The following is a 71,078-nucleotide window of genomic DNA, read 5'->3' as shown; positions in this document are numbered from 1 at the left end:
CAATCGCGATTCCATTTCTTGGCAGTCTCCGGAAATAAAATATTTTGCTTTCAACTACTGATATAGTCACAAAGTATTCCGTTCTATTCTCTTCTTTGGTGAAGCGAGAAACTACTCTCGAGCAGCAAACGAGGACATTACGAACGTAATTTATGAAAAAATATTCATGCAAATATGACTCGTAAATGACTTAAGGTAAAATATAGTCAATTGCATTATTTGTCTTTAAATGAAACTGCTGTCAGTGAACGAGAACGTAGTCTTCATTGGAACCTGAGATGGATCTCTTTCAAATTTGACTAGGTTCAATCATTAACTCTAATTCACACTTTTTTTTTCACTTGTCAATGACTGCAATGAACCTTTTTATTTTCATATACCATAGATACGATCCGAAAATTCATTTTCATTAACATAATTGGATTTTATTGTATTGGTCGAACTCCGTCCGTCCAAGATTCGAAGTTCTAAAACCCATCAAAACGTCATATGTAGACTAGTAGAAGAATAGTATCCTGTAGATCGTGTGTATCAATATCTAAGGCTCGGTGTTACCGATTACAAAGTTTTGGATTTTCGGTGAAAAAAAATAGTTTTAAAATACATTTTGAAAGAATATCATTGTGAGAACCACCTGGAGAGATGGTGGCATGGTTCTCTGTGTTTGGTTGGATTGTTTGTTGGGTTTTACGGTCAGCGACCTACGAGAAATTTGCAAATTTTGCCTATGACAAAGCTATGCAGTTTGTATAGGCCTTCACTTACATTTTTATTACAATTCTTTACGATTCAGTGATATTAATCTTGGTTAAAGAATTGCAGTATGCAACTGAATTACCATCCCTATAATCAATACAATGGTCATAATTTTTATAGTATTAAAGGAAAGCATTAGAATCTTGTCCCGTTCTTATACTATATTGATGTTGCTTAAGTCTAACAGTCTGGTGAATATAAAGCATATTGCAGCTTTTAAGGGGCTGTCTGCAAACACAACCTGCATAATTTCTGCAGAGTGTTCGATTACAATATTCTTAGTATTATTATTGCTGAAGACTACATTCACAGAAGCGGATTTAAGTAAGTTGAGGACTAGGAAGATATCACTAAATGGAAAACTAAAACATTCTTAATATGAAGGGGAGGTTTGGGGTTAACTCTACAAAATGATTTCTTTGCCAACTTCAGAAAATCATAAATGAAATATCTAGGATCTCTTTTCAAACTCTCAGTCAATAACATCTGGACTTCATATTCATAATAGCCTATGCAACTTCGACTGGAATGAGGATAGTCCAGTTCTAATACGTTGAACTAAATGATCATGAACATAAACTTTGGTGCGTTTTCTGTAGGTGCTGAATTTGAACATCTTTCCAACTCTATGGGCAATGTAATCTAAAAATGGTACCAAACAATCATTTTTCTATTTCCACGGTAAATTTGATGAAAGGTAATGAAATGTTAAAGAAAGAAATGTTTCTAAATTTTCATTTGTTGCCAAATTCTAAAAGATCCTCATCCACATACCTAAACCAAATTGCATTAACCTTTTTACGTAAGATCTTCTAAGAATACCAAATATATGTATCCAATCATTTCATCGGCCGGATTAAGGAAAAATTAAGAGAAAACGAATTTTGGTAAACTGCTGAACTGCTTCGGTTTGGACTCTTTAAGGAAAACCCTTCATTTCGCAATATTCAATGTTACTGTTGTCTTCTACCAATCAGTGTACATCTGATTTTTTTTTTTTTTTGACTTATTACTGACTTTGAATTCATATTTCATAATCACTCAACTGACAAGCGTAATTCGTTTCGAAATGCTTCGAGATGTAGTTCGGATTCTTGCGTCGAACGTGAACTTAGCGTTCGAGCCTCAGAAAAACGCGCTATAAGTTTTCCTCGTGAATTGAAGTAGGAAGCGGATCAGTACACAGCCAGTCTTTGTGTTGATCGCATATAACCGGATCATTTTCTGTTAGTTTTTGGTTGTGTGTGGGAAGTTTCAAGCAAGGAAACATTATGGGTTTATTACTGGTATTGATGTTTTCAATATTTACTCTCTCTTTTGGTGATATTTTCTATGGTGAGTATTTTCTTTTTCGATGTTGGCTTGAATTTTTAGCATGAAATGCTTGGCTAAGACTATATACTTCGTGTTAATCAGTCTTTTGGGTTCTATGTATATTTGTGTCTTGGTCATTCTTATAGGTATCCAACAGTGTGTTGATGAAACGGGACAAACTAGATCTGAAGGTGAAATATGGACTGCTCACGGATGTCGACAATGTTCATGCACGCGTGCCAATGTAATGTGTCGACAACTTCATGTAAGATGTCACCCCAGACCACACCCCCATTGTGTTGAAATTCCTGGACCTTGTTGCCCACAGTGGGACTGTTCCATGACAGGGTAAGTTTTGGTATCTTGTATATAATGCATAACTTGTACAAAAGCTATGAAATGGTTCTGTAACAACAAGTTGTTACCTACTTTTACACTATTGCAAATTATCTAAATATTGAAATTTACTTCTAATGCATAAATGTAATTGCTAAACATTTCAATAAGATTAGTTAACCACATGATTCATAACCTAATTTCATTTCGAAATGAGAATTTATACCCACCACATTTCATAAAAAAAAATTATCTATAAAACGCCATGTTTTTTTTTTAACACAAAACCACGACTTGTCTACCATTAACCACTTCCACATAATGGATCAAACTTAGGATATCGACTTGCAAACAATCTTTTATTCTCAACACCTATTACTTTATCACCAACCCACTAACAATGTACAAAACCACTTTCAAATATTTACCTAACAACAATCCTTATGTTTATACCATTCGTGCTATTCCTTGCTTGTAATATTACCCTAAATATTTTTTCTTTACTTCATCTCGGCATCACCAACATATAACGCATACAACGGTAACGTACAAATTTCTTTCATCAATAACACTCCAAACGTTTTCATTCTTCCAACTTTGTTAATCATAATTCTATCTTTTCAAACGTGCAATTGATAAATTGCAAACCCTCTTCATATACAACACGTACCGTATAACATTAATATTTCATTTCAAAAATCATTCCAATGGAAACCAAAAACTTTAAATGTATCAATTCTTATAGTTCGATATTTATTTATCCACACTTTATAATTAACAAAACTTGTGACCTCAAACTGAATTTCCTAAATGCCTAATCGCTTGTACATAAATACCTTGATTATATTACATTAATTATTCTTATTTCCACTATCTTCGATTTTGACATCTTTACTTAAAGACTAAATTTACACTTTACTCCATGATTCTTGTAGCCTAAACACTCCACAATAGTATCGATAAACCATACCTCCCGAAAACTAATATATCAATTATATATACACAACTTCAATTAATGTACACAAATTGATAAACCCTTCTAGTAATTATATAATTCACTTAAACACAATTTTTCTAATACTTTTAACCACAATTGATACAATCTTCATCTTGAACAAAAATATATTTACCCATATAACTGGATGCTACTCTATCCAATTCACTAGGACTAATCTATTCATTCAATGATTTCATTAATTAAAAACTTCATAAAGATGATACTGCAACTTTCACCCTTGCAAATCTTGGACTTTTTATAATATCTTCTGCCACTTTTTTTTTTTTTTTCGACATCCTTAAATCATATCCTTCAAACAAAAAAATGATTAAAAATTGAATTTCTAAATTTACCCTACGTCATAACTTTATAGATTATGAACTTTATCGTTACAGTTGTACAGATCAACAAGGCACTCCTCGCAACGAGGGAGAAACATGGCAGGACCCCATTGACCCCTGCACGTTCTGCTCTTGTGAACATGGGATGGTGGCATGTTTTGTTCGTGACTGCCCTCCACCTCCACACGTACCTTGTACTCGCCCTCCTCATCCTAGCCAATGTTGTCTCGACTGTAACCCATCATTAACCTACTACCACTAATATGGAGTACAAAAATACTCTACGGACGAAAAAAGAAAATGGTATTGGCATTCTCTACAAATTTAGTGTACTTTGCTTTAAAAACGTCTATTGGAAAAATGAAATAAAAATGTAGTCTTAAATTTCTCTGAATACTTTTCCTTAAGTCTCTCGTATATATTCGTGAAAGTTTAAAAAGCATGCATACAAATGAAAGATTTCTAATCGACATTGTCTTAATATTTTTCTTTTCGTTAAAACCTAACCACAATATGCTTTCTTAAATAATTTGCCAAAGGTAATACATCCCAACAGGGACGGTGAAACATAACATTCAAAACGCTGAATATAAGAAATGTCGGTGATTTTCTCAATGCATGTCTTGCTGAAGCCCATGGAAAAGCTGCTCAACTCTTCCCTTTCTAGAGCGTCTTGTACTGACTTTCTAAAAGTTTACAACGAATAGTTTCCTTTATATTTCAGTTGCTTGCTCATAAATTGACATGCCTCTGGTATACAAAACACTCTTTCCCCCATGAAGTTTTGAACAAAGGATTTGTTTCCACTTGGATCTTAAAATCTACATGCAATTGAAATCCCTGAATGTGCACTGTAACACGTGAAAAACTAAGGATGGATTCCTTTACGTAATTCTTTAACATTTAAAAAGTTAACTTCTTGATCAACATTTCAAGACAAACAAGTAATGTTTGTAATTAGCTATAAATGGCTATAAAGTATAATCCTAATGAGCACGATTTTAAAAAATGGCCTACCATTTAAACGTATTCAATCAATCGCGATTCCATTTCTTGGCAGTCTCCGGAAATAAAATATTTTGCTTTCAACTAATAGTCTCAAAGTATTCAGTTCTATTCTCTTTGGCGAAGCGATAAACTACTCTCGAGCAGCAAACGAGGACATTACGAACGTAATCTATGAAAAAATATTCATGCAAATGACTCGTAAATGACTTAAGGTAAAATAGTCAATTGCATTATTTGTTTAAATGAAACTGCTGTCAATGAACAAGAATGTCTTCATTGGGAACTTAGATGGATCTCTTTGAGATTTGACTAGGTTCGATCATTAACTCTTAAATTCACACTTTTTTTTTTTTTCACTTTTCAATGACTGCAATGCTTTTTGTTTTCATATACCATAGATACGATCCGAAAATTCATTTTCATTAACAGAATTGGATTTCATTGTATTGGTCGAACTCCGTCCGTCCAAGATTCGAAGTTCTAAAACCCATCAAAACGTCATTTATAGACTAGTAGAAGACTAGTATCCTGTAGATCGTGTGTATCGATATCTACGGCTCGGTGCTACCGATTACAAACTTTTCGATTTTTGGTGAAAAATTTTTAAAATTTGAAAAGATTATCATTGTGAGAACCACCTGGAGAGATGGTGGCATGGTTCTCTGTGGTTGGATTGTTTGTTGGATCTTACGGTCAGCGACCTAAGAGAAATTTACAAATTTTGCCTATGACAAAGCTATGCAGTTTGTATAGGCCCTCGCTCATATTTTTATAATTCCTTAGATTCAATGATGTTACTTTTGGTTAAAGAATTGCAGTTTGCAACTGAATTACCATTGCTACTATCAATACAATGGTCATAATTTTTATAGGATCAAAGAAAAGCATTGGAACCTTGTCCCGTTCTTATACTATATTGATGTTGCTCAAGTTTAACAGTCTGGTGAATATAAAGCATATTGCAGCTTTTAAAGGGTTTTCTGCAAACACAACCTGCATAACTTCTGCAGAGTGTTCGATTACAATATTCTTAGTATCATTATTGCTGAAGACTACATTCACAGAAGCGGATTTAAGTAAGTTGAGGACTAGGAAGATACTATCACTAATGGAAAAGTAAAAGATTCTTAATATGAAGGGAAAGTTTGGGGTTAACTCTACAAATGATTTTGCCAACTTCAGATAACTATAAATGAAACATCTAGGATCCCTTTTTAAACTCTATCAATAACATCTGGACTGCGTAATAGCCTATGCAACTTCGACTGGAATGAGGATAGTCCAATTCTATTACGTTGAACTAAGTGAACATAAACTTTGGTGCGTTTTCTGTAGGTGCTGAATTTGAACATTTTTCCAACTCTATGCGTAATGCAATCTAAAAATGGTAACAAACAAACACTTTTCTATTTCCACAGTAAATTTGATAAAAGGTAATGAATTATTAAAAAGAAATACTTCTAATTTTTCACTTGTTGGCTACTTTCAAAAAGATCCTCATCCACATAACTAAACCAAATTGCATTAACCTTTCTCACGTATGATCTTTTTAGAATACCAAATATATATACCCAATCATCTAATCGGCCGGATTAAGGAAAAATTGAGAAAAAGAATTTTAGTAAACTACTAAACTGTCTCGGTTTGGACTCTTTAAGGAAAACCCTTCATTTCGCAATATTCAAGGTTACGATTATCTTCTACCGATAAGTGAACATCTGATTATTTCTTTGATTTATTACTGTCTTTGAATTCTAATTTCATAATCACTCAACAGACGAGCGTAATTAGTTTCAAAATGCTTCGAGATGTAGTTCGGATTCTTGTGTCGAACGTGAACTTAGCGTTCGAACCTCAAACACGCGCCGATAGTTTTCCTCGTGAACTGAAGTAGGAAGCGGATCAGTACACATCCAGTCTTTGAGTTGATCGCATGTAACTAGATCACTTTTTGTTAATTAGTTTTAGATTGTGTGGAAAGTTTGAAGCCAGGAAACATTATGGGCTTTTTACTGGTATTGATGTTTTCAGTGTTTACTTTCTCTTTTGGTGATATTTTCTGTGGTCATTATTTTCTTTCTCAATTTTCTTTTTAACATGAAATGCTTGGTTAACTCTAGATACTTGTGTTAATCATCCTTTGGGTTCTATGCATATTCCTTGTTTCATCGGTGTCTACGTGGTTCCTATAGGTAGCCAACGGTGCGTTGATGAAACTGGACAAACTGAACTTGAAGGTGAAACGTGGATTGCTGATGGATGTCGACAATGTTCATGCACGCGTGACAATATAATGTGTCGACAGCTTCACGTAAGATGTTACCCCAGACCACACCCGCACTGTATTGAAATTCCTGGACCTTGCTGTCCACAGTGAGACTGTTCCATGACAGGGTAAATTTCAATCTACATATAATGCTTGAACTGAATTGTAATGGTTAATAAACTCCGTTCCCTACTTCACACTATTTGATGAACAAGTTGTTTAATTTTTCAAAGTACTTCTCGTGCATATAGATATTATTAAACATTACATAAGATAGATTAATTATAAGCATATCTGTAAGCACCATATTCCTTTTTTTTCTCTTTTACCCAAAACCATCACGCATTGACCATCAACCACTTCTACATCATGGGCAAACCTACGATACTGACTTGCTTTAAAAGTCTTGTTCTCAACACCTATTACTTTTTCACCCATCCATTAACCATATATAAAACCAAATATATTCACAAAAATTTGACGCCAATCCTTTATTTTTGAGCAATTCATAATACATTTTGCTTGTACTTTCCCCTAAATATCTTTACTTCAACATAACCAATAAATAATACATAAATTTCTTTCTTGCGTTACTAACACTCCAAACATTTACATACTTCGAACTTGTCAATCATAGTTTCCTCTTTTCAAACGTGCAATCAGCATATTGCAAACCTTGAATATAAAATGCTAACTTTTTGAGATTACCTTTCCAAGAAGCATTCGTATGCAAGGCAGAGACTTTGGAAGCTTATATCATTATGCATGAACTTCTTTAATGTTTATCCTCGCTTTACTTTGTAAACCAAAGTATTATGGAACTTCATACAAACCTCAAACTGTATTTTTTTTCTAGAACGCCTTATCACTCGTATATACATGCCTTATTTACTTCGTGTATTATACTGATATTATAAACACTTCACGAAATTACTGTTAATTATATATACTTCCCTAAAAAAGTTATATATACGCAACTACAATTATGTACACTAACTGATAAACACTTCTGCTAAATACATACCATATTCGCTCGTTAAGTATTATTTTTCTAATACTTTTACCACAATTGCTAAAACTAATCTTGGACAGAAATCTATAAAACAACATCACTACAGATTACTCTATCCAATAAACTGGGACTAATCTATTCATTCTATAAATTTCGTTAGTGATTTTTGCATAAAATATTTCTTGAGGCATTTTCTATATTTTTTTTTCGACTTGCTTATGTCTTTTCCTTCAACCAAAAATGCTATTATCGTTAAAAAACGTAGAAAAATTTCTAAAATTGCCTACATAAGAATATCTTATATCAACTACTACTTTTATCATTACAGTTGTACAGAGCAGCAAGGCACTCGCCGACACGAGGGAGAAACATGGCAGGAACCCATAAACCCCTGCACCTTCTGCTCTTGTGAACATGGGATGGTAACATGTTTTGTTCGTGACTGCCTTCCACCTCCACACGTACCTTGTACTCGCCCTCCTCACCCTGACCAATGTTGTCTCGACTGTAACCCATCATTAACCTACTACCATTAGTATGAAGTACAGAAATCCTCTACGGACGAAACCAAAAAGATGGTTATTGCTAGCACTCCTATGCAAATTCATTTTTTGTTTACTTTTAAAGAAATATGAAATAAAAATGTATTCCTGAATTTTCTTGGATGCCTTTCCTTAAGTCTCCCATATACTTGTACATCACACCAAAGGATTGAATACTTCCGGAGTTTATCTCGACTAGTAACTAAAACTAATCGCTCAAAATAAATCAACTTGCATAAATCCATATGTTTGGAAAACGGTTAAACCCTTCATTAAAAAAAATATATCAACGAAATATTTTTTACCATTCTTATTAAATTTCCTGGAAAGTTAAGAACCATGGTAAGAATAAGAGTACTGCTAACCGACATACATTGTCATAAGATTTTCCTTTAAAGACTAGCCACGAAATTCTTTCTTGAAAAGAATTGACCGAAGAAGGTAATACATCCCAACGGGAACGGTGAAACATAATATTCAAAACGCTGGATATAAAAAATTTCATAGATTCCTCAAAATGACTCAAGTCTTCCCTTTCTAATGCGTCTTTCACTGATTTTTAACTTTATATAGCAAATACTTTCTTCCTTAGTCAGTATTTCGGTGGCTTGCTGAAGAAGCCACTTCCCTCTCGTATCCAAGACACTCGTTCTCCCTCGAAGTTTTGAGCAAAAGGCTGTTTCTACTTTCCTCTTAGAGGCTACATATAATTAAAGTCCCTCTATGTGCACTGCAGCACGTGAAATGCTGAGGATGGATTCCTCAGCGTGATTCTTTCATAGCATTAGAGAAACTGTCTAGAAAATCAATTTGTCAAGACTTAAAAATGTTTGTATGCTTAATCAATAGCTATAAGTGGTTTCACTTAGCTATAAACCTAATGAGCACGGATACCAAAAACTGGCTGACCACTTAAAAGCGTTCAATCAATCGCGATTCCATTTCTTAGCTGTCTCCGGAAATAGAATATTTGGCTTTCAACTATCTATTTTCTTATCTACCAAAAGTATTAATCAGTTCTATTTCCTTCTTTGGTGAAGATATAAACTACTCTCGAATAGCAAACGAGGACATTACCAACGTGATTATGAAAGAAAATATTCTTTACGCAAATATGATATAAATTATTTAACAAGGTAAGATAAAATTACTTGGATTGTTTAAGACAATGTTTAAAAGAAACTGCTGTCAATGAACGAGAATGTCTCATTGTGACCTGAGATGGATGTTTCAGCTCTGACTAGGCTCGATCATCAACTCTCATTCATGTTTCTTTTTTTCACTTGTCAGTGTCTACAACGATCCTTCTTTATTTTCATATGGCATAGATACGAGAAAGGAATTCATTTTCATTAATAGGATTGGATTCTGCTGTATTGGTCGAACTCCGTCCAAGATTCGAATTTCAAGAACCCACCAAACTTAATTCGTAGAATAGTAGAAGACTCTGCTATCTTGTAGATCGTGTGTATCAATATCTGCTGCTACGGCTCAGTGTTGCTGATTACAAAGTTTTCGATTTTTGGTGAATAGTTACGAAATGCATCTAAAAAATTTTCATCGTGGGAACAACTTGAGGAGTTGATGGCACGGTTCTCTGTGTTTGGTTGGATTGTTTATAGGGTTTTACGGTCAGCGACCTATGAGGAAATTTACAAATTTTGCCTAGACAAAGCTATGCAGTTTGTTTAGGCCTTCACCATATTTTTGTTACAATTCTTTAATAAGATTCAATGATATTCCTTTTGGTTAAAGAATTATAGTTTGCAACTGAATTACCATCACTACAATCAATACAATGGTTATAGTTCCTATAGTGATTAAAGGAAAACATTAGAACCTTGTCCCGTTCTTATATTGATGTTGCTTAAGTCTAACAGTCTGGTAAATATAAAGCATATTGCAGCTTTTAAAGGGTTTTCTGAAACACAACCTGCATAATTTCTGGCGAGTGTTCGATTACAATATTCTTACCATTATCATTGCTGAAGATTACATGCGCAGAAGCGGATTTAAGTAAATTCAGGACTAGGAAGATGTTATCACTGAATGGGAGAACTAAAAGATTCTTAGTATGAAGGGAAGGTGTGTGGTTAACTCTACAAAATGATTTTTGCCAAATTCAGAAAATCATACGTGAAACATCTAGGATATCTTTCCAAACTCTTTATCAATTATATCTGGACTGCATGCACGTAATAGCCTATGCAACATCGACTGGAATGAGGATAGTCAATGCTATCACGTTGAACTAAGTGATCATGAACATAAACTTTGGTGCGTCTTCAGTAGGTGCTGAATTTGAACATCTTATGAACCCTATAGGTAATGCAATCTAAAAATGGTAACATACAATCATTTTTCTATTTCCACAGTAAATTTGATAAAAGGTAATGAATTCTTAAAGAAAGAGAAAAATATTTCTAAATTTTCACTTGTTGGCCAAATCAAAAAAAATCATCCACATACCTAAACCAAATTGCATTAATCTTTCTTACGTATGATCTTCTTTCCAGAATACCAAATATATATACCCAATCATTTCATCGGCCGGATTAAGGAAAAATTAAAAAAAAATTTTTGGTAAACTGCTGAACTGCCTAGGTTTGAACTTTTTAAGGAAAACCCTTCATTTCGCAATATTCAATGTTACGATTATCTTCTGCCAATCAGTGTACATCTGATTATTTCTTTGACTTATTACTGACTTTGAATTCTTATTTCATAATCACTCAACTGACAAGCGTAATTCGTGTCGAAATGCTTCGAGATGTAGTTCGGATTCTTGTGTCGAACGTGAACTTAGCGTTCGACCCTCAGAAAAACGCGCCAATAGTTTTCCTCGTGAATTGAAGTAGGAAGCGTATCAGTGCACATCCAGTCTCGGAGTTGATCGCATATAACCGGATTATTTTTCTGTTTAGTATTTACTTGCGTTGGAAGTTTCATTTGAGAGGACATTATGGGTTTATTAATGGTACTGATGTTTTCAATGGTACCTTTTTCTTTTTGTGATATTCTGTATAGTAAGTATTTTCTTTTCCGATGGTGATTTTAGTGTTTAGCATGAAATGCTTGGCTAAGACTATGAATTTCTGAAATTTTGTTGCTGTTTAACATTCATTTGAAATCTCCGAATGGCATTTTGAAAAACAGATTTTGCTTTTGGTGACTGTCTATACATACTGGTTCTATGCATATAGCTATTTCGTTCTTGTCTGTAATTTCTATAGGTTCCCAACGGTGTGTTGATGAAACAGGACAAATTAGATCTGAAGGTGAAACGTGGATTGCTAATGGATGTCGACAATGTTCATGCACGCGTGGCAATATAATGTGTCGACAACTTCATGTAAGATGTTACCCTAAACCACACCCGCACTGTGTCGAAATTCCTGGACCTTGTTGCCCACAATGGGACTGTTCCATAATAGGGTAAGTTTTCATATTTTAACTTCAAGTATAAACAAGATTGTACACAACTTTTGTACTACAGATTACACCTTTTTTCCTAAAAGGTAGTGTAATTTCTTGCACATTACGTAATCTAATGTTTATATACTGCATATTTTATCTTGGCATTCCCAATAACACGCATACTTTACCCTCTTTCAAATTTCTAAAGATGCTTAAACACTTCAATTGTGCTAATATTTCGTCCTTAAACATTCGAAGATGTCAATTGTGCTAATATTTCGTCCTTAAACATTCGAAGATGTCAATTTGCCTAATGTTTCTTCCTTGAACATTCGTAGGTATTGATATAACTATAAAATTTCGATGATTATCTTTATTCACAACATTTTACATGTCGCTCAACTGTCAAATAAGCATCCCTCCCAAAGAGTTATGATCCGTCATCTATATTTACGGAACTTTCACATTACTTTTTTTTATTAATATATTACCTACACAAAACAATAAGCCTTAAGTCCCAGGAAATTTGTCAATCTCGTTCTGTTAAATTTACTACAATTCTAGTATATTTATCTCGAATCTCTTAATCTACAAATTTGCTAATATATCTTATAAAATCGCGAGTATCTTAAACGCCATTGAAAGTTTTTAACTGATTTTTGCATAAATCTTAAATACTTCAATATTTTATATTTACAGTTGTACAGATCGCCAAGGCGCTCCACGCAACGAGGGGGAAACGTGGCAGGACCCCATTGACCCCTGCACCTTCTGTTCTTGTCAACATGGGATGGTGACGTGTTTTCTTCGCGACTGCCCTCCACCTCCACACGTACCATGTACTCGCCCTCCTCATCCTGACCAATGTTGTCCCGACTGTAACCCATCCTTGACATACTACCATTAACAGTAAAATTTGCAGAAATATTTTAGAGACAATAAATTTACATTCTTTGCGATATATATCTTGAATATTTTTGCTTGTACTTTGGTAAACGCCTACTGTAAACAAAATGCATGAAAACGGATTTCATAAAATTCTTAGTCCTAAACCCTTCTTCAATTTGTTACCCCTTCTAGGACGAAGGGGTAAAGCCCTAGACGCAGTATGCCTTGGAAAAAAATATTTCCAATAAAGATAATACAACCCAGCGAGAACAATAAAAGGCAATCAGTATTCCTAATAACTATGTATAGATTCAATTAATTTCTCCACAGCTCTTTTGCTGAAGCCCATGATCAGTGACACGTTCCGAACGTCTTTCACATAGATTTTCTTAACTTTTGAGTTGACAGATATGATGAAGGCTGAGAAATTTAGATTGCACAGGAAAAGTGGATAACAGTTCATTATACTAAAGAGTATATCCTACTACAAACTCCATCTTTCAACGATAAAGCTCTTCTTAAATAATATAGCTTCAGTCCCGTAATCCATTTATTGAATGCGTACTGAAATTAAACTAGACTATTTCATTTTAGTTCTAAACTTTTATTTTTTCTTTATCAATTGGATAACCTTCAGTATGTATTAATTCGTACCTCTCCCAGTTCGCCAGATTCTCCTTCACCTAATAGTACGAATTCCCTTTAGCAAAGACCATGATTTGTGGAAAACCAGACGCGATAGCAAGTTAACATCAATTCTATTGAACATGTTTCTTGAACAAAGGCATATCTAGTAACATTAGTAATTCATATCAATCACTATTCTAATTTCACTAAGATGTTAACCGTCAAAATTATAGTGCTTTCTTGATGTGAACAATAATTGTCCCAGATGATATGTCCTAACGAACTTTAACAGAAAAAGAGCATCAATCCTTACTTGCCTATTTCCTCTCGTGTTTGAAAAATCCAGTTCCTCTTCCTTAAAAGCGTGCCTTTGTACAACTCGTCCCTAAGATAAGACACCGACCTAAAACATTCCAATCATTGCTTCCCCCCCCCAAAAAAAAAAGTTTCAAATATTTACATTTCTAAATTCCATAAATATTTCGGAAAAGTTTTTGCACGCAAGGTCTAGTGGTGATCCCATATGTGGCTTTCATATACACCTCCTCACCTCGTGAATTTACCGAATCTTTACCCTTTCCCATACTCGTCTGTAACCTCTGACGCGGTGTGGTACAATCTTCGTTTCCTAAAGTGTCTTGGAACAACTGCCTTTCTCTTGCAGTGAACACCTTAGCCCGTGTACTTCAATGATTCGTTAACGAAGCAACCTCTGTCTTATCTTTTCGACAATGCTCCCCACCCCTCAGGATTTTGTCCTATAGTCTGCCCACCCCCTTAGTACCAAACCAACAGTATAAATTGCCTTATTTTCATCATTACATTTCTCCGAACATCCACTTGATATTAGACGGACCAAACGATTACTTATCCCCATCTGCTTCAATCATTTAATGTCTGGAATTTAATCAAGACAGTGACAATAGCTTGGAAAAAGTTTTAGATTTTCCCATTCGGCAGTAGCATGATTTACTACAACCGCCTGATTTCGTTCTTGTTGTCCATCCCATGTTCTAATATTCTCTCCATCAAAGCCCACACGTTCTCAATTACGTTGACGTCATAATGTTTGGTTGGCGATACTATAACCTGAATAGCTGGGTGTTCAAGCCAGTACCTGATCAAGCGGCTGGTGTTGATTGGGCTTTCATGAACAAATCAAAGTGGGTTAAGAGCACGAATGGCTATAGCACGAATGGAGAGAATAATGTTTCAAGTATCTAATATTCCTCTGAATTAAGAAAACCATACATTCGTGCCAGATGTTCTAGTCCCCCCTGACCACATCCAACTATGGAGGCTTCGACTATAGCGTCCACGTCTCAGTTCTTATATGTTCTGTTCCGCATACCTACATGAGCCTTTTCAACAGTTGTCATGAACGATATTTCCTAAATCCAGATAAAAGTTACAAAAATTTTGCATCCTACGCATCACGGGTATAGTGTCTACGAAATTTCAGTCATGCCTCTTTATTTGCCTGCATTAGTTTTTTTCCTTCTTAGCTGGGATATAACACCTTATACCGCACTCATTAAGATGTCTCGTTGTGTCGGGATTACACGTGGGTAAACCCGGCTCCTGAGTTAATGTCAAGAGTGGATGTGAGTGGCTTCATCACAACTTGGAAGATTCGATGATCATCCTCAGGAGTTACCAATCATGGTCGACCACTTCTTGGACGGGTAGGTACAGTTCCTTCCCCATCTGATCGCCGTATCCACTTGGTCAGTGTTAACGTTGAGTCCTGTGGACCGTGCGATGGCTGCCATAGTCATACCAGCGTCCCTCTTGCCAATGATGCTCCACATTTGCTAATAAACTCAGAACGGTTTGCACGGTGAGTTGGCCTATGCACTCTGTTGGATCCGACGTCGACGAATTAGGTCCATTCTGCAAGACATAGATAATACTGTTACCTCACGTGTTTCAGAACAGGGTTCCATTATATATTCCCAGTCGACCGTTCATCTGGCCTTGCACTAACTGTCAGTTTATTTTGGATTTGGATATGGCGACATTGCGACTCGGCACAGTATTGAATAATGAGCCACGATTCCTTATTTCTTTATATGACTAAGTAATTACGTATTCAATTATGTTTGATTAGCTGGAGGATATTACGTGTACGAGGTTTCGACTCTTCACCAATACTTTATTACCAACGACTCTTGTGTGTATGAAGGCGATCATTAAGTGAAAGGTAGTGGGGACAGGAGTAATGACAATTATGTGCTCAGAACTTGGCCGTTTAATGGTTATGCATGTATAGAATACTGAAAATATGATTTACAAGAGTTATAGATATGTGTTTGAGGCATGATTATCCACTGCATTACTGTGTATGGAGAATACTGTCAATTGTGTAGTTTAGACACGACAGTTTCGGAGACAAGAACACAAAATCTAAATTCTGCGTATAGTATGAGTTTCTTCGCAAGTCATTCTTTTTCATTTCCTTTTTACACTTGGTTAGGTTACTACAGATTGCGATATGTTGTCTGCAAGAGTAATACGCAAAACTTAGGTTTGCTATGACTACTGGGCTCTGTCTACTGTGGTGGCGACCATGGCGTGGTGTGAGGAGATTCCCACATTTTCTTAATTAGGAATGTTTGGTTATCTCAAGTTAGCTTGGGTTACTTTATGTTCAGGAGTATAAACAAAATGTCATTTGCTACAAAGATGTTATGACATACAGAACTAAGTTATTCTTTTTTGATGACTGGACTCTTGTCTCCAGAAGTGTGTCTAAAGTCCACATTTCCCTAACTGTGTTAGGTTTATAGTTTAGACATGCAATTGAAAATACAGGTTATTACTTAATTAGGGTGACGCGATAGTAATACAATAAATTGACTCAGACCCATAAATGTGCTTGGTGTGAGGATCATACCAACATTACATATTCATTACAGTTAACACGAAAAAAATACAAAAATATCAGGTCCTATGTAAACTACATAACATCCATAATATTTACTCTGTCGTAAGTGAAGACTCAATCATGCAGGAAAGCAGAGCTTGGGTTTGTGAGCTGTCACGCTCACCTCTCATCGCTTTCACACCTTAATTCATCCACCCAGCCACACACAAACTACCTCGCGGCGCTCCCCTCCACACCATATTCGACATCACACCACACACACACACACACGCAGACACACACACACACACACACACAGCCTTCCTTATCGTTAGGCCTCACGTACACACCACTACATCAACACCAAACATATTTATGGGCCCGAGTCAGCTTCTAGTATTAATATCGCGGCACATAATCGTGGCATAATCTGTATTTTATATGACTGGCGACATATTACAAATATACGGCGATAGACCTACTTTAGTAGACTGTTGCCTTATCCTCCGGGCTGTTCCATTGCGACTTTGGCCAAAAACTGCTTCATTGCTCATTGTTTCGAGTCTTGGTCTACTTAGAATGTTGGATGACCTATTATTCACATTTGGTTTTCATTGGATGTATGGAGGAATGTATGATGAAGATATGCTAAACAACGTTAATGGTAGATACCGTGTAAGTTTATCTCTTAATGGCTTACAACATGATTTATGTAAATACGAAGCAAATTTTCGAAACTATTCGACTGCATTTCGACCTGCACTACTATTGTCACTGATCACTTGTTTAATGAGAACTTTGACATGGAAGGAGCTCTAGCCTTCATATCTTTTCATGCAACATTGAATATGTAACTGATTATGACGACCGATAACACATGATTGATAAACTAAATCCTTTTCTTACTTTATTACATCATCGTCACAGTTCTGCCGAGTGTAAGTGCGTTGTCACGTCGTTATACAGATTCGCCGTCCAGAAAGTGGAGGGGGGTTGCAAGGCCTTTACACACAGTCTCCTCACGAACTTTTACGAGTGACTGTACTTTCCATTAAATGATTTGGTGATGCTCAGATTTTCTACTTCCCATGAAAATGAAGATGGCTGAAACAAGTCTACTGATTGTGAAGCTAGTGCGTGAAAGCTTTTAGCAGAAGAGCAGTTACGGGTAGCAATTTAAGTCAAATGTGACACAACATTATAAGATTCTTGGACAAGATATGGTGAGTCAGTTCATGAAAACTAATCATCTGCTAATAATGGGTAAATGTGTCTTCTACTGAATTAGGGAAAACACGTGTGTTAAAGTGCCTTGTTTTGGATTTTATTTAACCAAGAACCTTAGATTCGCAGTACATATTCATACATTTACTATCTGCCAATTACTGTAAATCGAAATACAACTCTTGTGAGTCCCAATAATACATATTCTCGTCTACGATATCCTTAATTGCCCAACAGAACACTTTCGAAACCGCTCGGGAGTCGGGGAATGGATTCATGGTCGAACCTGAGCTCTCTATCTTCGAACCCCCAGAAAAAGCCGCCAGTGTTCTTCGTCATGGGCTGCTGGTCGAAACGCCTCATTCCAGCTTTGGACACCAAGTGATTCACATGTATTAGTGCATTCGTTTATTTTATTGTGGATCTGATTTCTACAATGAGGAAGGCAGCACTTGGCGATTTCCCGAGTTACTTCTTGGTGATTTTGGTGTTATTTTCAGCTTTTCGTTCTTCAGTTGGCAGTGGCTTGCGTAGTAAGTAAATGTTGCTAGTACTGTTATTCTTAATTCTGTTCATTAGATATCATTCTTTTTATCATTTTTGTCAGTGAAATGCAAATTTAATAGTTCATACTTTTCATCAAGGTGGCCAGTTTATAGCTTTTTGTTGTATTTTTCCCCCAAGAAACTTTTGTATATTAATGAAACTGTGATTTATTATTCGTAAATCGGATTACAAGACTTTTTGATATACCTTAACGGTAATACTTGTGTTTATAAATCAACAAATTTTGATATTCTCTAGAATTTTTTTTTTTTTTTAAAGGTTTAATTTCAAATTTTTTTTTTAGAATGTTTGTTTGTAAAGGCTTAAGAATTTCATAATTTCTAGAAAATGTTTGTAAAGGCTTGAGAATTTCATAAATGAAAATAGTCGGTAATTCCTAAACTAGATATTACACTAATAACTGGGATTCTTGTTCAAATAAAAAATAACTACAACATATAAATATACAATAAAGTTCTATTATTGTATCGTCTTCGCAGTCGATCAATGTATGGACCAAAAAGGACAAGTTCAGATGGATGGTGCAGTCTGGATCGCTGAAGGGTGTAGGGAATGTATGTGTATGGATGGCAGCGTTATGTGTCACAGGCTGGAGGTTGATTGTCCCCCCAGACCAATGGGAAAATGTGTGGAAATTCATGGGCCTTGTTGTCCAGAGTGGGACTGCGCTATGTCCAGGTATGTTTTAATGTTTGCTCTATATATACATATATATATATATATATATATATATATATATATATAATGAACATTGAAGTTTCGTACTAAGGATGTTTTGATTCGTTTTACACTCTAAAATTTTTTATGCGTACGTATTCATCAGGTTTTCTATAGCATAGGAATAATATTTGCTAGTGATTTGTGCCATGTAAACTACCGTACAGTGTTATTGTCCGATTGTTTCATAAATAACTTGGTATGTTTCATACTGTTTAACTAATTCTGCAATTACTCACTTTTATAATATATAGTATAAGATTTTTAGGTCTGCAACAAAATTTTTCAACATAATTTGTTGAATCGTGCTCGAAACTTTAATACTTTCCTTTTTGCACCCCCCCCCCCCCCGAGTTCCTCTATTGTGCTAAGTCAAACTATATCCTTTTTATCAAGGGAAAAAAATTGAGTCCAAGATTTATAATTTCCTTTGATCATATCGCATACAAAATATCGTAAAAGAAATGAAACACTCCGAAATAGGTCGGGAAAAACCTCATTTCATATTGGTGTAAAAAGAACAGGCATTCCAATACTTGGACACTTGAGATATACACTGTCTCCAAACTTGACGTACAACAAGCGTAGAATTCTTTTAACACATCAATATTTAATTTTTCCGATGACAAAATATTAATTTCTAATATTCATCAAAACTCCCCTCGCTCTGTTTCCTTTTCCATTTATGTTGAGGCTAATAATGGGCTTTGGTCTGTGGAAAAAAGTGCTTCATATTGCAGGAATATGAATGCAACATTCAAAACCCTTTTCTAATCATCCCCCCCCCCCCCCCCGCGATTACTCTATCAATAAATACAAATAAAAATTCCATGGCTTTGTTTTTTCGCTATAGCTCTAAATGCTCTGCAGTGCAGTGTGAAGCGCCACCACGACCACATTGTCAGCCCATAATACTTGAGGGAGAATGCTGTGCTCTGGACTGGATATGGTTTGTTTACTTTCTGGTCAAAATACTTCGCATTAATATCTTAACGTTCACAAATTGTATAACTCGTTGAATTTTTATGGAGAAGAAACTCTCTCAATGGAGTAATCTTTAAAAATCTGTCACAGTGACTATTTACACCTAAAATGTACTTCCTAAAGTTTTCCTGCGACTACAACTGTCATTCAGATTCGGAAAATGTGATCTAAAGTATAAATTAGTTTTGATACGTAGAGATGTTTCATCAAAGTAAAAATAGGTCATCCTTGACTCAACTTCAATACTTGGAGCAGATCCATTTCATCATCGACTTCTTATATAACTAATACTCCAAACGTACTGATATCTACATTTTCATATATTTTTTAGCATTGGATGTCAAGATCCTCAAGGAATGCTGAGAGATGAGGGGGAGTTGTGGAGTGATCCTTCTACACCCTGTACTGTCTGTTCCTGTCATGAAGGCATTGTGGAGTGTCTCCGTGATGAATGCTCCTGTGATCCAAACTGCAACCTTGGGTTAGTTCCCCATTATGTTACTGTAAAAAACAACTTGCATTGACTACAAAAAGTTTTGTAAATTACTGCAAAAATAAATCAGGGACAATAAAAAGCGTTTATGTAAAGTACTGTAAAAAAAATTACATCGATTGTAAAAAAAGTAATGTTTCTGTAAACAACTGCAAGAAACTTTCTATAACTGATAATTCTTACAATCATATTTCGCGTTGGACATCTTTAGTTCGAGTAATACTGGAAACGCTTATCTTTACTATATTCATCTCTGATCCTCGATTAAATGTGGATTGATTTAAGAAAAAAAAATGGCACTCGTCGTTCCTGTCATATTGTTTTGTAGGACATTTATTTCAACATTACTGTAAACGTTACCTTTGCTATATGAATTTTGATTCCATGCTGAATGTAGATTCTTTTTAAGAAAAAACTATTATCTACATACTTCTTGAGTCGAATCTTTCACAACGCTACATTATTATTAAGGTAATGGAGAAGTGTAATAATTTTGTTTATATTCCTCTAACACTATTTCTCTTTATATTGCACTGTTCCTTTTAACTAACTTTCGATATAGTTAGTCTTCATAAGCGGATGTTAATCTTTGAAACAGGAATTTTCATGTTCCAGAACTTGTGCATAACTCCATCAAAACCATTGGAGGGAAATTTTCAAATTACTCTAACCACTTGGAAGAATTTAATATCCTACGAATTTCAAAAATTCAATTAGAAAGGTTCACATTCGTGCATTTTCCTATGAACTGATAATCTATTCAAAACTCTGGTCTTTGAGTAAGGCAACTTCAAGTTGTTCCCTTTACCTTAAAGCGAATCTGATTATAATCAGTAAAGGAATTATAACCTTGAACCTCATAGACTCTACAACTTAACTCTAAGATGCTTATTGCTCAACCTATTGTGGATTTAGTCTGAGTTTTCTAAATTTGGTATTAACATTTTCAGATGTATAGATCACCAAGGCGCTCCCCGTAACGAGGGGGAAATGTGGCGGGACCCAATGGATCCTTGTACCTCCTGTTCGTGTGAATTTGGAATGGTATCATGTTACCCACAAGACTGCCCTCCACAAATACCTTGACCCCCACCTCCGTAACCAGGACAATATTGCCCCAACTGTGATCCATCTCTGGATTAACAATAGTAAACTGAAATACGAATCTTTTAGTAACAGACCAAAAAAAAGTATTTTAGGCTGCCACTCTGAAATATATTTTCAGATTTCCTAGTTTCCATGTACAACTTTTGTTTGATAATGCAATAGATTTTGCAATTCATTTTTTCAGAATATATGAATGTAAATAAGGAAATGAAATGTTCCATACAGATCCAGAAAAGATAAACGATAATTGTAATGACCTGAGTCCATTTCTCACTTATTAAAAGCTATGTGCATTTCTTTTAAGCTATATGGATTAATGACCTCGTTACCTAAAACTAACGGAGATGCTCATTTTGTATTTTTCTTAAAGAATTATCAGAACCACATTCTTGCACAGACAAGTTAAAATCTACATAACTGGACAACACGTTTAAGTCGTTTATGTTCTAACTGCATCATGAATCAAACGTTCACATCATCTTGGATTTACAAAAAACACCTGCAGTAACAACCAATTTTTAATGTTCTTTTTAATAGATGTGTTGAACTAGTAAACAAGACAAAAGCAATATCCAAAGTTAAACGTGTGGATGTTTTCAACTGGGTTCACATCACAAAATATGCCAATCCAGACAGCTTGTATAGTAGTTTCTTTGCCAACGCACTGTTCTCAGGTAGTGTGAATGGGGCAATTGTGTACTAGAAGATCATCTCTGGAGAAAGACATAATTCAGCATTACCAGCTATTTTTGTACAAATTCTCATTCCAACAATTTTCACAGTACTGGTAGACCTAGCTTCCACACCTTGTTTACAAGTTATCATATATCTTTTCAGTGTATATAATTTCTTCCGCTGTGGTAGTCTGCAGTGGTGCATAACTGTCTGGTCATTATATATAACTGCCGTAAAGCTCGAGCGGTTTGTCTACGTGAACAAAATTACTTGTGTTCACGAAGTTTGACAGTAGTTACTGTGTACTGCAGCTTCATGCTGCCCATTTCTTACAAAAAAGATTTCAGATGCGTGAAGTTGCTAGATTAATTTTATAGCAGTATTGGTGACTGGCTTTTATATCGAGGTTTTTGGACACTTGGGTGATCCTGGTCTGATCTAGTTTCGGGATTATCTTATTCGTTCCCCTCAAACTGTACACACAAATTCAAATTACTTTCAGTTGGTTAAATAAGGAACTTGATAAAAGCCGATAGTCTTCCTTCAATTTCACAAGTTCTGCACTTGGTTCTTGTCGCAGTTCCGTATTGGCTTCCAAGAACTGGTTGGAACAACGGTGCAACATAAGTGGTTGCATCGCGAGTGACAAGTTAACTCTGGCGAGCGTTCGGCTGCAGGAACGTTGTTAGAACGAGGTCCTAGGTTAACACCAGGACTGATAAAAGGTACCAATATAAGATATCGAAATGAATGCTTTCTGAAATGCCTGATTAACGATGCACAGGAACTAATGCAGTGGTCCTTTGTATTGACGAGAAGCACTAAGTGATTAGATTGTTTTACAAACCCAGACATAAAACCAGATTTTTTAGAAAGGCGAGATAAGGACAAATTCCTTCCAGTTCATTGTCGAACTGCGAACAAATGAGTCAAGGAACGTATGTCAGCAGCGTAAAGTAGACGAAAGACCCAAATTTTATATTTACAGGAAATAGGTTACCTACATAAAAATGAGAATTTGACTTCAGTGATTACACGTGGCAAGACACAAGAATTAGCGCGCAACTGGGTTAGTTGTCCACGAGAATTCCTCCGAATGTAAGGATTCTCCCAAATTTGATGTCAAATTCGAGGATTTAACATTTCTCCTTACCAGAATCTCCAATAAGAAGACCTGATTACATTGTCTAGCCAAACTGATCTCGCAAGCTTGTGTCCATCGTATGGCATTAACACTGTCCTTTAACAAGGTGGGTACCACGACACCAATTTGGAATTCCTTTCATTAGCTATCCCAAAGGCTGGACTAGTATTCGATGAAAATCCATAGATAATTTCCTTAATACCTTTAGACTTTTCCAGTGGTTTTTTCAAAAGTCTAAAGAGCATGGAGGTCATGCCAAACGGAGACCTTACGACGACAGCAAATTCAAAATCCGACCTTGTGATGGATCTTTGAGGATTATGCTATATCATTGGACTTTAAAGACTACAATGAAATTTTCCTCCTAAAGTTGTCAATCACTTCTCTGCTACAAACTAGCGCAGCATTGAAGAGGAGCCCCGAAAAGAGTTGCAAGGTTGTGATCAAAGCATACTGGATGTTTTAGCAACACCCATTATGTACCTTGTGAAGTCAGCTTTTAAAATATTTCAGTAGATTCAGGTAATTCTTCACGTATGCAACTTCCTAATTATACTTAGTCGCTTTTAAATACCAGAGATAGGCAATCTCGATTGCCTTCTGGACTATATGAATCGCATCTTGAAAATTTAAAGCTCATACACAAATATTCACTTCGAGTAAAGGCAAAACAATGCACAGATTATTGCTATTAAAAGGCAATCTAAAATTTCTTTTAGACAATTTTAAAACAGACCATCTGTCAAAGTTTCCTTTGAGCCGTTAAGCATGGCCAATAGAACCCTTTTTTTTTTCCCCATACATTACCAACCTCTCCCCCTGACGTCTTCCAGTGGCAGTGTTGAAAAGAATATATGCAGGAGACCATAGTGTAATCCATTCGACTTTCATAAAATTTTAGTGTTAAGATTGGAGATTTAGCCCCCCACCTTTCGAAGTTAAAGAAAGTTTAAACTTGTGCTAAACCAGGATCAAAAAGATTTAGCAGAACGTGGATAGCAATGCAGAGGAATAAATGATTAGAAACTTTCCTGTACATTATATATATTTCATATGCAAATTACAAATACAATGTTCACAAATTAAGATTAAATAGAAATTTGATCTACAAAGCATAAAAACGTCTTTACAGAAGAATTTCACTTTCCACAATAGTACACGTTTCTTTACGTAATAATGATTTAACAGTTCAGACACACTCCTGGATGCGGAGGGTCGAAGCACAGTCCTGGCACCATTAACGGTAGAGGATATTCCATTAAACTACACTGATATGCCATTGATGCAGGATCAGACTGTAGACTGGTTCATCTGCCACATTTCTCCCTCCTTGTGGGAAAATCCTTGAAATTCCATACAAGCACTGTAAATATGGTATATTAGAATTAACATGATCCAAATGATAGTTTCACGAAAAAAAAAAAAAGTTTCGATGAATGACCGAAAGTTGAATCGTCTGAATCTTTTGTCTTACAAGTTATGAACTAAAATACATGCAACATTTACAGAATTAGAGGCATTTTAGATGGGGTTTTACTTTGTGTAAAAGAATGAATACCAAAGGTTATTCCGCTAAAATCTGTTTCACGTTTGTAGTCCTTACTTGGTCATAAATAGTCCTATTACTATCAAACATACCGAACCACAGTTTAAAGAACTACACTAAAGTCCCCTCTTCACTTTTCTGAAAATGAATCAAGATCATAACGGCACTTTTACAACTTAGAATTTAAAGATTAAACAAGAATAAGTTATCAAAACATCAGACCTACGAATACTTAAAATAAGAATTCCAACCATGAATGACTATTTTCCTACAAATATAAAATCCCGAGGCTACAGATTAAGAGAAACATCACAAGATTTTTACCTTTACATGGGACATTTCCAGGCGTGACAGCATGGTCCAGGAACTTGTTCGCAGCTGGGGTCTGGCATAGGTGGACACTCCACCTTCATAGTACGACAGACAACAATCTTGCCCATACATGCACACTCCCGGCACCCTCTGGATATCCAGACTTCACCTTCGGCTCGATATCGTCCTGCCTGGTCTGTGCATTCGTGGTCGATAGTGAAGATCATAGATACAACTGCCACGTCACCTAGTATTCACCTCTTGAAGAATGGAAATAAAGTTAAAAGAAATAGCAACAAGTTTCATAGTATGAAATAGCATCTTGAATTATATCACTATGGTCTGAAAACAAGATATTAGTCCGTAGAGAGTTAAATAGGAATATTGAAATTAGAAGGAAAACATTGCCAACCCTCTACATTGCTAAATCAGGTGAAAGAATAACTACAATTACCAGTCGCTACGAATTACCAAGGATGTCAAAAAAAAAAAAATACCAGAATTAACCACTTACTTTCCATGTCATCGCAAAAAGACGAAGAAATCGATGAAAATATCAAATACAATAAAGAAACCCATGGTTAACAAGATTCTTTTACAAAGAGAATCGCCAATAAACACGGAAGCAAGGACTGTGTGCGCACTGCTCGACGGCTCGGTCTAGAAAGGAGTGTTGCACTGCATCAGTCCGCGAGGTAAACCATTGGCGGTTTTTCTGAGGTTCGAGGATTTACATTCAGGTTCGACCATGAATCCGAACATGATTCGAGATATTACAAGAAGAAATATTATCTTGGATCATTGAAGGGAATACAAGGGGGAAAAATGATGATATTAGTGATTCAGAGAACTCATAATCACACGTACAATGATTGGTAGATAGTAAATAGGTTAACATACATTGTGAAGCTATGGTCCTCTTTTGAACACAAAATCCCAAACGAAGCATTCTACGTTTTCTATTTCTCTTTTTTCCTAATACAATTGAGGAAACGCCTTTGTACAGTAAGTCAATCATTCTAATAGTCTGATTCATCAAATCTGGGGTAGCTAATCTTTGGCTACTTAATTCAAAAGACCTTGATTTTTTATTTGCTCAGAAATATTTGTCAAATTTCTTCGCCTGATTGTTCTAGTCGTAATAAACAAAGCTTTATGTTCGGTAGTTTCACGAATTCGGTATTAGTTTCAGTCGTCTCCATTCATTATGGAAAGAAATTCTGAGCTCCACCAAATCATGCAGGACTACGTAGACAGGTCATTACGTAAGAAATTAGCGGTTGGAAGCTGGCTTTCAATTTCCAACCAATTTCCGAACTAGGTTCAGAGACAGCGTTGAAATCTCAAGCAAAATGAACGGCATATACATCTAAAACATAGCAGTTAATTTTCCTTACACATAAGACTCTCATGGATTTATATAGATAGTGGTCTGGCCTGCATATATAGGTACATTGGTGGCTGATAAAGGCCTGATTACGAAGTAATTCATAGCTGTTTCCTTCGCATGTACGTCTGGCACACACAAAGAAGAGTAATAGATCTTCATCAATTTACAACAGAGTTACATATGTTGTAGCCTGTGTTAACGTGGATATTGTTATAACTGTTACTAACCTTAAATGTAATTTGTATGTTGATAATTTGAATGGATATTATGTTGGTAAACAACAATGCCACTGTGGGTAGTGATATTAGGTAACGAGCAATGGAAAGCAATTACGAGTTGCTCACGCGTATATAATACACACACACACACACACACATATATATATATATATATATATATATATATATGTATACACACAAGGACATATCTCAACATTTTGGTAATATGTAGGAACGACAACTGAATGTTAGCTTCCATAGGAACCAGATAATCATTATTCATCCATAATTCGAATCGATTTCAGTTATAAGTTCATCAATACGATTACGATTACCTTGCAAGTGCGTGATTCCGATTCCTCAAAAAATGTGAAATCGATTCCAGTGATCACGATTGTAACATATCTGATTAGAAACTACATCTTAGGACTAACCTTTACCAAATTCTGATATGATTTTCTAACATAAGGATAACCTTCGAAATCAGTAAAGTTTGCTGGATCCTCTTTGAAAGATCCATTCCTTTTCTAGTTTCAAGGTGCACATAATTCACACTGCCTTAATTTCTCTTAATTTAGCTAATCTTATACATGGTCTGAAACGCTGGGAATTAATTCGTTATCTTTAATTATCGGTAACCAAGTAGATGTCGAGATTTAGCTGTCCCTTTAAGCATATCTGGTATCTTTCGTTATGCTCTGAAATTCATCGAGATGTATATAGTCAGCGGATTACTACCATAAAGATATATCGGCTTGTTAGTGTTGCTGGATGGTAACTGGATACTGAGTAACGATGGGGTAATAAGGTTTAACCCTCAATGTCAGAATGGATTCATTTACAATGGAATTTAAAGAAGTCTCAGATCAAACTCAGGTATCTTGTGAAAGAGTTTGAGAGCAATGAAGACCCATTGTTATTTACAGTTTACATATAAGATCCTTATGGAAGTAATTCTTTTTTTACAGCCAGCGTCCATCACGGAGAGACTTGTTTACCAGAAGGTACATTTACAGGGTAGTTCTTTTACAAAACAGATCATTTACAGATCAAAATCTGACGTTACAGCAGATATAATGATCATCAACTTCCTCATAGAGAGGCTCCTTTACTCAGAGTCCCCTTCGAAGGAATGTCTCTTCAGTAAACGTTGCACATGAGAAATCAAGAGCAGGCCTCGCACTGTTAAAGACATATTAGTCATCAGAGAGAAAGCAATAGGATACTAACCCTTAGATGTATGTATAAAAGATAATTTCAAAGACTTTGAGGATAACAAGCGAGATGGGTGGAGATTGTTGGGATGGTTATGATCTCCCTGGTTAAGAATGGGATGCACCAAATCATATTCTGTAATACCGACTGAGTGATTTACTCGATTGTTCTATTTAATGATGATTACCCCAAGAGCAAATTCTACGAAAGAGTCCTAGTGTTATCCAGGACATTTTCAAAGGCTCCTGCAACCTAAGGCGGCTGTATATCTGTTAGTAAGGAAATTAGACTCCTTCGGGGAAAGAAATTAAGTTTTGAGACTCGCCAAAGATGACTTCACTCGTGGTTTAACCTTGACGAGAAAGAGTTTGGCAACATCTGCTTACCTAAACCTCTCTCACACCTATTTCAATCATGACCATTTTTACCACTTGATTTTTTCTTCATTGCTTCCAACTATAGTTCAAACCACCATGTATGCAAAGTTTTCATGTGCATATTACGATTACCGTTCATTCGATAAATTTGGCACATACCTTAAGATTTACAATAGATATGATTTCTATTCTTTCATGTCAATGCACGTTATTCTATTAGCTATACAGTTGGGAAACGCCAACTTTTTTTTTCCTTTTATCAGAATAAGGTTGTCCTTTCCCTCAAAACAGCATTATTGTAAATTATCTAAATAGTCCATGTTCCTACTTATAACAATGAAGCGGTAGAACTCCTGCTTGCCCAAGACACTTAGAATATTATTGCTCTATATGTCAGGTAGATCCATTGTAACCCAGCTTTGAAGGAATCTTCTACTCAAAGAAGTATCTTACCACATTATGAGCGAAACAGCAAGACACATCGGATGAAGGATTTCGAAAAATGCCCATTGGTCTGGCCTGACACTGGTATCCTTGCTTTCCAAAATAGATAGTTAAATACATTTGGATGGAAATAGCCATAAAAATTGGCTGCCGTAATTACTTGGAATTTTGTATCGTATTCACGTCCAAGAATCCTACAGATAGAACACAAGTCTCAGATTATTTCACAAGTCACCACATGAATATACTATTTTCGTTCGTTGTGTACCTAGCTTTCAATAAGAATTGCTCACCAGATGCAAGACCTAAACAGTCGACAGACAGCCTGACTATTTCGAATTATATACAGCTTCAAAAAACAAGGGATATTATTGGAGGATATTCTTTTTCATAATTTTACATATTCAAAATTAACGAAGTAAAAGTATTCAAAATGTTTGAAAAATAAGACATGAAAATACTTTATAATTAAGATATATTGAATCGTAAAGGGCATTGGTTTCCCTCAGGAAATCAAGGTAAAAACGTATAATAGTCTGTTCTCCCTCAAATGTAATGGGAGGAATCAAGGGTTGCCTTGTAGATTCTTTGAGTACCACACATTCGTACATGGCGCCTAAAGAACAAAAAAATCACAATGAAAGTTGGTCTCCTGCCATACGCTGAATAGAATTATCCACAACCATTCATAATTACTCACATTTAGCCTTGTTATTCAACTACTGATCATTGGAATTTCTTAAAACCGTGAGCACTAATATAAACACATTGCAGTAAATAAACCAAAGCTTCCACACAAAGACAGATGCTGTATTAATGGTAGACACATTCTTACATTTCTCTCTGCTGTTGAGAACACCCTATGCATAATGATATACATTCACCTCTGCTTTTTTTTTTATCTCTGAACAGTGATTTACTCAAGGGTTTAAAACGGCAGTGTTTTAAGCTGTTATTCTCCTTAGGTATTACACTAGATAGTGAACTATCAACTTTAAAGATATTTATACTAAAATATTTTTGAAAGAATTGATAATGAAAAATCACTCGTATCTATACAATCAAAAACTGACAAAATCAAAGCCAAGAATTGTTTTTAAAAGTTTTATTTACAAATATTGATAAAATTTCTATAGAACAATTAACATTAAGAATAACTAGCATTAAAAGAAACTTATATAACATTAAAAAAATATACAAAAAATTAACATTTAAAACCTCTTACAAGATGTAAAAATAAAAATTTAGAAAACATTAACAAATAAGGAAATAATCCAAAAACTATACAGAAGTTAATACGAGAAATCTATACAAATGATACACGTGTGCATATATTACGGAAAGCAGCGGATTCTTCAGCAATCGAAATTCTTCAGATCATCCATAGAAAAGTTGTATTATCCTGGAATGAAAAAGAACATTAGAACTAAATATTTACCCAGGTGTACCACTGAAAGATATCATTATGATACGTTCTAGGGAGACCAGATGCAAGGTGCACTACATTCTAATCTCATCTCTACCAAAATTACTTTAAGTTCATGGAAAGCTAACTGGCGAAAGTGTCCTAATACCTCACACAGAAGAGTGAAGTTATGCACTCTCATTGACCCCAAATCCCTAGGGTTTGTAATAATGTAATGAAAGACTATGAGTTATGCTTCTGTCAACAGGTATTTCATTCATTTACATCAAGATTGATTGCTTTCCATTATGTCCATAACTCACGGGTCTTCAAGTTCCGCAAGATCACATATGTTGTTTTTGACTATTCGACCATAAATGCCACACTCGAGCTCTGTGCAACGGTTCGAAGGGTCTTTCCATTTATCGCCGAATTTGTGCAGCCCAGAGCCGTCCACACAGCCACTTAACAAGGGAGACGAGGGGGTTGCGCTGGTCGTGGTTACACTATGGGATAAATATCAAAATTAGACCAATAAAACATTTTTCTAAAATACTTATAAATTGGCTTTAGCGTATTCTCCTACTGGACAGCTATTCACAGGTTTCCTTTGGACTTTATCTAAAATGAAGATATTTTCAAGAGTTAGCAGAGGTTATAAGTTTGACTACTTTGTTGCTGTTGGTAGGGCAAGTGGACAAAATCTCCTTCACTAGTTGGGCACCAGCGACCCCGACTTAAATGACTATACAGACAACTTCTCTTATAGTCACTGGCTGCATAACAGACGGAAGATGATGTCCTAGTAACAAGAACTGATGGGATATTACCAGCTAATTAACAGTAGAACAATGGATATAAACCTGGTAAAACACGACTATTAGACAAACTAGCTTAAGCCTCGTCAAACTATAGCCATTCCAATGCCACTTCTGACCCAGTAGTCTCTCTCTTCAGTGTTCAACGATCGGAGAAGAGGAAGCCCCGATACCCTTAAAAAGGGTTTACGAGGCGGCAACACTCATTCCCAACCCTGACAGTTTGACATCTTCAGGAAACTATATTCAGATACATTTTCGCATCATCTCTCCATTTACCATTTTTATCAAAAGTTAGATTCCAGGAAAGTAGAGACGGTGGAATTCATCCCTAGACACTGCCAAGTTTGGAAATTTTTGCAATCAAAGATTACAATCTTATCAGAACTTAGTCTACAGTAACGGAGCTCTCCTTAACAGACCTTGTTGCAGTTGTCTGTCAAGGAATTGTCTGGTCAGCAATATCTGACGATCCTCCATTTGTAAATCAGTTTTATGAATGCTGTCAGTACTAAAGGAATACAGAGGAACTTAATAGAACATCGTTGAACCATTCTTTGGAAGGGTAATGCCGAGGATATTAGACACGATGGCTCCGTAGCAAAGAATATTTCAGACAAAAGTATTCATCCTTTCCAATTGGGGGGAAACTTATACCCACACCTACCCAAAATGGCTCTATTTCCCTACATATTTATGCCACAAACAATTAAGGATATCTTTAGATACCAATATATACACTGGATAAAGTGTCTCAAATGAATTGTCTAAGTGTCAACTATCGACAAATCTTTTTCTTGAAAGGAACCCAAAAAAAGATTTTGATACACATAAGGTTGTTCGGGATAATTTCAAAGCAATGGAATATCACTTGTTCGAGATATGAAAGCGAGCCAAAGTCTGCAATGCGCATTGCGAGAGAAATTGGAGCGTTCTCATACAGATCTAGATAAATCCTTGAGGAAGCTACCAATAACGACATTAGTGCTCTGATATGATCGAAAAAAATCGAATTACTAGCCTAAGACAACAGACCACAGGAAAACATCTTACCGAAATAAATAATTGTATTACGTTATCTATTTTTATAGCAAAGATATAAAGACTCACCTGCAATCCCATGTAGGGCAACATTCTCCCGGGGGCGTATATTCCCAGCAGCTGGGGTGAGGAGGTCTTTGTTTACAAGTCTTGTGAGACGTCTCAATTCGATCCTTAAGACATATACTTGTAGTGCAGGGATCAGGGTGCCATAAGTCATACAGGTGATGATATATTCCATCATCATCAGTGCAGCCGCTACAGGATGACGAAGACAATTGTAAAATGGGAAGACATCTATTTGCACAATGAAGAAAGTCATTAACAAATTGAAATTCTAAGATTAATTATCCTAGATAACACGGAATTCACAGTATACCTAAACAATCTTTACCTAATAGGCTAACTTTATCAAATTTCTATCCAGCGATTCTTCGGTATATAACCTGTAAACAAAGATTCCAGGAAACCAAATGGAAAAACAATTTCAAGCTATATTCCAGAGTCGAGGCTTATACCAGTTAATTGTATCGTACCTGCATTTCCATTCCTTGCAGCAATATCCTTCTGGAATGTATCCAAAACACGAAGGTTCCGGCGGTTCTGTCAGATTACAAGTTTTCGTTTTCTCTTCCAAGCCTTTCTCAGTGCACTGCAGGACGACGCAGGGATCACTCGTCTTCGTTTCACTACCCAGCTCATAATTAGTGCCGTCTTCCCCAATGCAAACACTGGAAGTTAAGACTAGCATCATCTTGTGCTCTGGTCTGTGCCAATGACCCTTGCCCACATTTGACTTTCCCTGTCATCAGTCAAAATGGTCATTAATGATACACTGAAATCAATTTCATGCAAGAGTTCAGTTTACTGCAGTATGTAATTGCTTACATTCTTTCATTCTAGTAACTGGAGCAGCTCTATGAACACTATGACCATCCAGACATACCGACAAATAGCCTCGTTCTAAAATATCATTATGTTGGCCTCAAGCATAGCATTGGTTGACCTGTGCCAACCATGGAAGCATTTGCCAAAATTATAAGTCACGTACTATATCCTCCCTTCTAGCCAAGCGTACAGCACCTTAGTTATAAGAGTCACAAAAGCTAAACAAACGCAATTTAGGAATATTTCCTCCAATAAAAAGTATTTCAGTAATCTTCCCAATGCCACCAAACAGGATCCTGTTGGATCATGGTGGTTATTTACCAACCTGCAGCTCCATTCGGGACAGCATTTATCCGGACGGTGGATTTCCTTGCAGGCGTCATGGGGAGCAGGTTCTTGATTACATTCTGGTTTCGTTCGAATCCCTTTATTTGTACAAATACGTATGCACGACTCTATTTGCCAGATGTGGAACAGTGGATAGTATGTGCCATCTGCATCAATACATCCACTGCGAAAACAAATAGAGAATATTTAGAAAGGACGACAGAATTCTACAGTCTCTCTGCTTTCATTTATGTCAGTATAGCAAAAATATACGTTAGTATAGCTAAAGTACATATCAGTATAGATAAAGTATAAATCTATGCATTTCAAAATCTATATCATTATGGAGTAACATTATGTTCAAAACAAATCACACTTCATATACTATATACTAAAGAATTACACAAATGAACACAGACCATTTAATAATACTCCTGGCTTTACTTAATCTTCCAGAGTAATCTCCTGTAACCCTCCCTTACCTACAGTTCCACTGCCCACAACACTCGCCCTCCGGTGTATACTCAAAACAATTGAGAGAAGGTCGTTTCGTCCACACACAAGATTTGTGCGTCTTCTGTAATCCTTCCTCAGAACAGTGTAGGTCGATGCATGGATCATTAGAACTCGATACACTTCCTAACTCGTAATAATTATTTTCCTTATCGAAACATCCACTGCAATAGGAAAGGACAGAGAATTATGAACCGTTTTAATGTAGGCAGCTGTCATCTATATTTACCCAAGCCTCACAAACTATAGCAGATAGTCGAGGTTAATCTAGAATGGCAATATGTGCTAAATGTCCACTAAATAACATGAACATCTGTAATGTCCATGGCAGCAGTTTGATGTCCTAAGTCCGTACTTCGCCACTTACACCCGCCTACCACTCGTCTCCAGACGCACCCACATTTCCAAAACAATTCTCCAACCCCACCCTAATCATGATCACTTTCCACCCACACATCTCTACTTCACCCAAAAAATACCTCAAGGTTCATCCAGTCGAGGTCAAGGGCCACTGTGGTGCTCAAGTGGACAACCAGCTTAGGAGTTTCAACGACGAACGGCATACGATGCCCATCTGACATACAAGACCAAACAATGCGTTCGAACTTATCCCATCAAGTGAGAGTTGGTAGCCAGCCATCCAATCAGATTATCTCAGATTGGCCTTATTTACGCTCCATTCCTCGAGTTTCAGAGATAATGTAATGTATTTCTGCGATTAACTCAATTAACTCATAATCCTCGTTTCCACAAACATTTTCACTGGCCCGACTTTCTTGCAATAGGTATGGATCTAATGTTTAGGCTGGCAGAACTCTCCTATATGCTATACTCTTCGCACTAACATTATTTCAACAGTCGCTTCCATAAATGGGTCAGAGATGAGCATATACCAGAATCATCACAACAGCCACATCAAAACAACGTAGAGAAGAGTTGAGTGAAGACATCAACAAAAGTTAAAGCTACAGATTTTTTTCTAAACTTTATCGTAATCTAATTTGAATGTGGTTGAAAAGTTTCATAGCTTCTAAAAGCCGTCTGTGCGAGACACTTGTGCTGTAGATTGTAGCCGTGCCATATAGTGTTTCTAATCAAGGTGTATTAACGTAATGATTACCTGCAGAAGACTACAGATAACGGAGACATTACATGAATACCTATAACGAATCCACTCAGCTATTCATGATTCATGAACAATTCGTCTCAGAGTGAATCACAGTTCTAAACCTTACAAAAAGATATTCTTTAGTGCAGATCTGAGGTCGTGGTTGTGAGCAGGCCATCAAGTTATAACTATTCTCTTATTTGTGCGCACAATTCGAGGAGATTCATAGACCATCCCTTCAGATAGTCCCGCTCGGTTCATCATAGATGCAACCACAGATACACGATTTGTTATCCTATATTACAGGAACATTTCCACCATATTTTTAGACGATATCCTCGTAACTCTATTGAGGAATTTCATATTACTGGAGCAAATTTCCATAACATTGGAAAAAAAAATTTGTAGATTAAGAGATTAAGCTGTGGGAGCTCGAAGGTGTATACTACCACAAAGGCTCTTCGATGCTTTTGTGGTCGAGAAAACAGACAAGTGAACACTATGGAATATGACAGAGGTTGTGGCTGCTCTGGTAGACACTGATGAAGTCTGTACTACATGCTGTTTATAAGAATCTACAGACTATAATGTGAAGCGGGCAGGTACTGAAGAGTATAATCGGCTGAAACCAAGATGAAAATAAACAATCTAAATCAAAGTCTAAAAGACGTTGGATGTAGTAACCGTAAAGACTGTGATATACACAAGAAAACAATGTTGTCGAGTTTGGAACCAGGGACAGACTTTGGGTAAAAAAGTAGAATATAGACCCTTAATAAAAGAATGATCAAGTGCTACTTGTGCAGATGGATTCCTTGAGATATAGATACAAAGATGAGGGAGTGGATAACATAGATCCAAGAGATATAAGATGTGGAAGGAAAGTCGATCTAGTGCACCACTTTTATCATATATACATAGCTGGATGTTGCAACACTTTTGGTGAATAAACAAAATTGTCTTCAAGAACACGAGAACCCCAAGTGGCAAGTTGACAAATTCTTTAAGTGTGACAGAGTGTGCATGTAAAGAGCCCACCAGATTTTGGAAATATTTAAAAGCAACAAGAAATTTTTCCCGTAAATAAATAACCAAAATTATAGTTTATACATGTTAGAATCTGGCGCAAAGACCACAATCACTACACATACCTGCAAGTCCATTGAGGACAACACTCATCGTCTTCCTGGTGTACCTCACACTCGTGATGTGGTTGAGGACCCAGTACACAATCCTCTTGTAATACTTGTATACCATCGGCAGTACACACGTTAGTGGTGCATATGTCTGTCTTCCATTTACGGTGTAAGGGGTAGAACTTCCCATCATAAAGGCATCCACTGAAACCAAGCAATTAAAAAATATTATGACAATTATGGTCATAATCCACAAACAATATACTGATATTGAAAGATGCTAGATATGGGGACCTGAGTGAAGGTTCTCTGATCAAAACCAGCAACACAATTCCTTCAAACATAAGATAACAGCCATGAAAATTACTTTTTGGAGGCCTTCTCTCGACAACGCAATTTCATGTCCCATTTTTTCTCTAATGGGTTATCGTTAAACAACAAGTCATAGGAATTTGTTTCATCTTTCTCGAATACATATACGTGGCCCTTGAAGACTACAGGATACCCTTTATCTCGATAGCACGACCCTTTCTTAGGGGTATCGTTGTCTGGCCTTTGTTGTCAGGGCAGAGATTCTACCATCATACCTAGTGGTCGTACCGTCGTGCTCAAGGATCGTACCGTCGTGCTCAAATGGTCCCAGTACGTCTGGCTAATCAGTATTGAGAGACGAACAAAGTCGGCCTTGCACATTAGGCCCACATCACGGCGACGAGTTATCTGGTACCCTCCCCTAATTACATTGTAACTATTGCAGACATGACAACTACGTATACAAACGCTAAGGTTGACAGTATTTTGTACACAATTCTACAGTACTTCATCCAATACCTTTTTCCAAAGGCTCCTCGAGCTCATGGCTGCTCTAGATCCAGTAGAAGGAAAATGTGAACTCCATTGGACCGAGAAATTCTTCGAAGAAAGTGTACTTTGAATGAAACAACCTCACCCAAAAGGCATTTTGCAATCGTGATACAACATCGAACACGCAGAGTTTGGCAACACCCTAAATCTAATATGCAAAAGTAATCGTAAAGGAATTTTCTAGATTCAAAGTAAATGTAATCGTCCCTTACCTACTGCAGTCCCACTCTTCGCAGCAACTCCCTCAGGTCTGACTTCCTTACAGCTGGGGTGTGGCCGAGGTTTCAACTCGCACACCTCTTGTGTCTCCAGTATGCCAAACTCAGTGCATTCTTTAGTGGTGCAATTGTCACTCTTCCAGACATGATCCAGTGGAAAGTATGCACCAGAATCAAGGCAACCACTGCAATAAAAAAAAAAAAAATCTAAACTAATGGAACCTGTATATATCAAACAAATTACATACTTTTCCTAGGAATATTTTTACAATATGAATATGGTTGAAAGTTACTGCTAAAAGTCTTGTGTGTAGGGACGTTCTATAAATCTTTTAAAGGTAACACATGGAAGTTTTCCCTCTCATCAAAACCAGGGGAACCTGTACAAGAGAACATAAACATACACAAGGCATGATCTTTAAACATCAGTGTCTTTCTAAACTATTCTTCCATACCTGCAGTTCCAGGACTGACAGCAGCAACAGTCCTCCTCCGGGTCATCAAAGCAGTTGGGTTGAGGAGGAGGTAACCAATCGCAGTAAATGAACGACTCCTCTATTCCCTCCGGAGTACAAGTAAATATGAGGCATGGATCATCCACGGTGAAGTCGCTGAACAGCTCATAGTAGCTGCCGTCCTTGAAACAACCGCTGTGAGGGAATTAAGTCAGGTTACATTGGGTCAAAACAAGAGTAGAAAGTTTTCTCATCAAGGCTACAGCTGAACATTTTCATATTTTATGCTTCTGAACAGGTTGGCGGTCAACAAAAATGGGAGTGTTAATGACAAGTGGCGACAACACATTTTCTTTCTACGGATACATACTTTTTCATTTCAAGTACAGCTGCACGTGGCATGGGCGAAGGTATATGATAAGATTTATACCAGTTCAAACTTTTGGTAGCAGAGAGTCAGTATTCCAAAGATATCAAAATCAGGTATCATCCAGAAGCTAAAATCTGAGCTTTTGACCTTCTGGGGCGGAGAACTTCACTAGTTAAAAGTGCTGAGTTTTGGGCCTCCTATGTTGCTCTGACTCAGGTTCGTACCTGTATAATATCCAGCAGTAATATGGAAGCATTCCAGACACCCTGGTATCGATGCTCCATCACGGTGATATCCTGATGGAAGCGCTCTCCATGTTCGTCACACACAGCTCCAAGGTTCTCCACAAAAACGTCCAGATATGAATGGAGGAAATGCTCCTTAAGCGACATCCTACATCCCATAGCAGCATAGAATTTCAGAAGACGTTTCCAACTCTGCCTTCAAAATCCGGAGATATGTTTCCCCAAGAAATTTTCATGTAGCCAACCGAAAGAGTTCCAGGCCTCCATCTCCAAGTCATCAAGATGTGTGATGCTGAAATTGTGGTCTTTCAGGAGTTTCTTTATCTGCAGACCGACGAAAATACCTTCTTTCAACTTGGCCTCTGTGATCTTCCGAATTTTTCCACTACATTCTCGAATCCTTTCGAGTTTCTCTTGGTTAGTGTTTTCACAAATTGCTACACGAGATCAAACTTTGTGGAGCAGCGGAGGAAGAAAACTATTTTGTGGGTTAATCAGAGGCTTATCATCCTGGACACTTGAAATTCCTGGTTCATATGATTAAAGAGGCCAATCATACTCCATATAATGAAGCCGCTCGACATAAAACACAGCTGAATTTCGTGAATCCTGACTCCATTCCCATCAGCATCCTTATCAAGTCACCCACATAATTTCTAGTTGTAATCTTTGTATTCACTGGCATCTAGGACTGGCTGCATGTTCCCATAACATGCATGTGCACTGAATGCACTACAGGAACGGAGGGTTTCTTGTTCCCATCGTAGAGCAGCACCGCTTTTACACTCCTCTTAGAATCTAAGAGTCGATGAACAAGCGCCATCAAGAGGGATCATGATCTTGAGAGAAGCTGTGGAATAATGCGTCAATGTTGTTGAAAAACCAGTCGCCCATCCGTGGAAAAATAATAGAGTCGTCCTTTTCCTGGAACAAGTTATTCGAGCGTCCTTTTTGAGGAGATATTCATTAGAAGAGATGCTAAAAGAACAACTTTTATCTTTCGGCAAAGCTAAATGTCTCATGAAAATCAGACGTGAAACAAGAAAACGAATCGTATTTTCGAAATCAAAAGCCAAAACTACATTAAGCACACCACAAACAAGCCATGAGTGATGAAAATTAAGTGCCGACTAGCGTTACCATCACATTCCAGCATTCAAGATTCTAAAATCTTGAAAGACTGGAAACATTTGTATCACGAACTGTATTTCACACTTTTAATGCAATGGACGCTCACTACTATCATACCACCGAAACTAGTCGACCTCTTCCTACATGTTCAGGTCAGAGGAACTGTTGTAGATGCATTTCAAAGAAAGATTACCTGTGGTGAACAAGTTAGATAAAAGAAAAATGAGAGGGGATCAAGGTTATATTTCATCATCAGAGATACGAATGCTTCTCTAGAGGAGCCAGTCAGCCAGTGACGAGAGAGCAAAACGGATTATTATGGGAAAAGATTGAAAACACTGCTTCGACACAGTTTATAGAGACCTCCGTTACTTGTGGTTTGACAGGCCGTATAACAGGCATCAAGATCAATTTCAATAAAGTACCACTAATTAAAACCGTGGTATTTATAGGACTTTTCAGAGAGGAAATCGTTTCGAATTGTAGGATCGTACTCTTGGATTGCCATGAAGATGGATTAGAAAGCAGGAGGCAGAGGTCAGGTGGTTTAAAGAGGTTAAGAATCAGAATAGAAGAGGTCCTAGAGGAAGGGAATATCTTAAGTGAACTGGTTCAGTGTTCATAGTAAAGTACGACAAACATAATAGTGAATACGTAATGCGATCATGATGTAGGCGGATGACAAAGGCATGATACGAGGCCAGACGACCAAGTTCGTGTAGAAATGGAATATATGAAGACAGAAGATTGAGAGATGTTTCGAAAATACCGCAGTGGTCAACTTCTTCGTGAGAATCTCTAAACTGACAGCTTGTCAAGGTTTCGATAAGATTCGACTGCAAGATGTCATGGAGAGCAATGTAGACCAGGTGTGCGATTTAAGAGTTACTCGATACACCAAACACACACAACGACCTACCTGCATATCCACTGTGGACAGCATTCTTCTTCTGTTTCAGATTTCTTGCAGCTGGGATGCGGTTGAGGATCACATTCCTCGTATGTGGTCTCTACGCCCTCGTTGGTACACACATGCACACTACACAAGTCTGTCTTCCACTCGTGTTTCAAGGGATGGTACGTGCCATTCGCAAGACATCCACTGGTGTACACAAAGGGATTACAGACATTATCATCAGAATCATCATTAACTATGTTCACCTGACGAAGGCTAGAATATAGTCTATCTACCCTAACATAGTCATTGGATTCAAATTTCAGCATTTTTCTCTTATCTTTCGACAATAGATCCCTCAAACCATTTTCCTAGGCCACCTTATTGACTATCGCCACTGTGGTGGGTTAACTACAGACGTAACTTTCACCAATGGGCAAATATTCTCAAATCTTTTATCATTGGCTTGAGTATGACGGTACGACTCTCCTGTTCGACGTACAACGCCATCGTACCCGAGGGTCGTACCGTATGGTTCATACTATTTCAACAGTTTTACTTGCATCATGGTAACTAAAGTAATTCAAATATGATTTTATAGCAATTCAAATATAACTAATCAGTCATGACATTAATTAGCGAAGGAGAATCACACAGACATCGTAAGAATGTTGTTTTGAAGAAAGATGATTCAGTTTTTGGCTTCTTAACGCTTTTTAAATCTTTTTGAAAGTTTTTTTAATTTTTGGAGGGAGTTCCTGCCAACTATTAACCCCTTTTTATATTATTCACATTGCCTAAAAGCCAGAGCACCAGTATTGTCAAAATTTTATTATGGGAAACAAGAAAAAGATAATTGTAAAGCAAATTTTTATACATTTCATAGTTATATAAAACCGTGTTCACGAAATACGGCCAAACTAGCATTCATCCGTCTATAGACATCAAACCACAACATACAATTCTTCTCACCTGCAGTTCCACTTCTCACAACATTCTCCTTCAGGTTTATGCAAAAAGCAGTTCGGTAGAGGGGATGGAGTCCAGGGACAAGACACGTATTTCTTAATTATTCCTTCGTCAGTACAGTGGGAAGCGATACATGGGTGACTGGTGATCCACTCGCTCCCTACTTCGTGGTAAACCCCACCTTCATAACACCCACTAAAAGAAAAACAGTTCGTCATAAATCCCTTGCCGAGGGGAATTAGACACAGGTTTATCTGAAGAAAAAGGGTTTAGTTGTCGGTTCGAATGTAAGGAAATAGAGTTGATAGGATCCCGGAGATGCGACACTCAAGGAATATTGAAAATTGTTTAAAACAAATCTTCATCATGATGGATAGATAGCAACATTAAAAACAAAGGAGCATTGATGGTATTAACATAAAAAGAGCTCTGTCAAAACCACCACAAGCGCTGAATAGCCATTAGAAAGAAGCTCCAGTGATGGGCTTATTAAGCCCAGAGATTATAATGCAATTCTCCACCACTAACACTGAGAACATCAGGAAAAGGTGCAATAGCATCCACAACAGAAAAACAAACAAGCGCCACCGCCACCAACAGAATCATCCCCCAACAAACGAAGCAGCAGTACTTTAACAACAAATACTGAAGTATCTCCTCCAACAATGAACACAGAAGCACCACCAATACCGCCACCAACAGCAACAAGCTGAGAAGCTCCACCCTTAACACCAGCACCCACATCAGGTCCCCAACAGTAGAGGAATGGTTGTTCGTATAGATACTGTCGTCTTTGGCGTCACAAAAATAAAACTGTAGCAATAGAATACTCGGGTCCCGGTTGATGGTCCTTTACCAATAACGTAAAACTCAAAACAAAACATATATACAAAGGAAACAGCTGATTGCATCATTCACACGACCTCGCAGAACAAGTTCTTTGTGGTGAAAAAAAACGGAATGAACAGGAAGGGGAAATCTTCCATGGTAGCAGCAATATGTTCAACTGAGCTTGCGTTTAAACGAAGCAAAGTTCTTTTATTATTCCTTTGTTTGACTTTATTTATAGACACAAGCATATCAAAGTAAAACAAAAAAATTACAGAGCCATCAAAACAGCTCATTGAACTAGTCAAAAACTAAAGAAAAAGTCAAATTTGGTGTAACAAATAGAGAGGAACTAACAAATCATGCTTTACATAGTCACTGAAGTGTTTATCACGGCACACAATATAAGGGAAGTAATTCTACATTGTCAGGAATATAAAGCAAAATGATTCACTACTTTACCTGCAGTTCCATTTACCACAGCATTCTCCCTTAGTAAAAGCAAAGAAGCAATTTATGTTAGGAGGTTCCGTCCAAGGGCAGGATATAAGCGTCTTCTTTATCCCCCGCTCAGAACACTTCCAGGGACTGCAAGGATCGTCCGAGGGCCACTCACTGTGTAGTTCATGGTAGTTGCCATTGTATTCACATCCACTGAAAGATATATATATATACACTGGTCATGTTCCTGTTCTATTGGTGTTACCAGCCGTTGGTGCAAGGTCCATCAGAAACTACGTATAGAAAGGTTTACATACAGTATATAAATGGATTTTAAATAGTAACGAGAACCACTAAAAGCACACACATACTGAGGTAAAAATGCACAAAAACTAACAACACCCTCATACACACTTGCAAACTACAGTGCGTTAAACTGGTCTCGTGACAAGTGCGGTTTGTTCAGTTCTGTTAAGATACACAAAAAACAAATGCTCTAAAGACTGTTGAGAAGTCAGGAGAGGCAGTAACGAGTAGTGACCTCCTCAACTTCTACGAGTGTGACCTCTGTATCGGACAAAAAGGATGAATGGGTTTTGTGCATCTAGATTATCAGCAATACACTCGACACTACCACATAATAGGCGGGTATAGAAGCTGGTTTTTCAGCCAAGAATACGAGGGAATGCTTCGATGTAGGGAAAGTTGCTTTAGATGAATGGGATAAAAGACGTATGTCGTGATGAGACTCCTCGAAGTGTTGGGTGGAAGGTGGTAGCCAATGGCGTGACGCAGGTCCGTGCTGGGACCAGTGTTGTTTTTATCAGTCTATTTAAACTGGTAGAAGGACTACATGCACATCCACATGATTGCAAATGATAGCACGATTAATGAATGAAACTGCAGAGGGACTTTGACAAACTTCAAAGTGAATTTGATTAAGTTTTGACATTAGTAAATGCTATGTAATCAAGGTGGAACACACGACATGAACTGCAAGGACGCCTAACCACTAACCAAATCTCAGACATAGAACTGTAAGCCAGTCAGAATACTTGTACTTAAATGGATAGCTAGGAAAATATTTTCACCTAGAACAAAACGAGATGTAATAAGCTGTTTTGGTTACTACATGAAAAAAATCGAAGGCCCAGAGGTAGGTAACAAATAGAACCAGTAAGAGAGAAAGCCATAGGTTGTATCATCATGGGAGGACAAGAAGCCTTTTTGAAACTTTCACGAAGTTAGAAAGTTGCAAAATTAGAACCAGTGATCATAGAATTGAGCAAGAAACGTCATTAGAAATATAGAAAAGAGCTTGTATAACACACACAGGGGAAAATTGGAACTGACAAAGTAATAAAACATTGCAAATAATATTTATAAGTTTAAAACGTCGTGTGATGGAGAAACCCGAGGGGGTCAGACTCCATCATGTGTGTAGGACTCCCTCACTTTACTGTATAAATAACTGCAGGCAACTTGAGAGAAAGACAAAATTGTAAAAGGACTATGATCCTTAGACAGTTTAGATACTCGTAACAAGACGTAGGAACATCTATTATCAATCTCCAAACCTGCAATTCCATTCCTCACAACACTGTCCTTCAAGCTTATGTAGGAAGCAGTTTTCTGTGGGACGTTCTGTCCATCCACATGACTTCAAGTTCATCTCCACCCCACTCTCCTTACACAGGAAGGTGACGCAGGGATCATCTGTGGGAGACTCTGTGCCTATCTCGTACACCGTTCCATCCTTCACACATCCGCTGTAAAATACACGAGGGCTTCATTCATCGACCTACAAGTTCCAAACTATATCGATGTTTCTTGCTAAAAACAGCTTTTTCAGTGACTTCACACAATATCAAGACAGTTATTGTATCGGATGAATTAAATTTTTTTTCTCATTAACATTGATGAATGATGCAGAATGCATCAAGAACGAAAGATGAGAGCAGAGTAGGAGCAGGACCTAGTACTACCTTAGTCATGACTTACCTGCAGACCCATTCAGGACAGCATGAACCTTCCAGAGTTACTTCCTGGCAGTTGTCATGTGGCTTGGGTTCTTGGTGGCATTTTACTTTTATATCATATACTCCATGTTCTGTGCACACAGACGTGGCGCATGGACTGGATTGCCACAGGTCTCCTAGAGAGTGGAACTCGCTCTCATCGTCCAGACATCCACTGCAGGAGTGAAGAGGAGTGAGCAAGAGGTGTTGGTTTCGGGAGAAGGCATGGGGAGCTACCAAGGGTGTCCGCAGGAGGGGAGGGGAAATTGCAGACATCAAGGCTCTAGGGAAAGGAAGGGGCGACGCTAAGGGTCAAGGGAGGGCACAGACACTAAGCGGGAGGGGAAAGGTAGGACGACACAAAGGCTCTAGTGAAAGGAGAGAGCAACACCAAGGGTCAAGGGAGGGGCAACACATTGAGGGCAAGGGAGGAGAGACACAGGATATGGTACTCGACACAAAAATTACAAGGAGAATGTTACTCCTCGATTTCTTATGGTCACGTCTAATAAAACCAAACAGCAGTCATACTACAGAGCCAGTAAGTAGTTCACACGTTTCATTCCTCTTGGAATAATTCTTCGATCATATAAAATACCTACGAGATGGCACTACAAAAACAACATACGGAATAGAATATCGATGTCCTAACTGGTGTGCCTGTGAACCACTTAGCTCCCCTACCTGCAGTTCCATTCTGGACAGCACTCTCCCTCTGGTGTATGTTCAAAGCAGTTGGGCGAGGGTGTGGCTATGCTATCGCATTCTTCTGGCTTCTCCACTATTCCTCCTCCTGTGCACACCAACACTATGCAGGGAACGCCAGATTCCCATTCGCTGCCTGTGACATGGAAGGTTCCATCCTCTACAAAACATCCACTGAAAAAAAAAAATTACGTCCATCATCTAGTTTGAAGTTAATCTGGGCTGACTTTAAAAAGTGTATGTCGATTTCCCCGACTAATTCTTCTTCCCTCAGGTTCAAGAAATGAATCAAGTCAATTCCTTTAATAGACTAGTAGAATAAAGTTTTGCTCAAGTCTTCATAGTCACAGAGTGGTTTTATTATAAAGAAGTCATTTCTTTTTCCAGTTTTAACATATCCTAAGATCATATGTCTAGTGTAGAATTCTAATTATATAAAAGGAGGTTTTAGGAAACTGACCACATCTTGTAGCAACAGTCGGCTAAAAAAATCCTCCAAAGTTGCATCATCTGTTTCTCATGGTTATCACATCGTACCTGCAGTTCCACTCTGGGCAGCATTGCCCCTCTGGCGTCACTTCCAGGCAGTCAGGATGTTGTGGTAAGGTTTCATGACAGTGTTTGTGTTTCTCCTTGATGCCTTCTCTCGTGCAGACGGAGACGATACAAGGATCATCCGTGTTCCATTCTTGCCCTTCTTGACCATTCAGAACACATTTCGGAGTCCGGCTGTCGTAGCTACTCAGTTTATGGCCAAACAATTGTTTAATCACGCTGGACAAGCCCCACCTCAGTCGTGCTGTGATTTCAGCGCTGGTCTCCTCCTCCTCAGAGGTATTTCTACCTACGTTGATCAAGTTTGGCTTGTTCTCCTTCACGTTCATTCTGCCAGATATTGGTAGAGCCCACGACCTGTTCAGCGACGGGAGAGAACGTGAACTAGTGAGGTACATAGCGTTAGACACGGTGAAGAGTGCCAGAAAATATAAGAGACATTTAACACCAATTTCGATTATCCCGGGCGGCACTCGTGGGCCGCCTGGGGTAGAACCTGGTCTAAAGTCGACCGGGCTGATCGTCCATCCATGAGGGCTGGTCGATTAACTGGATACCTGGCTAGGGTTACGGTTTAACATATCGCGAATGAGGTGGTTTTGCTTATGGCATTCAATTACCCATGCAGTCACAGGAAACAAAAAATGAGATTCAAAATAATCTTTAATCATACTCTAAAACCCTTTGCAATATGGATTATCTTAGGTTGGATCTTCTCAATCTACTCATTTTAAGACGAGGCGGCTGGAAACGAACATGTCATCTAGGTCTTCAAGTGCAATTTTTTTTAGAATGAAAATGTGATCACTGAAAACGAATGAAGTTATATTGACAATGAAAATGGATATTAATCAGTAATGATTCCCCATATCTTAGACTCTTGTGGTCTAATATAAAACCATCATGTGTACACACAATCGTCCACGAGCCATGCAATATAGAAGTCCCCACGATTCCTCCATAACAGAACCCTCACACAAACCTCCCACATTCATTGCAGAATCTGTATAAATCAAGCTAACCTCCTCAGCAACAACTAAGAACAGGGATATAAATTCATCAACAGTTTTAACTTACTCAGGGAGTGTACAGTTCCACTCTGGGCAGCAGGGACCAGGAACCTCCACACAGTATCCATTTGGTTTGGAAGGACAATTTTGATCGAGCCTCTGACAGATCACAACGCCTCCCTTACACTGGCATTCCTGACACTTGTGCAAAGACCAGCGTTCGTCCTCACCACGGATCAGTCCAGTCTCGTCCACACAGTAGTAGTCGACGCAATCATCACACCCAGTTCTCCCTGAACAGTAGGCAATGTTGTAGAACGTCATCGTAAGGTTAACTTGGCTGTTCATACACAAAACTTAGACGAAAAGTCTCATGATGGTACTTAAGGGACACTTCCACGACCCTCTTTATAGTATTTCCATCCAAAAGTACATCTAGTCATAAACATTTGATGCCCCACACACGACTGATTGCAATAAACTTAATTAGCAGACTACTGTATGGAAAGAGAACAAAGTCTATTGTTCATCGAGCTAATAAATGTTTGGACCATCACTACACAGTGGGGAAAAAATGTGTTGGGCTTGAAAAATACTTCTTTGGAATCTGATAGCAATTATCACCGACATTTGTATTAGTCTTCATCAACGAGAAAAAAATTCTCAACTTTTATATATAGACTTTATGAAACGGCTTAAATTTAACAATTCAAAACGAAACATTCTTTGGATCATTCGAATATGCAGTAATTATGCTTTGTCGCATCTAGATAAAAGGACACATATACTTTGACCTATTAATGTAATCATTTCATTCCTTAAATGTAATCGTTCTCACCATCACACAAGTGATCTGGTAGTCTGACGGGGGCGATGATGGCAGAGAAGAATGGTTTGGAAGACGTCACTTGCACCGCACACACCAGCTTAAGACATGCCTCTGTGAACTCCTCCACCGACCTCCCCCACTCATACAGCACGTCGTTGTAGCAACAACCTGCATCACCACAAGTATAACAAGGACAAGATAAACGATACACACAAAGAAATCAATAACTAGAACTATATTGTGATTAATGAGCATCTTATCGAGCAAGTTCGTCAAAACTATCAAAAGTACTAGAGTATACATCCATATGCAGCATCGGTTGCAAATTAGTCAACGCTCAACGAGTTTATATGAAATCATAAACACTACGTCTAATTCAGTAAGAAAATACTTAAAATCAAAACAGCCAATAGAATGCAAATTCTGACTTTGGGATTACCACAGTTCTCGAGACTATAAAGATACGAGTTTCATCAAAACAGACAGGACAGACGATTGTACACATTTCTCAGGGTTCTAAGTATATATTATGTATCCGATATGGAATATATCAACCTATACCTTAGCAATTAGTATGACATCCCCCCCAGATCTCACTCTTTCATACATGCACATCGTTGTTGCCACTTCCCACATCACCCGTCCTTAGACGCTTGGCTACAAGTTAGACTGAAGCCAGGGTTCTTACTTCCAGTACCCACCTCTGACCACCTGGCTGCACACCGGGCAGCAGCCGTGAGCTGAACAGCACTGCTCGAACTCCTGCGTATGGGGCACGAACCGGCAGCATTCCCAGGCACGTTTACAGTCTTTCGTGGGCGTCAAGTCGACACTCTCTAAAATACGCCACAATGTTAGTCAAAGCTTCGAAAAATCAGCGTTAAGATCACAATAAGAAAAATTAGCACAAATTTCATGGGAAAATATAGCCAAGATCTTCCAATATTTATTTACGTCATCCAATACTTGAATGAGACTCGCGTACCATAATGAGTACCATGGCATGTTAGGGGACAGCACCCGTGGTCTCTGCAACACTCCTTGAACTTGCCCACGTCACTGGAGAACACACAGCACTCCTCAGGGTCGATGCATCGCTTCCTAAAGCCCTGATGGTCCTGACTGACATCTGTATGGAGCAGTCTGTGATATTCCTCAGGAAAAATACTTTATGCCGACGGACTAGATCATTAAGAGGAAATAGAGAGTTAATAGACCGACATTTGTCTATAGAGAATATCACTGCCGTAATCAACAAAAATTCTGGATTTTTTTCAGAGAATTTCGATGAAAGTTTAAAAGGTGAACATCACTAATTCTCCCTAAGTACTTCACTAAATGCAGGCGATAGGCGCCTTAGCAGTCAAGAACTACAAATATATATATCTCAACCAGGAAAAATGGGGGAACTAATAAATTGGTATAGAAGGGAAGGAAGAGCCAAGAATGCTTGTACCAGATGGAACTACCCAAATAAACTACCAGGAAGCGATGCTTACGAACTGGGCTATGGAGAAATTCACTCTGAACAAGAAAATTGTAATTACTCAACTTAAGGAAAGTAAAAAGATGAGTCGTTACTCATCATTGCACAGATCAAACAAATCTTACAATCTAAGGATACTTTATAAAGTATGTGGAGGATATAAAGTACAAATCCAAGTGAGGCAGGCGCTCAAACCACCGTCGTGTTCAGGAAGGGCATACATATACTCAAGTGTGGTCTCCGTTTTACTCCCTACACCTCACTCTGTTCCCTTAACCCTAAAGACTTATCACCAGGCAAGGAGAGGAGGGTTTAAGACTCAATAATCACATGCCTGGCTATGTACAGGAAAACGTACTCACCGGATTCATGATATACTGGCAGGAGCTCTGCAGGAGAAAGTAACAACACAAGTAACAACAATGAAAAAATTATCCGCACACATCTCGATCCCTCGACCACCTTCGCCATGTTCCTGTAGTGGTCTCAAGTTCTTCCTAAAACGTGGGACACGTACACACCACTACATGGGTCTAAAAACACCAAGGATCGCTGACTTAACGTCTGAGATCCTGCCGGGCCAAGAGCCAAAAGCCTCACAACTGACTGACCCTCACCACACACTTGTCTGGTCCAACATTCCTTCGGTTTGTAGATCATGAAACCCATGTAGGAAAGACTCATGGTTACCTATACGACGTTGTTGTTGTTGTTGGGAACTGCCTGCGTCTATGTTATCATCCCTAGAGAAATAGTACATATTCTCATCCACAGATGGCGTTGACAGTATTTCTTAACGTCTGTATAAGGCATTACTATGCGTTGCGGACTGATGTATTTTTTTCATTTATTCTACCTTTTAAAGAACCGACAGACAAACTAAAATGTCGCTACATACGTATTCTTGAAATGTGTATATTTTTGGTCATCTTAGTCTCGTACAAAGGCATCCTGAGTGCATATGGAAAAAAATAATATGAAGGAAAATGGGTCGGTTTCCAACTTGGAGAAAATCTATGCAACGATTATTTTTTTCGGGGCAACTATGAGATTTCTTTCTGCCCCGTATTCAACCATAATGTTAATTTGTACCGTAAAGAACATGTTTAAAAGATAAAACTGTCGGTATGTTACCTTTGCGTTGCATTGATTTTGTCGTCTGTTTGTTACTGGCAAACGCTACAGCTAGTTAATATTTACACTGGCTTACTGCTGTAGGCGTTGGCTGCAGCCTATGTTTGTGATGGGATTAGTCCGGCTTAAGATTGAAGGACGCAAATGACAGGTGTTCTCGTAATGCTTGTTAAAAGAAAAAAGAAAACGTCACGTCTGGGAATATACGTTTTATCTTCTGTTCTTTTGACATAGTATGGGATCCGGCCGGCTTGATGGCCATTAAGTAGTCAACAACAGTTATGATGTGCAACAACGCGACATTACGCCCACACACACACACACACACACACACACACCACTGTTTATATAAGCATTTGTACGCCTGAAGCTATATCTAGTATATTTTCATTTTCTTACAAGCACCTTCAATTATACTAGAAGAACTTTCCTTGTTTGTATATTCGTTAAACACTCTATGATTACTGTCATGATTACATATCAAAACTACATTCAAATGAGATACCATACAGAGACAAGTAAATGCTCAGAAATTGCTATAAATGATGCATAAGCGTTGATATACATAGAGCTGCAGGAGCGAACCTCTCGAAATGATTGAGCATTGCTTCACAAAACCTCCTTTTCAACCAATTCTCATCTAATAGCCCTCGATATATATATATATATATATATATATATATATATGAGGATAAATGATAACTGATTACATGTATTTGTAATTGATACGCACGAGTTAGAAATTATATCAAAATGCTTATACAATCCTTCATGTATACCACACCGCTCCAATTTACTCTATTCCTTGCCCTCCTTTCACCCTCCTGCATGTTCAGGCCCCGATCACACAAAATCTCTTTCACTCCATCTTTCCACCTCCAATTTGGTCTCCCTCTTCTCCTCGTTCCCTCCACCTCCGACACATATATCCTTTTGGTCAATCTTTCCTCACTCATTCTCTCCATGTGACCAAACCATTTCAAAACACCCTCTTCTGCTCTCTCAACCACGCTCTTTTTATTTCCACACATCTCTCTCACCCTTACGTTACTCACTCGATCAAACCACCTCACACCACACATTGTCCTCAAACATCTCATTTCCAGCACATCCATCCTCCTTCGCACAACTCTATCCATAGCCCACGCCTCGCAACCATACAACATTGTTGGAACCACTATTCCTTCAAACATACCCATTTTTGCTTTCCGAGATAATGTTCTCGACTTCCACACATTCTTCAAGGCCCCCAGAATTTTCGCCCCCTCCCCCACCCTATGATCCACTTCCGCTTCCATGGTTCCATCCGCTGCCAGATCCACTCCCAGATATCTAAAACACTTCACTTCCTCCAGTTTTTCTCCATTCAAACTCACCTCCCAATTGACTTGACCCTCAACCCTACTATACCTAATAACCTTGCTCTTTTTCACATTTACTCTTAACTTTCTTCTTCCACACACTTTATCAAACTCAGTCACCAGCTTCTGCAGTTTCTCACATGAATCAGCCACCAGCGCTGTATCATCAGCGAACAACAACTGACTCACTTCCCAAGCTCTCTCATCCCCAACAGACTTCATACTTGCCCCTCTTTCCAAAACTCTTGCATTTACCTCCCTAACAATCCCATCCATAAACAAATTAAACAACCATGGAGACATCACACACCCCTGCCGCAAACCTATATTCACTGAGAACCAATCACTTTCCTCTCTTCCTACACGTACACATGCCTTACATCCTCGATAAAAACTTTTCACTGCTTCTAACAACTTTCCTCCCACACCATATATTCTTAATACCTTCCACAGAGCATCTCTATCAACTCTATCATATGCCTTCTCCAGATCCATAAATGCTACATACAAATCCATTTGCTTTTCTAAGTATTTCTCACATACATTCTTCAAAGCAAACACCTGATCGACACATCCTCTACCACTTCTGAAACCACACTGCTCTTCCCCAATCTGATGCTCTGTACATGCCTTCACCCTCTCCATCAATACCCTCCCATATAATTTATCAGGAATACTCAACAAACTTATACCTCTGTAATTTGAGCACTCACTCTTATCCCCTTTGCCTTTGTACAATGGCACTATGCACGCATTCCGCCAATCCTCAGGCACCTCACCATGAGTCATACATACATTAAATAACCTTACCAACCAGTCAACAATACAGTCACCCCCTTTTTTAATAAATTCCACTGCAATACCATCCAAACCTGCTGCCTTGCCGGCTTTCATCTTCCGCAAAGCTTTCACTACCTCTTCTCTGTTTACCAAATCATTTTCCCTAACCCTCTCACTTTGCACACCACCTCGACCAAAACACCCTATATCTGCCACTCTATCATCAAACACATTCAACAAACCTTCAAAATACTCACTCCATCTCCTTCTCACATCACCACGTTATGCAAAGGAGGAAATTTTTTGTTCCATTTCGCGACTATGTATTCAGTCTCGTCTCTTTATGAGTTTCTGTCTAATCTTGTTCTTCTTTCTCATCATCATCATCACCTTCTTCTTCTTCTTCTTCTTCTTCTTCTTCTTCTTCTTCTTCTTTTCTCCTTCTTCTTCTTGTACAGAAAATAGGTAATTATAATCAGGTAATCACACACGCACACACACACACTCACACACACACACACACTCCAGCATAAGCCAGGTACCCATTTACTAACCCACTCCGAAAGATGAACAGGTAGGTTGGCTGTGGGACGACTGCTGTGCCTAGGATAAGAACCTGGGCTGGTCCGTGCGCGACTCATGATGAACGACCCTGCGTGCGCGCCTGTGTGTGTGTGTGTGTGTCCCCAGTGGTGCATCAGGACCCAGGACCCAGCCATAACCCCAGGCCATTAGCTTGCACACCCGGTGCTCTCGCCTGAAGGGAAAAACAAAATATATATGAAAATAAAAGTATCTAACGCCAAAATGGGTCTTTTTCTACCCTCAAATCTCTTTGTCCCTCGTATCTGATTTTACTCTAAGTGAGGTTTGGGTATATTTAGGCAAATTAGTTTAATTACTAAGGCATAAATTTGATCCTAAATAGGTACTTATCAGTTTCAGTTTAGGAAAAACAACATATCCTCGATAGGAAAATGATACGAGGCTGAAACAAGTGAAAGCAGTTGTGTTAACCATACGTTTCGTTTTCGTTTGGGTACAGAATGTTTCGGAACTTGCTCCGAATCGTTCGTGTCATGTGTAATCTTGATACATATTTACAGTATAGAACTCAGAATAAACAATGGTTATATCGCTGAACAGAGAGCAAGATTAGTTCTGGTTCGGTTGTGTCAGTTCGTTTCTCTGGTGAAAATGTAAACAATGTTTACATTGTTATACGCATCCTGTAAACAGTAGTAGTCTTTGATATCTTCAGAGCTTCATCAGGAACCCATCTATAATCAATTCTCCAAAACGCATCAACGTCCTTTTGTCTTAGCATCTATCTATCTGTCTGTCTGTCTGATCGTTTTGCTGTCTACTCTTCAGTCCACCTGTCCGTCTCCCCTCTGTCTATTCGTCTGTCAGTTATCTATATCACAACTTTCTATCATATTCACGTCTGGTTCCCTTTAGATTCATACTCTCGTCACTACCATTAGCTTTGTTAAGGGGACGATAAAGTGGTACAAAAATACCCTAACATCATTTTATATATATATATATATATATATATATATATATATATATATATATATATATATATATATATATATATATATATATATATATATATATATATATATATATATATCCGGTTGTATCAATGAAACAGTAGGAAAACAAAAATGGTAAAAAATATAGGTGAGAGAGAGAGAGAGAGAGAGAGAGAGAGAGAGAGAGAGAGAGAGAGAGAGAGAGAGAGAGAGGCGATCAGTTAGGTGAGGTAGGGCGACGCATTCCACTGTGGGTGCTGATGGCTGGCTTTCACTGGGGCGCGTATGTCGGGGCTTGATACTGGCGCCACTCATCAGCCACCACAACGCTTGCCGCTGTGGTGGTGAGGGCGTCCAGCTGATTGGATGTGTTGCACCCCACCCACCCAACACCCAACACCACCCTCCCTCTCTCTCTCTCCACACACACACACACACACACACACACACACACACACAACACGAAGGCAGTGCTCAGGCACTATAAATAGCAACCAAATCAATGGTTTGCGGAGCGGGGCAGCCAAAAGTGAAGTGGGGTTCAGACCAGCGTGGAGGTGAGGTCGGTATGACACACACACACACACACACACACACACAGATATACGCATAAACGCGGTTGAAAGTTAAACTGCTGTAATATATCGTAAGTGACTCTTAAAACTACTAATTTATAGCCAATCCTACAACGTGACTGATTGAGCCATCTTACCTTTTATTCATTATGACATCTTAATAATTGATGGCTTTAAGCTTTAAGAAACTGGTAGCATTACAGCTAATTGTAAACCTGATATTCATGAGAATGTTTTTCTCTTCTTATTGTTAGCTGAAACAACCCGGGCAACTGGATACCCTGCTTATGGCCACCTTATGAACGCTATATGCATACATGTAAATGCATATCCTAGCCGAAGGCAGGTACCCATTGTATCGACCAATCCCAAGGGGAAGATGAACAGCTGGGTTGGTTGTAGACCGATTGCCGCGGCCAGGATTCGAACCCGTGCGCTCGACCTCGGGCATCTATAAAATTTCTCTGAATTGGGATCTAACCCTTCTCATGTCTGGCTCATACCGGTTTGACAACAGGACGTCAAAGAGTGGCGTGTCCTGACTGACACAAGAGAAATTATATACATAAAGATAAAACACCCAGAATAATGAATCATATTTCCACAAAATAACTTAAAGAATGTATAATTCTATTGATTCACTAATCTGATTGTTAATGTGTGTGTGTGTGTGTAGATGAATCTTTTTCATCCACCAACACTATCTTGTCTGAACCCTTTGGTTTATGTTTAGAGAACTAGATTCTAATGCCACTTAGGATTATATCTTTCACGAAAGAACAGAGTTAGAGAACTTCATTCAACGTTACTCTACGTTATAATCTCCTATATTACTGTACATTACAGCCTTGCGATCGTTGTTCCTTTGTAAACAAATTTCGACTTGTGTTTACACAACATTTACAGACGTAAACACTTTTCCCGTCAGCCTCACTCTTGTACCTGTGTGATATACGGGGGTCATGAACTTTTACTGTATATTGGGTTGAGACTTGTAGAAATCCCTTCATTCTGAGAAGGAAGTTTCTATTTGCAGTTTGTTATTGTTGCAAGCCTCCTGGTGTGGCCTTTGTCTTGCAAGGATCAATACCTCAAGCGTCGCCACACATTATCCCACCTCACCCACTATATATCTCCGGCAGGAGAAGACCTAGAGAGACGCTCAATGTGGCGCAGGGTACCTTCCATCCCTGGTAAACTATCATAACCTGTAAATCCGTCATTAGTTTTGGTTCACATAGGTCGATATACAGTGATTTTCAAACCATTTATTAGGGTTGTCTTAGACACTTTTCTTGAAAGAGCCCTGGTGTTACTTCAGGACACTTCTCAGGAACTCCTGCAACTCCATATATATATATATATATATATATATATATATATATATATATATATATATATATATATATATATATATATATATATATATATATATATATATATGTATTCATACTTTCCTGTGCTGAAGACCAGAGGTGCTCCGTGTATTGAATATGATTCCTATTTTTTTTAAGGCTTACCATTGTAGAATACAACATGCTGCTCTTTGCACACAAAGAAAATATATACAAGGGGAGATAGAGGCGCACACATACTTTACAGTCGTATATATACAAAGACACAAACGCCCACCAGCATGTATACATCCACACATCATGAGAACTAAGCCAGTATGACAATGTCGACAGTGAACACTTCCTCGAAAGACGCAGAGACAGAGCAACCGAAGGCGAAAACAAACAATTAGACGAATCATATGTGATGAAAATGTTGATTTGAATAACTATCATTGCATCAGAACAGTTGATGAACTGGATAATCTACGTAATGAACTTGTGTCTGCTGAGCGTATGCAATTTACGCAATGAACTTATGTCTGCTGAGAGTATGCAACGTTTGAAAAGGTTTATGATATTAGAGAAAATGTTAAGATAAGTAATCATATATAGGTACTTACATAAAGACCTACACACCCTCATATATGCATATATACATACACAAAAAACTTACACACAAATACATATACACACGCATTTAAATAAGATTATTTGTATCAACATAGAGAACAACTGGGAGACAAATTGTGGATGTAGATCGTAAAATTCATGCAGGAAATCATGGATTGAGAAAGAAAGACATTCTGATGGACGTGAAGACTCGCATGCAGAATCTAAGGAGCAGTGGAGCCAGGGAAGAGGCAGCTTTAAAGGTAGCATGGAGTCCCTGGGTGAGAAGAATTGAAATTCCTTGTCGAACGAGGCGCAAGTGTCCTAACTTTTGTATGCTTCATCCCTCATCTCATTTTCTTCCAATGGACAAGTTAAATGGAACATGCTGGTAAAACGTGAATTCCTTTGAGTCAAATAGAATGTCTTTATATATATATATATATATATATATATATATATATATATATATATATATATATATATATATATATATATATATATATATATATATATATATATATATATATATATATATATATATGTATATATATATATATATATATATATATATATATATATATATATATATATATATATATATATATGGTATTTAATGATACCTATAATCATCATAAGGTATGAGAAATATTACTATATTTTATGTTAAGCTTTGATCTCCACTGTTGTTTAGTACAGTTTAGACTTACGCCCAGGTGATAATCATAGGCATATTAACTATAGACACGTATTCTAACAGGAGCATTACTGAGCTCCAGATATGTTATCATAATATGTATCGTACAGAGAAGCCAGCATGCAATACCTGGTAGAGAAAGTCTTCAGATCATGATATGATATCTCTGTCTTTTGACGAAGTCATAAATACAGGACATTATCAACGCTCACATCCCCATTTGCATCCAGTGCACAGCAATTTTCTTTGTTTAGTATTAGCATCTTTGAGGTGAATGTGTGTGTTGGTGGAGAGCCACATGCGATGAGATGCAAATAAGACCCAACCGTGAAGATACTTTTTTGACCGTGTGTACGTCGCCGTCAGATGTTACGTGAGAAACACCCTCATCGTCACCATACAGAATTTCTGTTACTGTATCACCCTGTACGAGTGCATATAGTGTGTCCATGATTAATGACATCAGGCTACAGGACAATTCAACATCCAATTTTTGTCTTAAGACTGTTTCTAATATCCTATCGAAGGTGGTAAAATGTGTGTGTGATCTCTGACACTTCTCATAGAAAAGCTGACTCAGAATTGTGGGTTTTTTCCTCAGAATCAGCTCATCTTTACAGCACATATAATTCCGAAAGTCACCAAAGAAATAGCCAACATCACATTGGAGGATAACATATCTGTAGAATATCAATAAATGTGCCATTTTTGGCAGATACACAAGACAAGAATTTATGAGATTATATGGATTTTTTGTTGATAACAGGGATTTCTTTCTCTAATATTGGCATTCAAACCATTGTCGCTCAGCTTTAGGTATGTAATGATAAAGAATTTTCAAGTTTTAAGTTTTCTAAGGCCTCAGATGGAGAGAGAGAGAGAGAGAGAGAGAGAGAGAGAGAGAGAGAGAGACTTTCTTAATAGAATATTATTCTTTTTATGTTTAATTCTCGGGGATGAATTTGGCCGAAGACTCATTATAACTCCCTGGTTTCTGAGAGGAGATTAACGATTTATGCATATCTCAAAGTCGATCAATCTGTCTGCGTCTCGTCTCCAATATGTCTTCCCAAAAACTGAAAAATGTTACCCAAATGACTCTAACGGGTCCGACCCCCCGGCTCTGGCTTTTCTGTGAATCACTTCGTTTGATTTGTACAACGTGCAATAAAGTTTGCCGCTGCCCGTGGGATATTGATGGCGGGCAGTTCACAGGAAGATACCGATGAAAAATGTAAGTTCCGGCGAGGGTATTTACCACATCTTCTTTCGAGCTGGTTTTGTGCGGGTGAGGGAGGTCGTAAGTTTTCATCGTGGCGACAATTTCGTCCCCCCAATCACAGGAGTTACTACAGCAGTGAGGAGCTGGAGGTGTAGTTATGTCCTTCCTTCCCAGACCTCCTCAGTTGAAGTCACAGACATCTTGCTGGTGGAGCGCGTTAGTTGGCCACTCCACAATGACAACAGACACTCCCAAATGCCTTCAAGAATGTCTTGGTACACCCTAGCGTAAGTACGTTCTTACGAACAAATACCTTCGAACTTGGAGCAAACCAAAACCTGAACTCGAAATATTTTTTCCCCCTCTCTCTCTCTTTTTTGGACGGAATAAAGAACACGCCAAACGGATTTACCTCGATATCCAGACGATAAACAGTGCAGATTGCTCCCACATCTCACATGAGTTCTGTGTGGACTGGTCCGTTGTCCACCAATGATCGAGCCAGTCCATTCGGTTCCCCCTCCACGCCAGGCACCTCATGATAAAGCCGCCGTTTGTGTCGGGCAACGTCCACCACATGCAGGTATATGGCCCCAGCGGTGGTCAAGGGAGATAAGGACCAATGAATCAAGAAAATCAGTGGGCGAATCATCCACACACGCAGAGGATCTCGCCGGAGGTGGCGGTGTGGGAGGGGTTTTATTGTCACTGCGAATCATCTCGGTGGTTCGATTCCTCCTGGTTGGATTTCATTTTCGGTTCGTGATCATAAAGAAAACGGGTGGTGGTTAGTGATCTTACCTGGGGAGTATTAGTTATTTTCAGCATAATATACATATTTCAAAATATATTGAATGCATTCGATCGTTTACATACCCACATAAACTAATGAACATATATATATATATATATATATATATATATATATATATATATATATATATATATATATATATATATATATATATATATATATATATATATATATATATATATATATATATATATATATATATATATATATATATATATATATATATATAGATATCTGGGAGTGATTCTGTCAGCGGATGGAACCATGGAAGCGGAAGTGGATCATAGGGTGGGGGAGGGGGCGAAAATTTTGGGAGCCTTGAAAAATGTGTGGAAGTCGAGAACATTATCTCGGAAAGCAAAAATGGGTATGTTTGAGGGAATAGTGGTTCCAACAATGCTGTATGGTTGCGAGGCGTGGGCTATGGATAGAGATGTGCGCAGGAGGATGGATGTGCTGGAAATGAGATGTTTGAGGACAATGTGTGGTGTGAGGTGGTTTGATCGAGTAAGTAACGTAAGGGTAAGAGAGATGTGTGGAAATAAAAAGAGCGTGGTCGAGAGAGCAGAAGAGGGTGTTTTGAAATGGTTTGGGCACATGGAGAGGATGAGTGAGGAGAGATTGACCAAGAGGATATATGTGTCGGAGGTGGAGGGAACGAGGAGAAGAGGGAGACCAAATTGGAGGTGGAAAGATGGAGTGAAAAAGATTTTGTGTGATCGGGGCCTGAACATGCAGGAGGGTGAAAGGAGGGCAAGAAATAGAGTGAATTGGAGTCATGTGGTATACAGGGGTTGACGTGCTGTCAGTGGATTGAAGCAAGGCATGTGAAGCGTCTGGGGTAAACCATGGAAAGCTGTGTAGGTATGTATATTTGCGTGTGTGGACGTGTGTATGTACATGTGTATGGGGGGGGGGGGTTGGGCCATTTCTTTCGTCTGTTTCCTTGCGCTACCTCGCAAACGCGGGAGACAGCGACAAAGTATAAAAAAAAAAAAAAAAAAAAAAATATATATATATATATATATATATCAGTTTAATCATTGTAAAGGCATGATTAACTATTCATACATTCCTTTTATACATGTTCATGAAGTATAGATATAGAAAAATGAACACAAATAGAACCACTAATGCAAATGGTTACATCACACATACACACACACACACACACACACACACACAAACACACACACACACACACACACACACAGACACACAAACACACAAACACACACACACACACACACATACATATTACACAACATTGATCCTGGTCATCAAAGACTAGCACGTAGAGAACATTCCGTTTATCTTCATACTATGCACTCTTGAACTCACCATAAACGGAATCATTTCGGAGCGCTATTACTCAAGGGAAATGTCGCTTAGAGGAACTTATTCTGACCCACTTACTTGGAATTTTGGTTATGATGTGTGTCGTCAGAGAACCTTTACCCAGACGGCCCTAAGGTGTTCGTGGATTTCGCATGGTTGCAAAATATTGACATATCTTCGAAGTGATTGTACATTACGAGTGTCCAGTCCGGATCTGCTATTGATCTGACATGGGTGTTACATTTGCATATTTTGGCCTCATTAAAAGAAACCTATCGCTCATAAATTTGGGAAAGAATGCAAGCTATAGATTTTGCATAGATTTTGCATAGATTTTCGCGGTGTGAATTACCTTTTCAAGGGAACATGACGCAAGAAGGTGAACAGAACGAGAAATGGGGAATATATATGAGGATTCGGAGCCATGGGAATATGGGACTCTAACGAATGGTGGGATGAGTCAGTATGGCATCAGATGTGAGCAGATATGGGAAAATGACCATGAAACGCATTTACATAAAGTTAGAAGGTAAGTGTGTTATGTGCCTGTGTGTGTGTGTGTGTGTGTGTGTGTGTGTGTGTGTGTGTGTGTGTGGAGACATTCTTTTTAGAGAGGTGCAGTGGAGGCTACACGAGTAGATTACTTGTGTTGAGAGATTTTGTCAAGATACGGTACCTCAGTCATGTAGGCATACGTCCTTGCTAAGGATGGCCACACTCAAGTCTATATACACCTCGATCCCTCACCCACCTCAGGTCTCAGGTTCCACCGCAGACAGACAGAAGGAGGGAAGGTAGCCATCCCTCCTGACGTAGGGCCTACCTTACATGTTATCATCCCCAGACGCCCTGCCTCTCTAGTACGTCTATGGGGAAGGGTCGAGGATGAGGGACATGATGGCTGTAGGGATCATTATGGGATACGACATCGCTTGGGAGAATCGTATCCCAACCTCTCCAGACAGACGTGGCTGGACATGATCGTAGGAGACCCGACAGTCATGGTCAGCCTCATCCACTCCCTCTTGATGTGTCGTCCACTTACACACAACGCCTCCCTGACGCCTGCTGGACCAGCACTTTACGCGCCCCGGATGGAGGAGGTCTTATGTGACCCCTCAACATTAGCCACGTATTCGTAATGTTGATGCTATACTGAATGAATTGCCACCATCCATGAAGTGTAAGACAACCTCTTTATACGCGTTATGCATACATTATGTATATGTAAAGTTATGTATGTTCTATCGTATGCACTGTATATATTGTATACATACTGCATACATCACATACAGCTAGTAACATTGTACAGGTTATGAGACAGCTCTAGGGTATTCCTCACTCTTTTACAGAAGACAAAATTGAAATCGCAACTGCATTGAATTATTGTATATTTAAGCAATCAAATGCAAATGGCCTATCATTTCAATATCCAAGGTATAGAGAATTTCTATATTTGTACACCGTTGTAAACAATCCTCTCCGTTAACATTGAATTTGTACTATAAACTTTATTGCTTCCTTCCTCGTTACTTGCATCAAACCCTTTCTTATTCCAGTAATCTGTTGCATCTGAATCCTTGATTATTTGTCAATTAACAACAAATATCTTTTACACTTTTTGTAATCGTAAGATATATAATGGTACGATATAGATTAATGATTTTTCCTGATTGTACTGATCACTTGCATGTTAATCTCAGATTATTGTTTCATTAATCAATCTGGAATCCCTGCTTAATATGCGATTCAAAATAATTATTTCAGGCTAAATGTAATCCACATTAGAATTATATTTTGTCATTGATCGTTCCCTTGTAATCCCCGCTGATTAAGCCGAATAGAAAAGTAACTCATATTTACTCCATACATAAAGCTCATCACAACTCCTGTCCCCAAGATATCCTCCATGGAATAAGGGCTTACAAGTTTACTGCCCTGAAGTCCCTCAATGCATACACTTCGGCTGAGACTTTCGCTCTTAAACTAACGAACTGTCGGCTGTCCTTCGAGTCTGTTCTTGCTCCCGTTCGTCGTTCGGAGCTCACAGCGGGTGAACGAGTGAAGGAGAGCGACGTGTGAGTGAAGGAGAACGACGTGTAGGTGGAGAGCGACGTGTAGGTGGAGAGCGACGTGTGGGTGAAGGAGGGCGACGTGTAGGTGGAGTGCGACGTGTGGGTAGAGAGCGACGTGTGAGTGAAGGAGAACGACGTGTAGGTGGAGTGCGACGTGTGGGTAGAGAGCGACGTGTGAGTGAAGGAGGGCGACGTGTGTGTGTGTGTGTGTGTGTGTGGTTATCATGCTTTATGGTGTCGTTCTTGCGAGCGACGGACTCACGGAAGCCGGAGGATATACCCAGGCAGTGTGTGGAGGGAGGCGACGACGCGTCGTGGTGGTTTCTTTATAGCGTCGTTCTCAGAGGCGACATGCAGGAAGCGGAGACAGTTTACGACGTTGGAGAACTGTCTGTATTTCAGGCACGACTCCCTGACAGCCCTCATGATATGGCGTCCGCTTCTGCTTGCTTACTGACGAGGGAATATAAGATAAACCTCTGACTATTTTATAAGTCGGAAGGTGTGTGTGTGTGTGTGAGAGAGAGAGAGAGAGAGAGAGAGAGAGAGAGAGAGAGAGAGAGAGAGAGAGAGAGAGAGAGAGAGAGAGAGAGAGAGAGTGAGAGTGTGTGACTTCTATTTGTTTGTTACGGGGAGAGAGTTTTACACTCGTTTTACTCCTTCTCTTAAACTTGTACGTGAACTATATCTTCTCTCTCATGTGTAAATGCACACACACACACACACACACACACACACACACACACACACACACACACACACACATCGCAGAGTAGGCCAGGAACACGTGCGTCAACCAGCCCTCAAGGGAGTATGAACACCTGGATTGGATGTGGACCATCTGCCGTTGCCCAAGATATCGCTTGAACGAAACGTGGAACAACAATTGTCCTTCACTCAGACACTCGACTAACCATTTGTTCATTGTGTCACAAAAGTGTGTCATAGTTATCAAATTACAATGCTATCGACTGGCAGTGAAATCATCCTAATTCATAGCATGTAGATCATCTCTTAGTCTCGTAGTTATTCTAAGGCGCCTTTGTGTCCTAGATAACAACCCAGCTATTTTCGAAAACAGTGAACATAACTACCCTGTATACATAAACCAGTAGAGTTAACAGCACAGTGAATATCAGGTTAGAAGTTAAATACCTTTTCGTATCTCGCCATTATGAGGTATCGCCAAAAGGAAACGACGAGTCTTCGTATCGAGAATATCCTGCCTTTCCACCTCTTTTTGTTCCCCTTTTTATGAAACATGAAAGGCGTGGTGGTTCCCCCAGTCCCCAACTCCCGCCTCTCATGTCTTAGTCGCCCATCTCAACACCCAGGAGAACTGTGCTTGGCATTCTATCTCTCCTCCTGCTTCCTCGGGTGGACATAGGTAGCCGGGATCAAGAAATGCCCATCACCATCTGACCAGATTACATTTGCCATGACAAAGAATATGGAAAGGAAATGACATCTTTTCCCTCAGATAATGAAAACGAGTTTGTGCTTCATTTCGGACCATGTCAATGTCCCTTTATATGAAGATAAGCTGAATACCTTTCATATATTCCCATTAGAGAATGAGTCAATGCTCTCAAGGTTGATATATATCTATATATGCTAGACAGAATTTCGCGATATATTTGTCACAGCGCAGCAAGCGAATTTGCTGATTCAATTGCTCCTCTAATATTGACAAGAATCTCCAAGGCTCGTGCCACCTCGAGACTCGCTGCCTCTGCTTCAGGAGGGACACGTCCTGTCACATTAATGTAACGTGTTTTCATCCTGGTAAAGAGTGGATTTGGAGCAGCATTTTCATTCATTTTTTTCTATGGGGTTTCTCTATCCGTCTTATAAATCAAGATAAAGAAATCGCTTACAAAATTTCTTATCGTAGTACTGAAGATTGAATGGTAATGCTCACATGTACACACACACACACACACACACACACACACACACACACACACACACACACACACACACACGCCTGGTTTAGGATGGAGTGTGTTTATGTCTGTATATAGATAAATAGATAGATAGATAGATAGATAGATAGATATTTACAAAGTTAAGAAGCCGGGCAACACTGGAATAACACTCTCTCCTTGCAGTATGCAAACAGTAATTACACACTTATTCACTCCAGTGAGGTTGACCTTATTATAACCCTTACATTTTTCAGCCAGACTGATGACGTCAATTCAGCACAGTTTGTCGAGAGATGAAACCGACCAATTAGAGACCATGACATGAAATCGAGCAAAAGACTTTCTAAGAATTAAGAAAAAGTAGATGTAAAGAACTCTTTTCATAACATGAGAAACGTGAATAAATGGGAATAAAGTGAATGAGAACATGGCAAATAAGGAAAGCATAGAGACGTTTGAAAAGTTGTATGATAATAGAGATTGTAGACTGACAAGAGATGGGGGAGTCCCCACGAGTGCAAAATGCACTTCCCTCACAGTACAAATAGCTATCCACAAACAGATAATTGCCCACAATATATACACATATATGCATCTCTAGATAGAAGAACGCTCCAGCAAAGTACTTCTTTCACCAAAACTGCCAACAAATCCCCACAAAACTGTCGTATACTGTGACAAAGCCTCATAACTGTGAGGACGTCTGTATGTGTGAGGCAGAGAGAACAAATGAATCATCATCATCATAAAAGACCCCATAAGAATAATGAAAAAAAATGACAGTAATGCAACTAGATACAGAATGAGGCTGGCGTAAATAACAGACCTGGGAAATATATGATATACTTCAAGGTCCCATTTTCTTTAAGGAAAAAAAAGAAGAGAAGTCACGAAAATGGAAGAACAGAAAAATACTTGATGAAATGAATGACACATGATGCCCACAATCCCTTGCTGGTGGAGCGAAGGGGAAGGGAGGAGGGATCATTTTATAATGAGCCTTGAGGGATGTGTGTGTGTGTGTGTGTGTGTGTGTGTGTGTGTGTGTGTGTGTGTGTGTGTGTGTGTGTGTGTGTACTCTGCTCCAGGCAACGTGGCTTCAGTGATAAACGTAAATGGAAATGATGGTGGCAGTTGATAATGCAGTTATGATTAAAGAAATGATGACAGTTTTGGTAATGTCATTATCATGATACTTTTACCACTACTATTACTACTACTGCTACCATTTACTACTACTACTGCTACTACTGCTACCATTTACTACCACTACTACCACTACCACTACAACTACTACCACTTCCTACTGCTATTACCACTACTACTATTACTATCATTATTGCTACTACTACTGCTAGCATTACTCTTGTTATAACTGCTACCAATGATAATAATAAAAGTCTTTCTTTGGTGATTTAAGAATTTGAATTACCTGTTCTTCACTAATCTGGTGATTCGGTGACAGTTGTAGTTAAATATAACACCATAACACTCTATCCCAGAAGTGCTTCAGTACTCTAGTTGTTTTATCACACCATGAAATAAGCTTTAAGCTTCGAGCAACTAATTATGGCGCAAAACCTGTAAATTATTACAACACGTACGGTTATAAGCAAACGATTCAATTAAGCTCCCCCATTTGTCGTGGCATTATGCCACAGTGCAGTATTACTGCCTTTCGTTTCATCCTATAATCGCGCTTAACAGGTTAACATGTATCTATTTGCAGAATTGGGCTGTTTACATATGCTAACTCGTATATAAACTTAAATGTCTATCAGCAGAATTTTGGCCTGTCTCTTTCCTATGCTTTATCGAATACTTCTTTTTTGAAACATAATGAAAATATATCTGAAAAAAATCTGATTATGTGATGAAACTGAATTGTGATAATACTCTGTTGAAAATCCATTTTCAAATTTCTTAGAAAAAGAATAGTCTTCGATGTGGAATAAAGTGTTATCAAGTTTTCGAGTGGAGTAAAGACGTCCCTGGCCTTTGTGCATCTCGAAAAGCAGTTCACTTTAAAAAGTTAGTAGTTTGATGACTTCAATTCATTCGTGTAAATGGAAAACAGAATTGAACATGATCAATACGAAGACAGAATCACTGAGGAAAAGATTTCTCTATCTCTTTCTGAATAATGAACTGGTGGCTGTAAATTTATCTGTTATCTCTACAGGTTTATTCTGAACTGGTCAATCCAGTAAATAAGGATTTACATACAGAGACGAGATGAATAAGTGATCCAGTGGAATACAACGTAATCCTCAGATTACATGTAAACGAAGTTGAATTTCCATGGACATTAAGATCATAGATCAGTGTATTTTTTTCGTCCTTTAAACAAATATGAATTGTGCATAGATGAAAGTGTAATGGATGGATACCTGCCTGAAATGTCCAAAAAGATAATTACACACACACACACACACACACACACACACACACATAAACACCAGGGTCACCGCTAGGTGAATAATCTACGGTGGAACTCACCCAGGTTTCAGCTGTAATGGTGGGTAGTGATAGTATGGCTGATGGAAGGGTACAGGATCTTCTCAACCAGTAAATAGCACCATTATCATCATAAATCAGGTTCCTCCTGTGCAATGTAAGGTATCATTGCTTGTACGAGGATCGCAAGTACTACGCAAGTGCCATGATGTCGGGCAGGTATTTGTTAATTTTCAAGAATTTGTGGTGGGTCTTTACACCTGTGAAACTTGAAACTCGTTTTGTTTGGGTTCCTATACCTGTGAAATTCGAATTTGTTTTAGATCTCTACCCTTCAAAATCTTATGAGAAAAATTTTCTATGTGGATTCCTACACTTGTGAACTTTAAACTTTTCCATTATATATAACTATATCTGTAAATGTCATTATATAGTCATGGGTTCCTGTGAATGGTAGGATCTCATTGTTTTGGAGTCGAATGCTTATTGATAATGGATTGCTATTAGATTTAGATCTTCTAACGTGTGAATATTTCAATTTCTCGTGGATTGCCGCTAACGTGAGAATATCTTCATGTCTTTTGTTTCTGAATCTCTCGAAATAACTCGTACAGTGTTTATCTTCTTTATGATAAGTTGGATAATATAAAGGCACTTCATCTATATATTCCACTGTAGCCTTGGCAATATACCTCACTGGAATAATTCTCTTTTCTCTCTAGTAACATCTTGCTCTCGTATTGTAGGTATGACTGACCCTTCGAGGAAGACGATACTATCCTTGAGTAACTGAGTTACGACCCTTGAGCACGACGTTACGACCTTTGAGAACGACTGTACGACACTTTTGGTTCCGTGGAATGGCCTTCCAGTTGACCCTTAAAGGCTCAGGTCAAACGTCAAGCCATCTGTTCTCTTTCACCATCACAAACAGCCTCGTTAAGTTCCAGTGGGTCTGTTGTTGTTTGAGTTCAGTTGAACATAAGGGTCGCACTGTCTTGTTCATCAAGGGTTCACACTTCAAGCATATTTTTCTACCTCCATCCACACAGGATTAATTAGAGTAAGTCTGAAAAGCCAAATTCGAGCTTAGATAAGCGAAAATACTGATAAGGAAATAACTTATGAGATATAGCTCTCATGTACAAAGGCTGATATAGAACTATTCTGATGCAGTAAAGTTGTGTGACTTTCAGTAGAGTGTTTTCGTGAGTGTAAAAGAATTTCATGTGGTTTCCTTTGATAGAGAACTGATGTTAAGTAGTAGCCTTCCAGAGACTTAAGATATAATCACCAAGCCTTATTAACTTATTCGTAATACTTTAACTACAAAAGAAATACCTTTAACTAGAAAGAAAAATGATATTTCTGCTCTCGTGATCGAGGTAGAATTATTTTTAGGATAAGTAACGCTGAAAGAAAATATAAATTGCTTCGAAAAATAGGAGAGGAATGTGCTGTGTGGATTATGAGTTATGACGTGGAATAACGCCACAACTCAGAGCCTGGAATGTCATTGATCCACTGCAATAGAACCACGCACCACTGGACGACCACTGGACCACCACTGGACGATCTCGTCTGTGCATCAAAACGCACCCGAACGCTGTGTGTGTGTGTGAGAGAGAGAGAGAGAGAGAGAGAGAGAGAGAGAGAGAGAGAGAGAGAGAGAGAGAGAGAGAGAGAGAGAGACCGCACCACCACCACCGCCTGTAGGTATCCTACACATGGCCTGAGGGGCAGACACGAGTCCTGGACTCAGTGAGAAACTCAGATTGGAAAAGTTACTCGCAGCGACCACCCGTAGGCGTGTGTGTGTGTGTGTGTGTGTGTGTGTGTGTGTGTGTGTGTGAGGCCATTCTGAGGATGCATGAGACGTTTTCGTTCTCACACGACGAAAGAGGGAATAGTGGATTCGAGTGAGGAGCAGTATAGAAAGACTGGAAATACTTGGAAAAATATACCATGAATCGCTGGTTTGATTTGGATATCTGTTCTGAAGCAGATCTTGTGCCCGAACCTCAGGATGTCAGATAAAGTATTCGTGTCGTTATAACTCAAGATAACGTACGTATGATGTTTTCTAAGTTTTACGAAAGGTAATTTTGAGCTCAAGATAACTTACGTATGATGTTTTCTAAGTTTTACGAAAGGTGATTTTGAGCTCAAGATAACGTACGTATGATGTTTTCTAAGTTTTACGAAAGGTGATTTTGAGCTCAAGATAACGTACGTATGATGTTTTCTAAGTTTTACGAAAGGTAATTTTGAGCTCAAGATAACTTACGTATGCTGTTTTCTAAGTTTTAAGAAAGGTGATTTGGAATGAGAGGAAAGATAATTGCTTAACTGCATCAACTGCATGTTTCTGGATGATGAGATAAGGAAGTTTGGATAACTCTAACATGCTTCTGTAGTTGATTAACCTCAGGGGAATTACACTCGCTTAAATCTGATGTTCCTCCACTTCCACAGCTAAAGATATAAAGAATATTGAATTGTGGCGGAAACACTGTTACACACGTCACGAATTAATCGAGAATTGATATACAATGGTAAATTTTGTATTCTTTAACTTACCGAAACTTTGTTCGGGGTTCAGTGGTTCTGACACATGGTTATCCGGTATTGCGCACTGCTTCGAAATCATTGATTCGATCAGCGGAACTCTCCGCGGGTTTAGGATTGCTAGGGCTTCGAAGCCTGATGTGACACACTGCTTCACTCAGATCAAGGTCAGAGTTGACAAACCAAAATTCTGGTCTTGGGTATCGGGGCTACCGTACGAATATGTTAATCTAAGGCGTATGAATCATGCACGATTTTAGATATCGACGTATAGATAAGAGATCTTCAATACAAGCTTATTCACCTTCCGTGGTTTAGTGGTTCTAGTCACGTGCTCGCTGGGGCTCGAATCTTGAAGCGGGAAGTTGGTTCACAACCAACCCAGCTATTCAGCCTTTTTTATAGGCTGGTTTATAAATGGGTATCAGGCTTAGGCTACGCGCAACACAGTGATTTATATGCTATATATATATATATATATATATATATATATATATATGTGTGTGTGTGTGTGTGTGTGTGAGAGAGAGAGAGAGAGAGAGACGGCCATAATCAGGTCATTCATTTGGCCCGTGCCGTCTCAGCTTCCATAAAAAAGGTAATAAAAAGTTTATTTGTGGGTGACGTTTTCAGAATTCATATGCAGGAGTTTATGAGCTATCTTTACGAACTAGTTATAACTGTTGGCCTGAAGTAGATGCAGTGAACAACATTCATGTTTAAACATCTGTAATAAGGACACCAACTGAAACTTGAAAGAAATAGATAAGAATCCCTATAGGATTATACACATATACATATGTATATATATCCTTATACACACACGCTGAACTCTCTTGTACCCCAGATTACGAAATATAAAGGAAAGAATCCTGGGACCAAATCTATGCAACTGATGAGGTTTGCAAAGCGTCATGACGCAATATAAGCATCAGATTGCAAAAGCATGATGCAATAGGAAATCCAGATCTGATTCCAGCGAACCAGTTCACGAGAATGTCGCACTCTTGTTCGTACCCCACTGGCGGGCGTACATACCATCGTGATCATACTACGTAATATTACATAAACATTTTTGTTTTGTAGATTTACGCGACTTGCAAGGATTCTCCTCATAATGCATGAACTGTGATCGCGTTGATAGTGATTAAACACACGAATGAACAGCTTTCTCCCAGAAGAGAACAAATAGGTGATCATTTATTATGTAGCGCACATATGCTCAAACACACATACATATACATATATATACACACACACACACACACACACACACACACACACACACACACACACACACACACACACACGGAAAATACATGATTCTGAAGCACACTATGATAAAAGATGGTAAACATATTCTCTTAGACAAACAGAAAGAAACGCAGATAGATTAACGAGGTTTCAGTGACCTGGTACAATACTGAAACAACATTTCTAATTAATGTATGAGATCACTAAGCTCGAAGCTGTTGGAAACATGAGACTAACATTAACATAAATGTTTTATGAGTTGTTTTTTTTTCCCCTGTCTCATTGTACCTCTCAAAGACTAACTTCGTTTTCTCCAAACTGTATCATACATTGGATTATTATTGGGCGAC

At 38.3% G+C, this 71,078-nt stretch overlaps 4 protein-coding genes and 1 long non-coding RNA gene across 6 annotated transcripts; 3 read left to right on the top strand and 2 right to left on the bottom strand.

Moving 5' to 3' along the window:
* The first annotated feature begins 1,931 nt into the window (after positions 1–1,931).
* LOC139765034 (von Willebrand factor C and EGF domain-containing protein-like) lies at positions 1,932–4,128 on the top strand. Its single transcript, XM_071692114.1, has 3 exons — positions 1,932–2,091; positions 2,217–2,418; positions 3,799–4,128. Exons 1-3 carry the CDS (start codon positions 2,028–2,030, stop codon positions 4,004–4,006), a joined length of 474 nt encoding a protein of 157 aa, XP_071548215.1. The 5' UTR covers positions 1,932–2,027; the 3' UTR covers positions 4,007–4,128.
* Positions 4,129–11,436: 7,308 nt separating this feature from the next.
* Positions 11,437–13,041, top strand: LOC139765032 (von Willebrand factor C and EGF domain-containing protein-like). Its single transcript, XM_071692112.1, has 3 exons — positions 11,437–11,598; positions 11,806–12,007; positions 12,689–13,041. The coding sequence occupies exons 1-3, from the start codon at positions 11,535–11,537 to the stop codon at positions 12,894–12,896; spliced, it is 474 nt and encodes a 157-aa protein (XP_071548213.1). The 5' UTR covers positions 11,437–11,534; the 3' UTR covers positions 12,897–13,041.
* A 4,899-nt stretch (positions 13,042–17,940) lies between these two features.
* On the top strand, positions 17,941–21,765 carry LOC139765031 (protein kinase C-binding protein NELL1-like). 2 transcript variants are annotated; one of them, XM_071692110.1, is made up of 5 exons: positions 17,941–18,127; positions 18,641–18,839; positions 19,732–19,827; positions 20,194–20,343; positions 21,306–21,765. In XM_071692110.1, exons 1-5 carry the CDS (start codon positions 18,031–18,033, stop codon positions 21,439–21,441), a joined length of 678 nt encoding a protein of 225 aa, XP_071548211.1. In that variant the 5' UTR covers positions 17,941–18,030; the 3' UTR covers positions 21,442–21,765. The 2 variants fall into 2 exon arrangements, with proteins under 2 accessions (XP_071548211.1, XP_071548212.1); XM_071692111.1 differs by lacking the exon at positions 19,732–19,827 and having other exon boundaries at positions 17,945–18,127.
* A 2,543-nt stretch (positions 21,766–24,308) lies between these two features.
* Positions 24,309–25,813, bottom strand: LOC139765033 (uncharacterized). The gene is made up of 3 exons (XR_011716553.1): positions 25,654–25,813; positions 25,152–25,399; positions 24,309–24,644 (listed from the first exon to the last, which is right to left on the bottom strand). It is a non-coding gene; the product is annotated as an uncharacterized lncRNA (long non-coding RNA).
* A 4,057-nt stretch (positions 25,814–29,870) lies between these two features.
* Positions 29,871–49,663, bottom strand: LOC139764984 (kielin/chordin-like protein). The gene is made up of 22 exons (XM_071692037.1): positions 49,401–49,663; positions 48,538–48,681; positions 48,254–48,388; positions 47,562–47,720; positions 46,791–47,016; positions 45,696–46,070; positions 45,138–45,332; positions 44,437–44,628; positions 44,013–44,204; positions 42,457–42,648; positions 41,170–41,361; positions 40,222–40,404; positions 37,557–37,751; positions 37,096–37,286; positions 36,387–36,513; positions 36,035–36,223; positions 33,745–33,939; positions 33,261–33,446; positions 32,584–32,778; positions 32,117–32,305; positions 30,512–30,694; positions 29,871–30,185 (listed from the first exon to the last, which is right to left on the bottom strand). The coding sequence occupies exons 1-22, from the start codon at positions 49,507–49,509 to the stop codon at positions 30,161–30,163; spliced, it is 3,969 nt and encodes a 1,322-aa protein (XP_071548138.1). The 5' UTR covers positions 49,510–49,663; the 3' UTR covers positions 29,871–30,160.
* Positions 49,664–71,078: the final 21,415 nt, after the last annotated feature.

The sequence above is a fragment of the Panulirus ornatus genome, chromosome 52 (assembly GCF_036320965.1).
Source record: "Panulirus ornatus isolate Po-2019 chromosome 52, ASM3632096v1, whole genome shotgun sequence".
Lineage (NCBI taxonomy): Eukaryota > Metazoa > Arthropoda > Malacostraca > Decapoda > Palinuridae > Panulirus > Panulirus ornatus.
The sequence above is the reverse complement of the archived record's forward strand: the minus strand, read 5'-3'. Positions and strand labels throughout refer to the sequence as shown.

Excerpts from the sequence above, each read along its gene's own strand:
- LOC139765034 (XM_071692114.1), top strand. The coding sequence starts at position 2,028 with ATGGGTTTATTACTGGTATTGATGTTTTCAATATTTACTCTCTCTTTT. Across the intron at positions 2,092-2,216 it reads TTTTGGTGATATTTTCTATG|GTATCCAACAGTGTGTTGAT; the intron begins GTGAGTATTTTC and ends TCATTCTTATAG. Across the intron at positions 2,419-3,798 it reads TGGGACTGTTCCATGACAGG|TTGTACAGATCAACAAGGCA; the intron begins GTAAGTTTTGGT and ends TTATCGTTACAG.
- LOC139765032 (XM_071692112.1), top strand. The coding sequence starts at position 11,535 with ATGGGTTTATTAATGGTACTGATGTTTTCAATGGTACCTTTTTCTTTT. Across the intron at positions 11,599-11,805 it reads TTTTTGTGATATTCTGTATA|GTTCCCAACGGTGTGTTGAT; the intron begins GTAAGTATTTTC and ends TAATTTCTATAG. Across the intron at positions 12,008-12,688 it reads TGGGACTGTTCCATAATAGG|TTGTACAGATCGCCAAGGCG; the intron begins GTAAGTTTTCAT and ends TTATATTTACAG.
- LOC139765031 (XM_071692110.1), top strand. The coding sequence starts at position 18,031 with ATGAGGAAGGCAGCACTTGGCGATTTCCCGAGTTACTTCTTGGTGATT. Across the intron at positions 19,828-20,193 it reads TGTGCTCTGGACTGGATATG|CATTGGATGTCAAGATCCTC; the intron begins GTTTGTTTACTT and ends TATATTTTTTAG. Across the intron at positions 20,344-21,305 it reads GATCCAAACTGCAACCTTGG|ATGTATAGATCACCAAGGCG; the intron begins GTTAGTTCCCCA and ends TAACATTTTCAG.
- LOC139764984 (XM_071692037.1), bottom strand. The coding sequence starts at position 49,509 with ATGGCGAAGGTGGTCGAGGGATCGAGATGTGTGCGGATAATTTTTTCA. Across the intron at positions 47,017-47,561 it reads ACCAGATCACTTGTGTGATG|GGAGAACTGGGTGTGATGAT; the intron begins GTGAGAACGATT and ends CCTACTGTTCAG. Across the intron at positions 32,306-32,583 it reads TGCAAGGAATGGAAATGCAG|CGGCTGCACTGATGATGATG; the intron begins GTACGATACAAT and ends GTCATCCTGTAG.